General features: G+C 41.9%; 1 protein-coding gene across 1 annotated transcript; it reads right to left on the bottom strand.

The window, feature by feature from the left end:
• Positions 1–23043: 23043 nt before the first annotated feature.
• On the bottom strand, positions 23044–38694 carry T265_13179 (hypothetical protein; the record flags this gene model as incomplete). The annotated part of the gene is made up of 2 exons (XM_009167645.1): positions 23044–23100; positions 38617–38694. Coding segments are annotated over 2 exons (126 nt in total), but the record flags the coding sequence as incomplete, so codon positions are not given.
• Between the last annotated feature and the right edge of the window lie 32914 nt (positions 38695–71608).

The following is a 71608-nucleotide window of genomic DNA, read 5'->3' as shown; positions in this document are numbered from 1 at the left end:
ATATATATATATATATATATATATATATATATATGAACAAAAGTCCCGGTCCCGTCTATTCAGTTCTACCAGTGTTCAACAGTTTTCAAAAATGTGATGTCTTCTTACAAAGCAATGAATAGGGTTCATTCATTTGCAAAGATTTAGGTCTACATGGGAAATTCAACTGAATCTCTCGTTTATGGTGTTCTTCAAATGAATGTGTTGCAAAAAGGCCGCTTCATGTTTCAACCATGTGAGTAGTTGCCTTTATGGAAATCTACTGAGATATCTCGAATATCGTACCAAGTGAAACATGAGGGACCTTTGTACACACATCCAGTTGAAGAATATCATAAATGATGAATTCACCTGAGTCTCTCGTGGAAAGTTTGAAGGAAACTCAGGGGCTGCGCCTACCCGACGAGCCCCAAGAAGGGCGAAACTGGTCGTGCGATGTTGAGGAATTTTCAGCGATCATGTGAGTAGGTTTCTTTATGAAAAAAGATTTGGAATAATGTGTTGAATTAATGGAAAATATTTGGTTCTGTAAGCAATTGAAGAAGGTATCCTACTCGATGCACCAGGAAGTAGGCCAGTGTGAATGGCGAGCACTTCATGTCACCCTCAAAGAAGTGCTGTTCGTATGGCCACGTGATGGACGTCTTTACGGAGATTCTCCCTACTACACTCAAGCTCCAGCTAATTACTCCCCAGTTTAATTGGCCCCTTGTGTTCGTACATTTCGCCTAACTTACCCGTGTGCACTCGCTTTCTGTAGAACCGCTCTGATGCGTAAACTATTAAAAGCTGATCGTGCTAAGTAGTCCCACGCAAAAGCCGATGAAGCATGTCATTAAGGAATCAAACAGCTTGTCTGTTTTGGTTTCAACACTCTGGATATCGCCATTCTTTGAGTTGAAACGGAGAAATATGGTAAGCTTTCTTAATATGGAGTATTTTTCAGGTCTCGATCCGTCAAACTAGTTGTGACTTCATACCTCCGAATGAAAGGTACCGTCCGGCGAGTTCTCATCCTTCAGTCTGTTTACGCATCAGTCTGTGAAATAATACGCCTTCGTTTCAGTCTATGTTAGGTCCAGTCAGCAAGAAATTTTTTTACTAATGTATCAACACCAGCTTGTGTTACACCATCCCTAATCTTTGCCAGTAGTCCCGTGAACAGCTAATTTACCTCTGGCCACGAGTCTGCTCATCGAGGCCAAGTACGCAAGATTGCCATGGTTAGGGTAAGCTCATTCATGTATTAGTCCCTCTATGGACCCAACGAAAATTCAATTTCTACGTTTTTAGTTAAGGTTTGAACGGCTATCATAAGGTTATGCAGATAATAAACTTTACGAAAAAGCTCGATTTAGTCCTGCACGCATGGATGACGTCGGATTCCACTTTTATGCCGTTTCAGTATCCAAAGTGTGTAGGCTGGTAGGCTCACGTTGCAAACGGCATGTAGTCCCATTAGAAGACATTTCGCTTGCCCATAGAACCTGTATTGGCAACATGATCACCCGATGAAACGTTGTCGTCTACCTACAGACGATAGCAAAGGTTAGAAAAGGTAGCAAATGGTGACCAAAGTTAAACGTGAAACAAGTGTCCGGCAGATTTTTATTTAATTTCTTCTTGACTAGGAAAGCTCACTCTTCGCACCGTCGTACGCAGGCTGTGCATAAATCGGACAGTTGATTTTAAGCCCAACAAAGAGCTATTGAGACCGAGGTGGCTCAGAAATACTGACTGTATTATCTGTGGTTTGAAACCCATTCCAGTTCCTCCATTGCTGTTATCAATCTGGGACTGGTCGGCGTGACATTTCCTCAAACATTGTGCTTCTTTTGGTCTCCAAAAAACTGCACATCAGTATTTTATCATCCCTGAGTGATAAACACATTAGTATCCAGACGAATAAGGCACGGAGACAATTTTAGAAAGGTCCGCAGTTGCCCATGAACTCTTAATTTCTGGGCTGCATTGATGCCTAGTGATGACTGTCGGTGCCCATGAGGAATGGATTGTCTTGTACTGTTCTTGTTTGTGGACTAGTGCCGGTCTACTAAATGAAGTTATCTCGATCACTAAATTTCACTTGCACTGTCAAAGACTGACATTGAAACCTGAGAGGTATCACATGAATTTTCGTCACCTTAAAATATGACTTTCCAGAAAGGTCCCAAACGGCCAGGCGCATGCACAGCTGCGACTTTAGTTCGGCGAACTTTGTATTCCATTAGTTGTTCCGGCAAATTTCGGTTACGCCATTGCACGTATCAGGTGATTGAACTGCGGCTCCTCAGTTGCCGCAGATCGACCTACGCTCATCGGAACAAATAGTGATGAAAATTGCTGGTAGAACATCTTCTAATGGTTTTCTCCAGTGGCTAGCAGAACTGGGTATCGCACCCTAGAACAAACTAACAAACGCCTCCTCCTAAAATATGATTTCTATTGGGAGTTTGGACATTTTATCGTTACGCTGGTAAGGCAAGTCTAATATTGCTCATTACTGCTACGAGTCAAAGTATATTCAAGCTGAACTGGAAGATAGCTCATAACAGAAATGATCAATAAACTGGTGTTTAACAAACTGCATCATGTCTTATGAGAAGTAGAATCGTCACCGATGTCCCTAATTAGTTACCTGGACTTCGCAGTTCTTACCCTCAACTAGCCCACACTGGCAATCCTAGTGAAGTAGACCTGTCAGTTTTCTCGAAACCCCCCAACGTCATGCATGAGGTGGTGTTGGTGAGATAAATATTGAATTGCTTGTTCAGCTGACTTTGCTCAGTTCTTAGAACATGCAGCAGGAATGTGGTATAAACGCAAATTATTCAACATCTTAGGTGCTTAGGCTTTCAATCACGTAAGCTTATACTGAGTGCTTAAGACAAGGCCCAAGAAATATGATTTATTCATCTAAATACCTCTAAAACGAGTCTAGAGAAACGAAAGTTGGAATAATGATGGCATATGAGTGCTCAAATTTGACCTTTCCCTCGCGCCACGGGGTAAACCAATTTGAAAGCATCGGTCATTCTTTGGTATCCTAAAATGATTTTGGAAGCTTCCGATGCTTTCTTGTTCTCTCAGTCATACTTACCGTTCACAACAACAGGTTTATTGCTGTGTCTTTCCGAAAAATTCACCTAGACAAAGCCTTCACTTGACTTTCAGTAACAAACCTAGAAGGTTACGCGAAATTTTCTCGAATCTCTGCTAGAGTCAACCAATCGATCCATCCTACAGATGGATGCCCTGGCTCAATTTACCAGCATTTTATTCAAACTTGTGTGATGTACCTTGAAGAATTCCTCAATAAAGACTGTTTGGGCATCATTCCGGTTTTCTAGTGCTGTGATCTGTTTGTTTGTACTTCGCACCTGCGTCCCGGACAATGACTCACTCCATGTCACCTACAGCTGTTTCGCTTGAGGCGAAACGGTTGGGTGCATAAGTTAGTACCTTTTCATTTTGACTTCTGTATCTACAATTTTTGGTAAGCAGATGGTCAGTAGATGTCTCGGACTGGGAAGCATTCCCGTGCATTACATCTTGGACTGTAGTGCACACATTTGTTTCGCGTCTTGTCGTAACGATCGATGTTAATTGGGGTCATCACTCAAGTTACGGGCTGTTGACGAGCTGTCTGCAGAACTATGGACTGTGTTACTTCTGTACAATGCATTGCAATATGTCGTTATGGCAGTTAGCGATGCGAACAGTTACTTTCAACTACTGTCTCTCTCATGTGTTGTGTTTTGTCACACCAGCTGAGTCACCCTTACGTGGAATATTGTCAGAGTGGGTATGCGGATGGGAGATTAGACAGCCACCGGCCTAGCTCACTCGGTTGGTTCGGCCTTACTGCGCTACCCGGACGCTGTTCGTCCGTGAGCCCCAAGAAGGGCAAAACCGGTCGAGGGCTGTCGATGAGTTTTCAGCAACCTTGTGAGTAGTTTCCTTTATGGCCCAACTTGTTTATGAGAATTCCGTTACGAACAGTCAGAGAAGCCACAGCGGGAAACTTTGGTTACTACTTATGTTAACTTCTGATTCCAACTCATTAGTAATGGCACGAAATTGAGTAGGCGATCCGTAACCATGGCAATGTTGAGTTGCACCATCACATTCGACTTGAGGATAGCAATGACAGAGCCCACTCAACCTTACCATCCATGTACCGAGAAAATGGGAAATTCTTTTCTTCGATTGAGATGGAAAATACGGCGTTTCACCTCAACTCCATCCCAAGGCATCATGTGGTTACGCCGTCTATCAGATTTCATTGGAATTTGCAGTTAACTGCTTAGCGTTATGTTTCACGAGTTAATATCAGACAACTGATCGAACTATGTATAAAATATAGTGACACACTAAAACTTCTCTCATTCCCAAAATCCATTCCTAGCATTGTCTTTCTGGACGAAAGAAGCTGCTCGATGAAGCCTTCCGTTTTGTTCACACAGAAATAAACATAGAGGAGAATGTTGGTAGCTTAGGTAGCATAGATGGTCGTTGGTTTGTTCGCTGAGCTGGGCAATTTGATTGCAAACGTTTGATCACCAATCGAGGTGACATCATCAGTGCATTGTTAGGGAACGTAGTGGTGAGTAGCGATGGGTTGGTTGTTGTGCCATCAAATATACCACATTAAGTATTAGGAAAACGCACCACCAATATGTTCTTTTGGCTAATCAGTAACTCTCACAAGAAACTGGGGAATGAACACTTCAAGGAGAAACTATTCATTATTTCAATCTTGCGCGATCAATGATCTAGGTGAAACAGTTGGCTAAGCGAGGAGGAGCTCAACGGAACCAAAGTTTTAAGGAAGGTACTAGGGTTAGCTTGAGATTATTTTAATTTTAACTTGGCCATCTGGGCCAACACAGATTTGATTTGAACAGTCCTTCTGTCCTAACTTGATTATAATGGATGATAAACACTAGTCAAAAGTACATTTGACTGGTTCCATGTGATAACGACTCTGGTCCCTGACAAGTCGACGGAGTCGATCCCAGGGCAAAACAAGTTGATATAACCAGAACTTGGTTGAACACTTGGTTGAACAGTTCGAGTCTTAGACAATGTGGCCAACTATAACCCCGTTGACCTCTTCGCCTTCAATATGCCAACTTGAGCCACCTGTTCCGTTGAGGATTGATTTCACTCTCCTTGTATAGGAAACGATAATATTATGGCCAATCACAAAGCAGCAGCCTCGCTAACTGCTTTTCTATTGGCAATATGCTCCCTTTTGTCCTGCGGTATGGGGAACTAATCTTCACTACTATCTTCCGAACAGCAGTAGGCAGAAATATTTCGGTTTGCTGGTGTGTGGGTGTTCACTCGTTGGTCACAGGTTTGATCACATCATGCGCATGGAACTTTCCATGAGATTTTCATTCCTGACTAAGAAACAAACTTTCACAAAACTGACAATATGTGACTGCTGTTAATGACCCTGTTCTAAAAGCGGTTATAAGCAGGGAGCGTTCAGTCCATCTGATAAGTTTGAATGAAATGACCACCTCGTTATTACTGAACATCAGCTTCCCAATATAGTCTAGATTAGCTGAAATTTGGAGTGGAACGACATGCAAAATCTTTGGCAGATCTGCGACGACAGTCAGAATGATGTTACAAGCATACGTTGGCTCCTGCAACGTAGTACCACTATTACAAAATTACAAATTACCTCCACATGTGAATTTCGAAAATTTGAAGATATTTTATTGTGGATTTTCGCCGTTTGAAGTTTTGAGCAAGGCTGAAGCTTTAATTGTGTACATCATCACAAAAGGATTGGGCTAGAGAGTGAGAATTTGAGGAATTCTTTGGCTTGTGTGCTAAATTACATTCCTTCTCACTATTGCTGAATTTTATTTGGCCTTTGGTGCCTGCTCGAAATAGCACTAATTGGTGCGTGCAAAAAGTCATCTGCATGCTCGAAGAGTGTGACACGATGTTACCAACCTACCCAACTCATGCGGTGGTACAAGGCAATGCAGTATCAGCGCTGAGCGATATTGCCTCAACCTGTTCAATCAACCGCATGCTCAAATCCAACGAACAAGGGCTCACTCAACGAACTTATTGTCGAGACTTCTTTGGCTCCAGTCAGCAGAAAAGATGGAGGATATGCACCTCGGCTGAACGTTTAAAAATTCAAAAACTCATATTTGTTTTCTATGGATAAAACCAGACCGAACAACTAAACCCCGGCTAGCAGCACATATAATAACACACACGTAACACTACTCAACGCACGACCACCAACCCAGCACTGCGCTCCTCAATAACGCACAGGTGATGTCACCTCGATTGATGATGAAACGTTTGCAATCAAGTTGCCCAGCTCAGCGAACAAGCCAACGACCACTCATATTTGTATACTTGCCCTTTTACCATCAGAGTAGGCGGGTGGCTTCCCAGAACTTAATCTAGCCTTCATTCCTGCACGCTACTTTTTGTGGGATTTCACTATAGGTTGTGGTCAATATAGCCGGTAGCGTACCTTTCACTTAGAATGTCCCTAAACAAGGGACAATACTGTCCGATTAAACGCTACTCTTGGCTTCAGTAAACCCTCAGGAGAATTTCAAAATACTTACTGAAGCATGTGCAGGAAAATTGTTAGGGAGGTTTTGACTAAAAGGAATCCGTGTGGTGATCTATTTCAGACCAGTTTATCAGCTATAAACTATGTACCATGTGTGCATTGGTTCCAGCAGCCACAGTTTCGATTACCCGACAGTAGGGAAGAATGTGAGATATAGCCCAGCATTGGAGGTGATGGCGTGATCAGGTAGCTGCGTACTGAAGAGGTTAGTTTTGACGCACGAGCGCCATTGACTGCGTGATGGGCAATGCCTGCCGCTGACCTTAACCGCTGGTGATTTGAGTCCCCGGGACTCCATCAAGCGAGGTGGCAGCTGTCTGCCCAGATTAATGTACTGCTTATTGTTTTCATAATTCGTTAAAAGATCATACACTGCCCACCTCTCTGTCGCTTCTCCTAAAACCATCTGACATACCTTACCATTGCTAATCCGATGTTCTCACCAGGTCTGGTCAAATCTTTGGAGAAAGCGATGGCCAAAACTGACAACATCATGTGGAGGTGATCATCACGTTTCTGATCTACTATTGATCGTATCGCCGCAATGTGCACGACAAGCTGATGTCAGGTCGGTGCTGAAGGTCGGTGTTGAAGATTGACAAAAGTTGTTATTTACTTCTAGATTAGAGAAGTAGTCTTTTCTCCAGCCACTCTATAGGAACTAATACAAACGCTCAATTAAACAAATTATCTACAACTTCGACTGACTGGTCTGTAAGCACGAAGTTTGGGTTGGATCTCCCCTAGTGTTGTACTAACACTTTCAATTTACCAAGTTTGGCAAACATAACAACGGAGTCATTGAATGTTTTTAAAACGATTTGCATGTTTGAAGAATCGGAACCGCACCCACATTCCGTCCGCGTACACAGTGCCTGACAGCGAACATTCCGGGAGCACTTATATCTTCCAGGTTTCAGAAACAGACAAAGAAGGTTTTATCAGTTTTTCTGCAACAAATCTGAAGAGGAAAGCTGAGAGAGGGCAGCATTGTCTTACTCTACTGGACATGGTGAACTCGTGCGAAATGTCGTTGTATAACCTTACTTACCCAAAGTGGTTGGTATGCAGTCCCATAATTAAGGATATAAATTTAGAAGTAACATCTTTGGTCGCCAAACATCTCCAAAGCTTCTGACATTTGACTGTTGAGCTACTTAAACTCATCAAATTTGATGAAGGGAAATGCTCTACTTCGGTATGCGTGACGGAGAGCAAAGTGTTTACCAATCCCGTATAATGGCACGATCACAGTCACAAATGACTAGTAACTGATGCCCACACGGCTGAATTCACTTCATGACTAGTTAGTGGTTGGTGACCTTCAAGTTACTCGAAATGAGCGCTTGTGGTCGACTTTAGCACAGGCCAGAAACAGATGATCAGTGCCCAACTGAGGAAGTCGCTCTCCATTATTTGTAATCTACCACAGGTCCCTTCTTTCTCGTTCTTCTTGTTCTTCCGTCTCTCGCAGCTCCACATTCGCCGGTCCTTACCTACCCACTCTCCCTGCCATCCAACAGAACGGTGAAGCTATAATTGCTAGTTTCACGCAACACTAATTATCCAAGAGAAAATTCTAAGCTTACAGCTGAAGAATCTTGGAACTTGGTGCTAGTTATCCGACAATAGTTTCTTTCCTGGTAGATCAAAGCAAAAGTGATGTAAGACACATAAAGGGCATGGGGTCGTATAAGATCATACCACAATCGGGAAACAAAAACGAGTCAATATTTTCTACGGGTACTGGACCCAAAAATTTGAAGAAAAACAGTGTCACAGCCGTGAATATGTGATGTGATATCAAAGGGAACCGATCGTATTGTTTGGTCTTGTAGACAAAACTTTAAACTTTCTCGTCATGCCTGGGCCATAGCTTTGTACCCGTCCATCTGCGCTTTCACTACAATGGGGAGAACTTGTGCAACCTTAATTGCAGAAGTTTAATTACATAAACTATTATCTTGTAATTCTGCCTGGATGGATCTTATGAGCCGGATGTCACCCAAAGTGGTACAGGGAAGCGCGGGCTCCGCAATGTTCCAACAACACCCAGGTCAACATAACTCTAATGCTGAACCATAGGTGGCTCTCCAGCTTGTAGACCAAGTTCATTGAACGATGTTTTTATCTCCATGTCCACTGACTAGCCTGATCCTATGGTTTCTGCGTCTGCATCCTATGGTACAGCCCAATATCCCTGAATAATATAAAGTGCAAAAGACTCCATTGTATTCAAGAAAAGTACTTCCCTTAACGACCACTGAAGTCGTTTATTCAGACGGAACATAATTAAGTCTGTAGACCGCTTCTCTGATCGTCAGCTTTCTCTCTGCAGCGGTCCGAAATGATGTGCGTATATGGTGAAAAAGTAGTGCTCTCTGAGGTTGAATAACTCAACTTTTGTTGTACATAGAACAATGAGGACGATCTACGCGATTTCGGAAACCTAAGGTTTATCGTTCTCTACCAGGATTCTTATTCATTCACTTCTCTTAGACTGTAGTTCCCCGGAAATGTATAAAAAGGTCACGTAAGTCAGGTTCCACATTGCAGTGATCGTTCTATATTATTGTCAGAACTATGCCCAGAATGTTACCCAGGTTCACATCAAATTTGGCGATACTATAGGACCATTGTGTTTTTTGTTCTACAATCAAGATTAGCTTCGGGAGGTTATGTGAATCACAAAGCTATCATGCTACTCCCGGGGGAGAAAGATGAAACCACAATGTGTTTCCAAAGGAACCAGGGCTGTATGAACTGAAGAAACCTCTCTAAGGTTAAACCTTTCGTAATGGATCAAAATGGCTTTAGTTATTAAATACACGATGGCTTACTTGTTCGGCAGTCTGAGACTAGATTGTTCGTTTTTTTAATTAGATATTTTGCTTGGAAGGATTCCCCCAAGTGAACAGTTCATCAATTAAGAACTCTCCACCATTTGTGTGTGCTTTTAGACCAATGTTTATAATTTCAGGACCCAAAAGCAAATAATACACAAATTTCTGAAAGCTGGTTCGAAAAGGTTTATAAAGTTTCGCACATCTGACAGTGCACCAAACGAGCCGTTCACCATAGCACCGAAAGACAAAAAAATAACGGGTCTTCCTTCACTTCTTCCTTTCCTTCTTTCTTTGTTTTGGTCCGATTTTTATTGGAGCGCACACCAGATGGTGTGGTGTGCAACCCCTGTGGGTGGAGCACTTGTTAGCTTGAGTAATACAGAAGGCAATGTTTTTCAGTGTCAGTAGATGAAGGTACATTCTTTACCTGACCGGATTCCGAGAAACAAACTCTCGTTCAGCGTGCTCTTCGAAAACACAGCGCGTCATTCTACGGGGTGAAGAACCCCCTAGCTGAGGTTGTATAATTTGCATTGGCTGGCTGTAATATGGCTCTGGGTAAGAATTTCTCGTCTCGATATGCGATGCTTGACTGCTCTCAATGGGTGTGTTTATCGCACTGCACTAGAAACTAAGTTACTCCACAGGGAGAATGCAACTGAAAAAGGCTGAATGATACCCATAACCCTTGATAGAGAGGATCGTGAGGCAAAAGTTGTCTAAGGAAGTTGTTCAACAGTGGATTGGATACAATATTATAAGCTCATATGTCTGGGTTATATGCATTAACTGCCGAGTTCTTTTCTGAAAAGAAATTTTTTCATGCTATTGAGTTTTACGTGATGTATTAGGTGAGGGTAAAAGAAGACAACTACACAACATTTGAGTTTTATCTGCGCACTCCATCTTCAATAGCCGTTCGCCTGATAATTCCCGCGCTTAACTGAAGTTGGCGGCCAAATAACTGGATCTGTTGATGTAATTTCACATCCACACTGTTCCAGAGAGTGCTTTTCGACCCTAACCCGAGTGCCGAGCTAGAGGATCTTTGAAGGCATCCACTGTAACTTCTTTAAGTCTTAAGTTAGGGGATTTCGAATCGTCTAGTCACAGGCTGGCCTAACATTCTAATGTAGCTTAGAGGGCCGGAATACTAGTGAAAGGAGTAAGGCCTCCGTTGCAGAGTTATTTATTAGAAGATGCCAACTGATCGGTTACAGAGTATTGGACAGGGAAGCAAAACTCTCATATGCGTCTTATTTACAAAAACTGGACATCCATCTTCTCCTGAACGCGTCTTCTTGAACTTTTCTCGATATTCACTGACTGTTGCTCAAATCCAAGCAAGCAAATGCTAAAAGCAACTCCGCAACTTCCGCAATAGATCTCCGTTTTCAAGAGGCGCAAAGAGAATTTACAGGAAGAAAACATACTACTCACATGCCTTCCCCACCGGTAGTATCACAGTTACACTGGTATAAGTATCAAAATGGCTGTTCTGATTACAAATTTGCCTACAAAAGGAGCAGTTGTTCTTAACAGTATGTTTCTCAGAATGCACACTGAGAATGCAAAATCCCTGATCACTGGAATAAATAATCTTGAATATTCAGCTCATAGATTTTTGACGGTGTTACTTGTAACTATGCTTCCTATAATTACACTTTCTATTGAAACGTTCTGAACTTCCCTAATGAAGCACAGCCCTGACTGCTTTTGTCCTGGAACTTCAGCCATAGACAGATCACCAACTACTAATTAAGAATGCGACAGGAAACCTGACAGAATCATTTTTTTCACAAGGAATAAATCAATTCGCAATTCGCAATTCACAAAATTATGACAGACAGTCGTTGGGGCTTAGCTAATAGACCAGAGGGTGATAATCAGCACACTAGATTGATTCTAAGCAATAAAGCTCTTGGAACAGTGATGCTTTAGTGCATGGGACCGGATGAATAAACCTATGAACGCACCCAGTTTTATAATGAAGGAATTACTCGATTATTTTTCACAAAGATGTTCAGATGTAGGTTGTGACGTACAAAATGGAGACTGGTTGTATCAGGAAAAATTTGGCGATGGTTCGTTCCAAAGAATACAAACTATGTATTTTTAGCGATGGTTCAAAGAAGGTCTGTGGTCTGAAAAAGTCTTCTGCACTTTTCTGAACATGTCACCCTTGATTGTTGCTTGGTGCATGTCGTGGTCGGACACCAGCTTAACTGCGGCATAGTATTCGAAATCGATTGTTAGGTACGCAACAGGATGGGGAAACAACAAAATATCCGGAAAGATCATCTTCATTTCGCTTCTAGGGTTGGTCCCTCCAGAGTAAGACAAGAGTGAAACATGATTAGTGCCTCAGGCAGGCAGCACTCTTCTCCCATGACTGTAATACTGACGAAAATGGGGTGTCAGAGTAAACGAAAAGAAAGAACTCTGGCACCAGTTATGAGTACAGACCACACGGTGCACAGGTCCGTGAGTACTGGAAAGGATAAAGTGTCCTTTATCAAGAAGGGACCATTCTGAGAGTCAGTAGTCATTTTTTCTGCTCTCAGAAACGCCACACACCAAGTTTCCAGCATAACGTAAAGTGGGTAGTGCGTTGCGTCTGTGAAGGGAATTCAGAGTTTACCTAAAAAAACATTGTAAACGAGAGATTCAGCCGAATAGGACATAAAGTTGCTTCTTGAAAGGATACAAAAAGTTACCAAAAAAACATTGTAAACGAGAGATTCAGCCGAATAGGACATAAAGTTGAGGGAAAATTGGGGACTGCGCCTAGCTAATGACTCTCAAGAGGGGTGAAACCGGTCGTGAGCGAGGAAGTCAGGGGAGAAAGACGGGTTCAGGCACAAAATTCAGCACCATTAGCTACATCTGCAGCATTACCTGACCACTGACATTTTAGATATACCTTAGCTTAGCTCAGATGGTATAACTTGAATGCGCATTTAGAAACAAATCAAACGTCTACGTACAAGCTAGTTCAGGTAAGAAAAGTTTGTCGGCCGTTTTACTTGATGCGCCGAGCAATGAGGACTGTAACACAAACAGGAGAATGCTGTTGGGATAATGGATACAAAACGCTGGATTTCATCAACATCGACTGACAGATTATTTAATTTGCTTAGGTAGAAAGTCGTCTCACCACTATCAGATCCAGTCTATTAGCGACGTGTGTCACTTCAGTGTTGCGGGGTAATTCCAAGGATGATCGCAACCTGAAACTGATTTCAGGTTTGCCATGTTGTTGCTCTTTATGGTTATCCATGTGGTGGATACTTGGCGAATATGTCTAGATATTGCATGGAATGTAGTTTGCAGTTGAATTTCACGAGGCTGCAATCTTAAAATCAACCAATCAGTAACAAAGCGTTTGCTCCCGTTTTGCATTGGACTGAGATCGCAACTATATATTAACCTTTTTCTGGTACTGCACTTCCCGAGAAGCATATCGTGGCAATTACTTCTGTAAATATCTAAACAGTAATATTGATTCAACAATGTCTCCCGCATTACGCCCGCAAAATGACCTGAACTGGTTTCCTTTCATGTGATGAGAATGCAAAAGTGTCGAAGAGTTTTCAGCAAACTTGTGAGTAGTTTCCTTTATGAAAAGTGTTTCAGCAAAGAGTAGTTTCCTTTATGAAAAGTGTCAAAATAGCCTTTTAAACGTGAATCTAAGTTCCACAGTGGTTAGCATAAGATCAAGTCAAAGAATCTATAACCAATTAACTGCAACTGGTCCTATGAGCTCAAAAGAAACGGAGGTTATCAGATTAGTACTATGAAAAATGACGAGTCGTGCTGTTCGCAGGTTTGGAGCACAGTAAGGAAATAAAAAAGTTGTAAAACTTCGTTTTCATTCACAGTCCTTTGAGTTTCACCGTTTTCTGGAAGCAAAAACTCACCGATGTAAAGAGCCCGACTTTGTATCCTAATGGAACTTCTACAATCAACGTCAAAACAACTTAAATGTGTGCTGGTTCTAACGGAGAGCTGAATCGATTTGAGTTTGTTCATGCACGGAAAACAATGGAGGCTAATGCAGTGGTTTTCTTCCCTGAACAAGCGGAGTATCTCGAGTTTTGGAAGAAAAGCATGATAATGTGTGGAATTTCGTTTGTAATAAAATGTTCAGTGAAATTCCAGTGAGGGCGTTGCCAGTCACTGGGATAATGCATTTCACACTACCTTCCTACTTGTGCATTATATTAACTGCCTTGGTTGCAGTCTCCTTCGAAAATCCTAGTCAAGCCAAAATCAGTATTTCTCTGTTGTTTTCTCATTCGGCTAGTACTGTGGATTTTAGGATCGTTCTTCCAGAGAACGTGACATTGCCGAAAAGCAAACCAGCTATCATATTCAAAGTAAAGTGAGCAACAACAATACGAATCTCATATTAAGTCTAGTATGGAAGTACTCGTGGGACTTCAATGCTTCCATTGACGTCAGTCTACTTCCTGAAAAACTGGATATTTGGTGGCTAACGTGTTCCGAAGTTTGGTACTTACACAAACTTATTCCATTAGAGAGTTGTTGAGTTTGAAGGGAGCTCTTTGTAGCTTGTGTTACACTCATGACCCTACTGCTGTACAAGATTCTTATGGTTTACACACACTTGCTGAGAGATGACTTCACTTCTGCATGTTTCACTGCTGTCTGACTGGGATCAATATTAGTGTCATGTGTTAGATAGCGGTTGGACCAATCTCGCTGATTTCACTGTGGTCCGTTAATTGACTTCCACGTTCGACCGGTTCGGGGTATTGCACAGCAGTGTTGTCAAACCCTAACCTTTGTTCGCTTGACGATACTATCCTACAGACAGAACCACTCAGACATGCAACAGGATTCCGAAAGTTGATAAATGACCAACGACATGAATTCTTGTCCATTAGCCCACGAAACCCGCTTTGACTCCTCTTCAGTTGGTACGGGGAGGGGAATGTTTGTTGGGTTACATTTTATTTAACCATTTTGACAGTGAATCTACCAAAAATTGCACTCGAAACCAGAACAAGTTAGAGTCAGGTTATTTGGTTTTGGCGTAAATGAGTTGTGGTGGGAAACAGAATCATTCAAACAATATCCTATTGTGACTAAATAGCGTGTGGTTGCCTGCTTGATGGTTGTTTTGATTGTAGGCCTTAGCTGGTTTTGGGTTAACTCGTTTTGACAGGAAAATTAAGCCAAATAGAATCAGATAGGCGCCTGTCTGCTGAGAACAATAGTGCTGCTCATTGAAATAACCAGACACTGCGAAACCTAGAGGACTAACAAAACAGTCGCCAGTTTGAGGCGAGTGGATGATCCTTATCAATGAAACATGATAAATCTGGCTGAATTTGCATTTATTCTGCTCTATTTGTTTCTTGTCCTTACGTTGCAGTTGTGAGTTGCAGAGAACATCCTCGACGAGCGCTAATTTGTCCACTGTTAATTTGTTAAGTTGTTATTTCACCATAATAAATATGCGCCTAGATATTGATAGCTTGAGTAAGGATCCTGTCTGCTGGTCCACTCGCCGAGCTTGGCACTGGGTCTTTAGACGTTTCTTCGTCGTACGAGGAGATAACAGCGTACTGGAAATTCGTATGATGACGAAGCCGTTGCAAGCTAACCACTGATAAGGTTTTTAAAACTCTTCGTCGAATAATTTTTGCAACCTTATTATTAGAATGATGCGTTTATGCAAATAGACCACAAATTTCGTGATTATCCATCAACGTACAGACAAGAACCCTCTACCACACCACCATATTCGGTAGTTCACTTTCGTGCACTTTGGCTTTAGGCCTTTTAAACACCAGTACCGCCACCCAGTTTCTATGCGCTGCATTTCAATCACTCGTTACTGCAGATAAAACAGGTTCTCCACCTACGCGATGCAATCTCGTGATCAACTCAATGTAAGCAAAAATGTTCCACTGAGTCTCGTTTAGTCTTGCAACTGTAGTTGCTAAGACGGCAATCTACATATATATATACATATATATATATATATAACATTACAAGAAAAAAGTCACCAAACAGGCTGTCACCAAACGAGCTTGATCAAATCTACACGTCTCTGGTGCGACAAAAGCAAAATGTGTTCTGGTCCTCATCATTGTCATCAAAGCCTGAAATATCGGTTCTGGAGTCGCACTGAATCAAAATTACACGGTGGTATGGAACACAAAACTATGATTTCCACAAACAAACGCAAGCAGCAAGGACTTTCATCTTTATATTGGACGTGCATTCAGAGTCGATGTCATATTTCGTGCTGAAATGGTAAGAAGTCAGCAGTTCTCAAGACGTGCAACATCCCCCACTACTCGTCGCTAAAAGAGTCCAAATCTTGGCAAGTTATGCAAAGTATTTGCCCTGAAATATCTATACACATTCAAGACTCTTTTCTCTGACCCCTTCGCGGCCATAAACGTTTTTAAGCTGTATATAAGACTCAGCATGACATCAAATGTGGTCTGTTAGGCCTATATTAGTAGTTATGTGTATGAATGTATGCGAATCGAGGAAAAACAGGGGGTTCGTCAGTTGAATAATGCATGTTTTTAAGGTGCGTCATTGAAATTCCAGTTTTACTACTAGCTTTCGCAGGTGAAATGAAAGCAGGATATTTTTAGGTGTCTTGTTTTAGCACCCGATCATGTATTTAGACTTCAAAGTGCCTGCTTTCAAGGAATTGGGGTTACTTCCCCTTTGATTACTGTAGATGTCCTCTTTCTGTTGAAACATGCCTATAAATAACTGGGCTAGCTGGACCGTGTGAATCACATATTCCCATTTCCGACAATCATTCTGCTTCCAGCTGATACTGTATGGGACAGTATTGCTTGCTCATTTGCACTTTCTGGTATAATGCGCCTTCTCTTATTCGTGGGTTTCCAATGAAAAAGACCCGGGAACCACTACTGGATACCCTTAAAATATGAATGCAAGCAACTAATCTATTTTATATTCCAGGCATCCAATACCTGGTTGTGTACAGGAGAGAGAAAATTAAGAACCAGTGGCGATTTTGTGGTGAGCTGGCAAAAATGCCTCAGTCGTTAGAATCTCATATTGACTATCTCAAGAAAGCATGACGTTTTTGGTGACCAAGCTAACTTCATTTTGAATGCCTTGCTATTCGGACAGTCATTCGATAATAGTGCAAATTTCTCGGTCTTACTTAATTATTGAAGTATGACTGTTTAATGGATGGATGCTGCTGAAATGGATGTTCATTTGAGATCACCAGAGAATGCTGCATTTTGCACAACCGAAGAAATTGCGTAGCTTCAATATGTGAAGCGGATGTTGAGGAAAGATCCCAGGCCAAGAGTAGTTCTTTAAAATCTTCATAGAACATCAAACCGGTTGAGTGCAATGAACTTTGTGGAACCAGTAAATGTCTTGTGGTGCATGGATTTCGCTACACAGCACTGAAAAATCTAACGGTAAGGTGGCGTTATATATCTTTTACCAAAATTTTCTGACGGCTTTTCCAGCCCCGTTTTCCAACAATGTACGCGTCACATCAGACGCCTTAACCGGTTTCTCTTGATTTTGCACACCAGCATTAAAAGAGGAGTGTCCGTTTGCAATCGCGTCTGTCACGTGTCTAAACCCTAAGAACTCGCATAAAAAACCTTCATTGACGTACCTCGCTGTGCAAATCCCTATGGAAACCTTTTCTTGAGTTGCATGTTCTGTGAATTTCACAGCCCTTGTATGAATCCGCATTTTATGGGACTGTCTTGCAGATTCCTGATGCACTAAACCAAAGCCTCTTTTGCTGTATAGATGCCTGGGGTGCATTATCTCAAATAGTGAAGAAAACACCTCACACGATGAGCTTTTTAAAGGGGCCCATGTGAGATTTTGAGTGGCAATTACAATGTGGTCCATGACTCCATGGGTCGAACAAAGACTGGGTTCTGAGAACACTTTGGGAAACTGAGAACAACAGTCAGTTCAAGATGTGCATTGTCATATGTGGGAAGTGTACTCTTCTTGATTCTGAACGTTTTAGTATGCTATGACCGTGAGGCTGCTACAAGAGGTAACCTGTGACTGCCATAGTTCAGACCTTAGTACTTGTTCACAGCCAACACTTACTACACTCGGTCCACATGTATTAACAACCCACAGTAGCAAACCCGCCAGCAGTTAACCACCTGATTATCTATTACTAACGTAATGGCAAAGTATTTGAGTGATTTGTGGGAGGTGCTGTTTTCAAGTTCAGGTTGAAGGAAATGATGAACGATATCATTATCTTGATGTTTCATGACTACGCCTACGTTTTCATTCCTTCAGTGGCTGGCAGCTGGTAAATAGATCTTGGATGATTGCCCTCCGTACGCTTGTACAGCTGTCGCTTTCTTTGCAGACAGCACCCTGGAAGAGACATTACCTTACCTTTTTTTCAATCTATTTGATAGTACAGACCAATAAGTTTGACTGCTATACGTGTTCAAATAACCCGGAAGTAGCAATTTACCCATAACACAGACATCATGGGATATCAAAAACCGTTCGCCTCTCTTCAAAAGCTGTCATCGCAGAAGCCACGTCATACCGCTGTTATGAATGCCATGGTCATTGTGATAACGCTACACCTAATCGGGAGCTGTCACAACTTATAGGAATCGATCATAAGATGGGACTAGGTAACCGATGACTAAATATCACGATGATGTGTGTGAGTCGCGCTTGATGAAGGTTATCCTGCGCGTATACTGTTTCTCAATTTAATTGGTTTTCCGCTTGGACGTATGGTTTTTACGGTTGCACTTCATTCCGTCTGTGATCTTACACTACTCAGCTTAAGTAGTTCATCATGAGCTAGGGTTATTCCACGCCAGAATTTGCGTAATAAGAGGTGCAGTAGTGGCCATATTGCACGGAATCACACTGGTATAGTTTCGTATCCTGCACCTCCTATGCTGGTTCATGTTTTTTTCGCTCAGAGGATGCCTTCTTTTGGTCCATGACCTGCTCGCGACACATCCGGTTATATAAAGCGGTCTTTGTCTAGATATTTGGTATGACATGGGATATCAGCTTTTAACTTGTCTGCATCTATGTATCACTCTAACATTTTCGTATGACAGTTAATATGATGCAGGCCACTGTGATGTGCGTGGCTTCGTGTTGAACGCGCTCAGTGTACAGTCAAGCCATTCGCACACCAGTTATCAAAAACTGGAAAGATCGGCAAGAGGTGACGAAATCTTCAGAGAATTACTCTGATAGATAAGTCGATGTTAATCAGTAACATAATGCCACAGTCAACGTGACTGCCTTATCATTTTATTGTCTTCAATGAAACTATGGGACTTTTCTTCACCGGCTAGTTTTCACCCAACTTGCGGTCAACACAAGTTTTTCTTGCCGACATATGTCACTGTTCACGCAGAAAGTGTACATTCTTTCCGTGATAGCTGCTAACCATTTACTGAGAAGCCGCCAGCGGTTTCGTCTCGGAAAAATTTCCTTTGGTGTCTTACTATGCATTCTGCCAGTCAGTTAGCTTCGAATTTTTGCGCAGCCGGTGACCAGTAGTTTGACTGGAATAGGTGGCTTTCAGGCGAATTCGAAAATAAGAAAACGTGCGACCTTTAATGATGTAACATCTAAGAATTGATGCAAAACTTATACCAATTGGTTCTTGTGATTTTCGGGTCTCACGCGAATTGCATAAGAATGTGAGCTCTTGGACACACTGCACGGTGGTGCAGACATCTGTTTGTGGTACACATCCCACTTTAATAAGAATTCCTCAATTACAAGCGGCTATCCTAAGAAGCACTTCAGCGTGCACTATAAGTCGAATCCAAAAGACAACCAGAGTGGAGCTGTCACAACTTATAGGAATCGATCATAAGATGGGACTAGGTAACCGATGACTAAATATCACGATGATGTGTGTGAGTCGCGCTTGATGAAGGTTATCCTGCGCGTATACTGTTTCTCAATTTAATTGGTTTTCCGCTTGGACGTATGGTTTTTACGGTTGCACTTCATTCCGTCTGTGATCTTACACTACTCAGCTTAAGTAGTTCATCATGAGCTAGGGTTATTCCACGCCAGAATTTGCGTAATAAGAGGTGCAGTAGTGGCCATATTGCACGGAATCACACTGGTATAGTTTCGTATCCTGCACCTCCTATGCTGGTTCATGTTTTTTTCGCTCAGAGGATGCCTTCTTTTGGTCCATGACCTGCTCGCGACACATCCGGTTATATAAAGCGGTCTTTGTCTAGATATTTGGTATGACATGGGATATCAGCTTTTAACTTGTCTGCATCTATGTATCACTCTAACATTTTCGTATGACAGTTAATATGATGCAGGCCACTGTGATGTGCGTGGCTTCGTGTTGAACGCGCTCAGTGTACAGTCAAGCCATTCGCACACCAGTTATCAAAAACTGGAAAGATCGGCAAGAGGTGACGAAATCTTCAGAGAATTACTCTGATAGATAAGTCGATGTTAATCAGTAACATAATGCCACAGTCAACGTGACTGCCTTATCATTTTATTGTCTTCAATGAAACTATGGGACTTTTCTTCACCGGCTAGTTTTCACCCAACTTGCGGTCAACACAAGTTTTTCTTGCCGACATATGTCACTGTTCACGCAGAAAGTGTACATTCTTTCCGTGATAGCTGCTAACCATTTACTGAGAAGCCGCCAGCGGTTTCGTCTCGGAAAAATTTCCTTTGGTGTCTTACTATGCATTCTGCCAGTCAGTTAGCTTCGAATTTTTGCGCAGCCGGTGACCAGTAGTTTGACTGGAATAGGTGGCTTTCAGGCGAATTCGAAAATAAGAAAACGTGCGACCTTTAATGATGTAACATCTAAGAATTGATGCAAAACTTATACCAATTGGTTCTTGTGATTTTCGGGTCTCACGCGAATTGCATAAGAATGTGAGCTCTTGGACACACTGCACGGTGGTGCAGACATCTGTTTGTGGTACACATCCCACTTTAATAAGAATTCCTCAATTACAAGCGGCTATCCTAAGAAGCACTTCAGCGTGCACTATAAGTCGAATCCAAAAGACAACCAGAGTTCTCAGAGTGTGTTTCTTCATGTGTCTTGCAAGAGTGCCCATTTAATTAACAATTTGTCTCAATTGGTTCCTCACTGGCACATGCTTGTTCGTCCGTTCACCTACGCTCACTTTATTTAATTAGAGTGACTGGTTTACGATATCGTAAACAGAATTTGCTTGGGAAAACTTGCCTCACGTCTTCCCAAGCCTCTACTAGGCAGAACGGAACGGCGACTGGCTCAAAGATCCTCTGAAAATATTCCGCTGTGGCTGAGAAAGCCAGTGACACAGCAGTGACCATGAATCCTGCGTCGCGGTTGTTAAAAGAAGTTATATAGTCTAAACTCAAGCAGCCTTAACATCCTGTCATATGATTACACCCAAACGATTTGTGAATTTGCTCAAGCCTTATCCATCACACCGCAGCAACCGGTACAGTGTAGACGCAAGCATTCAGCTCGAATAAACCGTTTGCCATGGATGTGTCACCTTGGTATACTATCCTGCTTTTGTTACATTTGCCAGTGAAAAGAGACAAATTGAAGTGCCAATATTTGCTACACTTGTCCTCACTGATTTGACGAATATTTTCCAAAAAATTCTGTCAAATGCACGCTCCATAATCCAAGCATTTTTTATTACTGGTCTTACTGATGACCCTTACCTACTGCGGTACACTGTTCGGCCCACGAACGCCCCGGTGATGGTTGATTTTTGTTTGACTACCTGTCATCTGGGTATAATAGACAGTGCATTAACTAAGCCAAACTTCAGAACTTTCCAGAGTTATCTTCTCTGGAAATTTCAGCTTGTTATATAAACTGGCGTACAAGCCGTACCACGGTTTTTGCTTTCGCGATACAAACCCCGTCTTTTGCACTGTTTACAGCTGAGATAATCGCAGTTCGCTTACACATTTCTGAACTTTGCACTAGAAAGAACCTCAAACCGATCCACAGTCAGTCCAAAGTGTTGTTCCGTTTCCACGGATGAGTTGAGTGATTTGATACATTGGACGTTTAAGGTAAGAATCCCTTCGTATAGTTTGTATTGCATCATTTCTCGATTGAGAGAAATGTTGGTACTCCATGTAGCATGGATGTTGTCTACTTTGTTCGCCTAGCTAGGCAACATTTTGCGTATCGCTACAAAACGATGCGCCGATGACTAGTAATGAGACGTTTTCAAGCAAATTGCCCGGACCAGGAAATAAAGAAAAATCCATGCATTGCACTGACTCCGTGTCTGTCTTATAGACTTCGATGTATTAGCCAGGTGAAGGCTCGTATCAAGTGAGTCTTGTCCGCTACATCATGTGTTCCAAAAACTTAAGCGTAGCCAGTGAAGTGGAATGGAGAGTGGGTGGGATAACTTCATTGTAAACTCCCTTATTTATCGCAAAAAATCGATTATTTGTGTAAATGTATCATGTTAAGACCGTTTCATTTCAGTTTGCAATTTCTAGTATTCTGTTTGTAGTGTTCCGCCGCGAGCTACTGGACACAACAACAATGGATAGCGCTGAGTGGGATTCAAATTCACGACCTAATAATACAAAATACACCTGTCAATAACTGGGAGTATTTTTTTACCCATTTGGCTGTTGTTCAAGTCCTCGTTGTGTCCCCGGATAAATTCACACAAAAACCACTCTCAAAAAGAACTTCTGAATCAGGCGTCTTTCACAGTTTTGCCGCTTTGGTCCACATTGAAATAAAATACCTATAAAAGTTTTGCTGAATAGTTTTAGACTTTTTTTCACCTGAACGTGGATGGTGGATGCACCATTACCTACATTTAAGTCGTTTTACCGGGCTTTTGGTCCTTTGGTTTTCTGAATTCAAGAGACGAAAAAATTCGCGTTATGAATTTCACCATTCCAAAGTTTTCTATCTCCTTGCATATCCTTGAGCATGGTGACCCACGCTATAACCACGTAAGTGAACTTCCGTGGACGTGGTCAGACTTTCGTCGATTGTTAAACTGTCTTGTATATTACTACCGGAGTACTTGCGCTGTTACACAGATTACCACAAATGTATGTGATACTGATTTGTGAATGGTTCAACCATGTCCAGTACATTCTGAGGATCCCGACAGCTGCAAATCGTCCTTTTGAGAAAGCAAAAAATTATCCCAGTTTTATCGTAAACGGTGCAAACGGTGGTGATTATTTTTCCTCTTCTAGTTTGGTTACTTTAAGATGTCGCTACATTGAACAGTAGCTTTCATTACTGCAAATGGTATATATGCAATAACTGATATTCTCTCTAAGAAGAGCTGCTGCAAATTCAGGGGGATCATCTTTCATCCCAGAGATTGTGTTACCATTGACATTTTGATCTCTGCTGTGTTAATGTCAATGGGTCATCTGTCTCTATTCGTTGACTGAATCAGGTAAAAGCCTAACAAGCTGACCGATTGTTTCTGTGACCCCAAAAACTAGAGACAAGCGCTCTGTACTCGATGCAAAGAAAGGCAGATGACATGCATAACGATTTTATGACATCAATCAGGCGTAACGATTATTGTGGTTTGTTCGTGTTCAGTGGCCAACAAGGGTCCCCTAAAAGTTTGAAAATAAAGAAAGAGTGATAGGATAAAACAAGTTGAGCCTGGTTACAAGATAAATCGAAATGACATCGATTGAATGACATCAGTCTCTCGGTAGTTCGTTGACTGGAAAGAATTCCAGAATTTAAGTGAAAACGATACTTACAAAACGCCGAGCAAATTACAAGAACGTTTTGGAACAGATACACCATTTGGGATTACAATCAATTACGGAGCTATCGATGAATCAAGATTTTGCCTCGGATCTTGTTTACCAAACGGGTGTCAAGAGCCAAATTGATTATAACTGTTTGGCATATAAAAGTCTGGTCCATAAATTCTTATGATCAAACCCTATAGCCTCTGCGACATTCCCTAATAGAATCAGATACACGGTCGTCGGCTTGTTCGCTGAACTGGGCAATTTAATTGCAAACGTTTTATCACCTATCGACATCGACAGTGACATCATCAGTGCGTTATTGATGATTATGTTACCTCGATTGGTGATGAAACGTTTGCAATCGAACTGTCCAGCTCAGCGAACAAGCCAACGACCATCTACGCTACCTAAGCTACCGACATTTTCCCCTGTAGGAAATCAGATATATAGCAGTATGCATAACCCGTCATGTCACCTAACCGTACATGAGTTAGAAGAACTATGCAAGTTAGCATTTGGTTGCAACAGGGCCGCTGTGTCAAGCAGGAATCAAGTGTGTTTCGCTTTTCACCGTAGCAGGCTGATCAGTTCATCCCAGTCCGCACAGACTGATTAGCCATGAAGAAATTCCATGTCGTGAGCAGCGTCAAAGCTAGGGCTCTCGATGTTTTTTTGTGGCGGACAGCTCACTCCTGTCACCACCGATGATCGGATGCTTAAACCAGTGGTAAAATCATTAGTCATTGCAGATTTCAGTCTTTTTCGGTTATCGTGAGGCTAAGGCTTGCTTATGAAAAATTCAAGAAGAATAAGGTGAGTTTGTGTTGCAATATTTCGGGAATATAACCTTGGAACTGTTTGTGGCTGAGCTGGATGCCGATAAGTAATAATTAGTGGGATGTGACTATCGGATTATCGTACAAGACAATCGATTTTCTGCGTAATTGTTATGGGTTTCACATTACTGAGGGTTCAGGGTTGGTAGAAATATCGGAGGAAACAAGCCATTCCAACGGACAAACACCTTTCAGGCCACTGATTAATTCGAGCAGCTTTGCATGAATTAACAATGGAAGGCCTTGTTCGCAATTAATTGAAAAAAAATTTGAAGTGGGAGGCGAACTCTACTGACAGTTGCCGAGTATTCTGTTACAGAACAGTTTTTGAAATTGTTTATCCTCCAGAGTAGGCTACAAACGTTCTATCTGTAATCGCCACTCCTTGTGAGAGCATTGTACACAATATAGAATGCAGGGAAAATCCTAGGACCGAACGGTTTTGTTGCAAACTGATAGCGCATATGAATCTGACGGATACGTCTAGTCCTGTCTTGTGCGCATGTGCAAAACTTATATAAACATGGTTGTTTACAAAGTCATATGATTTGCACGAGTTGTTCACAATATTATGCAGGTACGTAATTGCTGACGTGGTCTATTCACACATTCCCGCATTTATGTGTGTAACCGTATTCTTCATGAGGTGTTTCACTTTACTAGCCCTGATAAAATATGAACACATATGTTGCACTAATGTACTCCTGGGATGTTTCATCTTCCGTAACTAGTGTGAACATTTTTAATGCAACTGACTATTCGTGATTTTACTGGCCATACCCACACCCCAAGTGATCCCAGGAGTTATTTTGCCGTGAATTTTATCATATAGTCTCTAACGAGTTGCCCTGTCTGCCCATACATTTATGTCCCGGGCCAAATTTAATTAGCCGGCCGCCTGACAGCTATCTGTAACCCACAGGAGAGAATTTTCGACAGTCATCGGGAAGCCCGTGTGGAGTAAAGCTCTCTTTTGAGATTTACAGCATGGGCGCGGCCAGTGATCCCCAATTAGATAAAGCAGCTGCGCTGTCCTCGCGACTTTTCGGCGCAAGTTTGATGAATTATTAAATCCAGACATATGATCAAAGTAAAATGGTAATTTAAAAGTATACGGGAAAAATTCTATTTTCGACCGGTGCTGTTGACCTGATCAATGGAAACTCGGCTACCCAAAAGAAAAAAGTGGATAAGTATTTATGTTTACGGTTATTGTAAATAATATATTTTTAATAAAAGGCACTAGTAGCAACGCCTAAGCATGTCCCATGGATATGGTCAGGTTGCAGTTTCACATTGTTGCATTACTCGGCTATTCGTCTAAATCAAAGGTTCTTGAACAATTTTATTCATTCCCCTTCAAATCTATTATCTTATACATATATAATTACTAAACAGGTGAAATTTTAGAAGTGATTGTCTTTCTCTCCGGAGTGGCATACCTCTCTTATCCAATATAATTAGTTGCACAATGCCTCAGAAATGAGACGACTATGGGCTAGTACCCGATATTCCGTATACAAAAAGTATCTACCCCAAGATAGCAACTGTCCAGACGGACACGTACGAGTGCCGTGGATTGACATGGCGGATTGCCATCCGCCTGTGAATGTCAGGCTTTGGGTTACAGAAAGCAGTAATCAAAGAAGGACCAGTGTCCGTGCCATTGGTCTGGCGGACATCGGCCATTAAATGGATATAACTGACGCACTTCAAATCGCCTATAGTATACTCACTCATCTGCATATATGAATTCGCTCATCAAGGGAATATCTATCATAAAGGAAACTACTCACAAGGTTGCTGAAAACGCTTAGGCAACCCACGACCGGTATCGCTTTTCTTGGGATTCATCAGGTAGGCGCATTACCCGAGTTTCCGTCAACCTTATGATCCACTTGAACACCATAAACAAGAGATTCCTTTGCGTCTACTGTGAAAACCAAATTGATTTGCAAATGAGTGTATTTCTCGAAGAAAGAAAGAAATTTGTGGAAAAAACAGATGTAATGGCCCGGTACCCTAAGATACTCATGGATTACATTCAGCCACCTTTGAGTAGTTTTCTTTATGAAAATATACTGCGATATCTCCAATGTCGTGCCGACTCAAACATGAGGCGGCCTGTGTGCGGCACATTCAGTTGTAGAATATCACAAACGAAAGGTTCACTTGAGTCTCTCCTGAAAACCAAATTGAGTTGCAAATGAGTGTATTTCTCGGAATACCTATCAATTGTCTACAAAGGCGACTCTCTGGTGACAGGTTCAAATTGAGGCTGAAACTTCCGATGGACCAGCTTCAAATCTGCTGGATATGTGTGCACAAACAAACACGCCGTTGATGGACAATTCTAATGGGAAATTAAGCGGGAAATTTGACTACTAAGGCGCTCAAGTGTCGCTGTTGACCCTTTCAGGTTTCCTTCTGAAGTACTTGGTGTTTATAAAGCCTCTGGACAGTGGTTCATTACATGTTTCGTAAGGGTTCAAACCCATCATGAAGATATGGCAACATAGGTTGACAGTTCTGGTCAACAATTCAACAATGTACTGCGGCGCCAGATGTCTACTTAACATATTTGCGCGTATAGCAAATATGACTAGTTATGATCCGTTTTATAAGTAATACTTTCAAACTAGGCGTGGTTGTATTACGTTGCAGTAATACAAAGTCGAAATACCAGTTCTTTGCCCGATGAGTTTAAAGCTGCGGCTAACCTACTTTATGGGCAGAATGAAATTCAGGTCCTATTGGTTTGGAGACTAAAAGCCCCTCTAAGAATAATTTGTTACTTTTAACACTTCTCGGGTGATTAAATTCCCGGAGCAATTTAACTGCACTGGATGAAGCAAAGAAGAAAATTGATTCATTTCGCTATGAGCGCAAATGTGGTAGGTGAGCGTGGACGGTGAGTTGATCGGTGAAAACCTTTGACCATGTGAGCAGGTTAACCTTTTGTATTGAGATGTCACTCTGGTCGCAAAACAGCATTGGTTCTCTGGTGTCACTGTTTTATTTTAAAGCGAATGGTCCCAATTAGGGAGAAGTTCAAGTTGAAAACAGTGGGCCAAATGAACCGCATCTGAAACTGTCGTTAATGATATCCTTCAACTAAATGGGCTGCACAAAAGCCGTCACACATTTCAGTTAGCAAGATAGGTGAGATATGGCAGTATAACTTCTTGAAGAAAGGTTTCTGAAAAACCTTTGGTAGCTCATGAACTGCCTTGCTCTTGAAGCTATCCACTCCCCGAAGCTGGTGAAATACATCCACCTGTTGGTTAGTGACAAGGTGAGCCAAACCAGTCCTGAGCTGTCAGGGACCGTATGAGTATTGTGCTCCACAAGGAATATATGCTGCTATGTCTCGAAGACCGTACCGACTGAAACTGTGTGAAGCAGGTTCGATCGAGGGTTACCATAAAAGTGAGCTATGATTCATTCGGGTCGCGCGTTAACACCAAAAATTTGCAACTCAGTGTGTTTTGCCAATTAGGCCTCCGTCAGTTTAGCATCTAAGTAGAACATGGGGTTACAAAAATCGCGGAGCCCAAATTGGGAAACTGGTCGTTGGCTATCCGAAAGTGGTGTGTTCCATCGTAAAAATATGTCTACTTCAAATGTTTGTCGGTATACTTCAAGCGCCTCATGGTTTCTAATGCGGTTATCTTATTCTCACCTTTCTAGCTCAAGTTAGCTCTCTGGTCAGGGCACAAACTTATTGGTCGGAAGGTCTTCGGTTTGATACCAGCCACGGCATTTCGATTGCCCTTGTGTAGGTTTGGGCATCCTGGTAATGTCTCAGCCCTTGTGTTGCTTCAGCATGGCAACCAGAAACCGGAAATGTGTTACAGCTGAACCTTCATGTTTCTTCATTTTATTATATCCTTACTTTTCGGGACAAAACACAAGTAATCCTGCAGGGGTGCTTTCATTCCCATCACTTTTATTGTGAAATTGATTGTGTTGTACTGGCATTACGAGATCTTATTCTTTCCAACACCTAATGGCTTTTTAAGGTTTACCAAAGGAATATTTCTGGGAGCTTATCTCGACACTCAAATTATAGCTTCTAACTAATGTTACTATAAAAAATCGCTTGTTCTTCCCCGCCCTACCTATCGTCAAGTAAACGATCCAAATAAACGTACCCGGTAATTAAAATTTAACGGACTTTGGATGCTCATACTAGAGGATTTGGAAGCTCATCCACGGGAAAAGGTTGTTCCTTATTGGGCATTTCAGTGTAAGCAGAAAGAGATCGGACTAGTCATGAGCCAGTGACATCCAAGCTGAAGCCTAGTGGAAACGATTTGTCACGTGTGACTGGGCTCCTCACAATTCAGACACAGCTCTGTTATAAACTTAAAGTAAAGTTCGGTAGCAACCATGTTCCTTGTCATGGTCGATGAGTGCTGGGACAGGCTCACTGTTCAAAAGTACTCATTCTCCATATTTCTGGACTTTGTATGCTGAACTTCTTCGAAATAGTTAACAAAAGTCCCTGTTCAGAAACATTAGAAAACTATTTTGTTGAAAAATGGAACAGGACCTGTCAAGCCAAAACCTTTCAAACGGCACTGGTTATAGAGTCTAATATTTAAACCTGATTCGAATAAAACTTCTCCTCTTGTCTACACAGTTTGGCCTGTCTGAATGTCAGTTAACCAGGTAGCAGAGAAGCCGCTCGTGATCCAAAACTGAGTGTTTTGACCACAGTCTGGAAAACTGAGGGTTCAGTGTCACTTCAAGATTCACAAATTAAGCACTGCCAATAACTTCTAATTAAACATACACACCGCACACTGATATTTGACCTTCCGGTGCAGGTTTGAGTTTGAATTTAAAAGCAAATTATGACTCATACCCAATGCAAAATGTCGATCCAAAATATGCTGAAGAGGTATACACTTTATGTGGGATAATCAGCGAAGTTTCTGTAAAATCAACAGAAATTAAGTGAACATTTATGTACACTGTTACATAAATAGATGAAGTAAATAAGTCAAATAAAATGGCACCTCGAAATCTCCTGGGCTTATAAAGTACCACATCGTAGATCCCCCTCCTGTTTTTGAATAGAGGTCTCCCCAGCTTCTTTCACTTAACAGTTGATTGAATCACGAGCAGACTTAGACCCCTCCTCTGAAGCTTCACATCTATCCGCTGGTTGTTTAAATCAAACACCCTAACTCATGCGCGAGTTGACGAAGGTTCTGTTCGTTAATGCAGACATTTCCGGCAAGTTGGACTGTGAACATTTGCAACGTTTGTTTCAACCTCTCAATGGCCTAGTTTCTATAACGGGAAGCACTAAAATATTAAACACTATACTGTAAAGAGGTAAGAAACTAGAAATCCACAGCAGCTAAGAAACTTGCCCGACTTCCCTTGTGGTATTTTGGGCAAGCGCTGCAGCATAAGGCAATGCATCGATACTTTCTAAACTGCTAAAACGTGGTCACGCCAGCTCGCAAAAATGAAATTCAGACTCAGAATGGTGTCGTCGTCTCTCAAAAAACGTTGGGATTATCCTCACGTCTAGAGAACCAGTATACAGCAGACTTTCCTTTACATGTATGGCATCTCCATTCAACCATCAGCCACTGTAGTTGTCTATTATCTATTATTTATGCATCACTTAGTGGCTATAGTTAATCATACCTCGGATTCTATTAGAGGTAAAACAATAGTAAGGGATTAGTGAAACACACTCATTTGCAAACTAATTCAATTTTAGACTCAACAGACCCCCAGCAGAACACTCGTTTGTGATGTTTCCAGTAGTGCATTACGAATATACCTGTATTGCGATATCTCGAATATCGTAGCGACTGAAAAATGGGGCGGCATTTGCATCACATTCGGTTGCCTGGAAACATCACAAACGAGAGATTCAGCTGGGTTCCAGGTGAGGCTCTCGAGAAACCAAATTAGTCTGCAAATGAGTGTACTTTGCTAATTCCGTGCGGTGCGGTTCCAAGTAGAACATAAGTTTACCGGAAGCTTGGGGAATGCGCCTACATGATGAGATCCAAGAAGGGCAAAACTCGTCGTGGGCTGTCGACGAATTTTCAGCAACCTTATGAGTAGTGCATTACGAATATCCTAGTAACGGATCTTTTAATTTAAGATGAACTTCTTGTTCCACTGCCTCATTACGATTGTATTCAAAGGTACAAAAAGACCCTCGGGATCACTCATCCCGTCTGTTCTTTGTCAGCATACGCACTGAGGGCAGTTGCAGATGGCCGGAAATTGTCGCAGGTGAGTAACTAAACTAACTTGGGTGGTTTTTTCAGGGGGGCATTATTCCAGTCATATATCTGAAACCTCTTCGGATAGAATGAGTGAGAAATAGGCATTGTAATCTACGTTCATACAATCGGCAAGAGAGTATGCTATTGCTATCACTAAAAGTGCAAGAACGTATACTCATAATCTCATGCACCTATCAGACCTTTGGATAATTTGAATGAAATTTTCTCACCAGGTATGCAAGTAACACTAAACAGTAACTGTTGGTACGCTTGTCGACATTACCATATCACAACCAGTAAGACTGTTTCAATAAGCTGGGCAACTGAAAAATGCATCGAACCACAAAAGCGAAACACAATAACACTTACTCAGACTCTTTGGGCTATCCGGTTTTGCCTGAACCAAAGACCATCGTCGGTAATCGAGCGCTTGTCAGATCTGTGAACAAAAGTCCATTGGTGCATTTTTTAAACTATCAAGTGTTTGGCAAGCCGAATTCGTGGCTATTGAAGTTACTCCACTTTTCTCATTATTTTATTCACTTCTCAACAAGCTTGGAGTCCGACTGGATAAGAAAACAGTTTAATCGAGAATGTGTTCTGGAGTTTTCACCCAATGCTGAAGGAAACATTTAGCCAATTGCGATCTAGTTCGCGCACCAGCTATTGGTAAAGGTCCCACCGCTAACGAACAACGGGTGCCTTTAACGTTCGTGTATCCAGAAGTAGTCAACTGGACGAACAGTCTGAATGGCACTCACTTTTCAAGTTTCCGATCGTGTTGTCTGACTGCGCCTGGAACAGGCGGGTTACAAGAGTGGGAACTCTATGAGAAGAATGACAAGCTTTTCTGCAGCATCCAACCGAAAAACAGTCACATTTTAGTTGAAGAAGACTGTGTTTCACTGCCTGCTTGAGAAGTGTGGAAAATATACTACACTTCTTTCTACAACTAAAATCCATGAAGATGAACAGGTCGTACACAAACACAGGATTCGTTCTTCATTTAGCACATCAGCTTGTACGAATGTGTGGTTAAGTGGTCAGAGGCCAAGATTGGAATAGAAAGATTAACTGAGGTATTAAAACCCGAAGATAAATGCCTGTAACGTAGTCCCACCAAGTGAGACTACCGTAGAGCTCCTACAGATCTTAGGGTCAAGAAAATTACCAACAGAAAGTTAGATGACGAAACTCAGTGGTAAACAAACGAAGGCCGTGTACCTTAACGTGTTTAACAACGGTATAATTCTGTGGGTGGTCGACAAATGGAATGATTATTTAGTATTCATCCGGCTTATCACAAAAGCCCAAAGCTATCCTGTCGGTCCTGATTGGCCAGCATCCAGCTGAAACCCAAACCCTGGTGGGGATGTTTGAGGTATCGTTTTCATGGAGCAGCTTGTAAGAGAGCACATTCCATACGGTTGTACTACTCTTTTTGTGTTTGGTGTACTGGATAAAATTGTACCCATTTTGTGGCAATCGATCTGGTCTCTGTTTACTTCCATATTTCGGCATCTGGATAAACTGAGAATGGCAGATCGATGCAGATGCTTCGCAAACGTTCTTGTAAGCATTCAAGATCCAAGGTCAGCAGTGTTACTACACCCACTGTTGTAATAAGATCTGCATAATTAGGTGAGAAACTAATGATATCCCATGCTAGTTTCATAATGAAGTGGACTTTTTGAGGCAGATAATGGTAAAGGAAGCATTGTTGTGCAAACATACGACGGAAGGGCAGACACGAGGTTATAGGGTTTGACAGTGGAGGGGACAGGCGAAGAAAATTGTGGGCGAATTCGATGGCACTGCGTCGAAAGAATGGAGCAAGGGATAGAGGTTTTAAATTGCACGTAACCGCTGGCTGCTTATAACTTCTTCAGTCGCAAGTATCTGAGATGTACTAAATCTCATCGCTTCATAGCCCACTCCATTTCCAAACTCATATAAACAACTCACCTTGTTGAAGAACTCAAACCTTGTTCTGGGTAACGGACAGAGATATACGACTATGTGTGTATTACAACTTCAAGAACCTTAAAGGATATTCCGAAGTTCGGAACAGTAAGGTGAATGTTGATTTTCAGTTTGGTGTATCTCATGCCGAACTAAAACCATTCCCATTATCCACCCTCAGTCACTGAATCAATATCGGGAGGATGGGAGAAGAAATCCACAGCGTAGTATCTATTCCTTCAACTGCCGCCTGGTTTCGAAAATATTGCTTCACTCGGATAACCACCCGGAAAAAAACAGGCAGTGTGGTGAAAACGCGAACAGTGTGGGGCCAACAAGGCAACCATGACTGCAAACCACCCATTTGCATAACTGTTCAGTATTTCGAAGTACTTCAGTGTATTCTTGTGCTTTTTTGGGCGATGTCTGAACGCTGAGCACCTACAAAGAAATCTGGTCTAGTGAACCGATAAAAGTGAAGGCCGAATAGCTAAGAACGTGCTAATGGAATCTGCAAGTAGACAATGCTGTTTACAAATGAAATCAGCGGCTTGCGCCCTTATTTTATCGAACACACTACTGATGCTCGTTTTTTCTGCTTCGTTCTGTTGTTGCTAGTTGTTTATGCGGCGCTTACCCGTGTGCCATTTTGCTTTTGAAGGTGGCTCGGATTCACTTGTCGTGGTTCTCAGCCCTCTCACATCCAGCGGTCACCCACCATGATAGGTTTTAGATAGATAGATCAAACAGGAGTTGTGGTTGTGTTCAAGTGTGAAGTGCACTTACCCAGACTTTACTAGTTTGTCCAACTGCGTAAAATTCGGTTGTGGCAAACTTGTCTGTCTTTTGTGTTCAATGCAGGAACACCGTGCACGGCTGATTTCGATTGAACCCTGGGTTTTTTCCCAGATGTTTAGACGGCTTTGATTTATCTTTGTATCAAAAGGCGACTTATCCGTACCGATACCTAATGTATTACTGATATGATCCCGTCAACGTGAAAATGCTTTTGTGAAAGGGCTGATAAACTGTTCATATATGCACTGCTCAGACCGGGCACTGAAGTTAAGCTCACTCAAGTAATCCTAAGTAAATCTGCTTCCTCTCTTGCCGAAACACAAATAAGATCAGCACTTCAAACGACTGCAAAGCAAATGTGCAGAAAACGCTATTCTGAAAGGAACTCCAGATCCCATCAAAATTCAATATGGGCGCGGAGTCTGGGGCTAGAGAACAAAACATAAGGCTTCGCAATGTGTCTGAATGCTCTTACGATACCAAATGATCAGACTGAAAGGGGGAATGGAAAAACAGCGGATAACTTTGTATACTAATAGCTGAACGTGGGGGAAAAGTATGCTTATCACAACAGATATGCTATGCAGCTCCACAAAATAGTGGATTCTCAGTAATCTCATTCCATGCTCTGGCATTGAGGTGCAACCTACTGTTTGAGCAGTTCAAAATTCTCTGTAGGGCCTATCGTGTTGGGCGAACGTCGAGGTACTATTCGACAATTCGTGCTCACTCCGCATGTGCCAACCAACTTCACGATAAACAGCCATCTTCCGTGTAAGCAGGGATAGTTGGTATTGAAATAGGACATGCAAATATAGGTCAATCTTCTCTGCATCAGCACAAATCACATGACCAGAATAGTGTACAAAATGACGTTGGTTACAACGCTGACAACAGTAGGCACGTGTTCTGTTATCTACGTGAATTTTACTGACCAGCTCCTGATTAAGTTTCCCGAAGATGACTGAAAATTCGGGCGATAAAGTCACGCTCAAAAACATTGTGCTCTTTCCCCAGACTGCATTTGAGTACCTAGATCGCTACTGCGCCGAGATTTTATTTGGAAAGCATGGCGGGCATGGGTGAATGAATTCTAGCCATTCTCTGCATTGCAGTCACCACAAAACTCTCCGGAGCACAACCAAAGCTAATGGATTGTTTATCAGCAGATAGAGGAACAGAATTTTTTGTCATAAAAGGTCGCAGCGTCTATTCAGAGGGACAGTGCTTGAGCCGTCCGAAATAAAGAGGAAGTATACGACCACTTTTGAAAGCCGATATAAGACTGTGTTCGTAAGCTAACTTTATCTCTCGAGGTAAAGTTCCAAGATTGAACAAGGTCATGGAATATGCACTTTCGGGGCGCGGAAGTTTTCTCATCTCAATTCCAAAATAAAAAGAAACCACCAGAACCATGGAGGATAGGGGATAAGAAGCGATATTCTAAAATTAACCGATTTCCTTGACCCAGTCTGTTAGTGAACTACAAATTTGGCCTGATCCAAGCAATAATCTATTTACGTATTCGTACACGGCCGTTCTTTAAGAAATCTAACAATTGAAATACCAGATGAGGATACTACGAATCAGGGATATGATGGATTAGCGCGTGACAACTTGCTACATCTCGAAATTACCTTTATTGCTATTCCCCAAACATGCATCTTCCAGAAAAAATGATACTTTCGGTGGTTCTTTTTCAAAATATACTGGATGAGAACACTGCTGTTTTCTAATAAACTGGATGAACAGGACTGAAGACCACCATAAGGACTCCTGAGATGGATCGAAGAAATGCAATGTAACAGATATGTGAAGCTTTCGTTGCAGTTGAAATTGGGGTACTCGTCCTATTTCTACAACGACTGCTGACACTTGATGGCTCTTGTGTTAGATCCCTGGTGACCCATTTGACAAAACTTATTGGTGTAATGTGGGACGAAGAGAAAGTGCCTGCAGAATGGAGCATGTCGAGTTATCCCTATCTTCAAAAAGAGTACGCTGACGCTATGTGAAAACCACCGTGCCATCAGCCGGTTAGCTGTAGCATCGAAGGTACTCTCTGGTGCTCTCTCTCCTTCGAAGGTTGACTGAATACACAAAAATACAGATCCGCGAAGACCAAGCTGGGTTCCGTCCTGCAAAAGTTTGCACCGACCATATCTTCACCCTCCGACAGACTCTGGAACAGCGACAATGCTTCCAGCAACCAACAATGGTTGTTTCTTGGTCTGAAAGCTGCCTTTGACTCTGTGGACCGCCAAGCACTATTGCAGTGTCTGTGGAGCAAAGGTGTCCTCCATGAATTCTTGACCCTCATCAAGGCGCCGTACGCCAACTCCTACGGCCATGTAAAGGTCTACGGGAAGCTTTCTCCTGAGTTCACCACATCAAGTAGTGTCCGACAGGGCTACCCTCTTTCACATTTCCTCTTCAACTTCGTCAGTGATGACAGTACATCCAACCACAACAAAGTAGTCACTTGTATTATATCATTTGCAAAACCCTGCATACTTTTGTCATTCTTAGTACGCGTGAAAGCTACTCGGGTACGGTACATTCTTTTACAACAACGTGTGTACTATATCTGGTAAATGTGTCCAATCAGCTACAGATCCACTGAGCTTCAGAAGGCACAGATCGATACCCATATGGGGAACACAAAATGTTGACTTCGCTATATCGCAGCGACACTCCGCACTGCTTCATCTTTCTACACCCACATTTTGTTTTGTCCCAGGTTTAGATAAGATGCAGACTGATGAGCGGCGTCATGCCCGCCCTCTATAGGATCATAAAAATATTTACACTCAGCAGTGGCGCGAGGCTCTGTACACTGTGGATGAATTATGGAGCATTTAGAGCTAACTGGCGAAGATTCCATGTTTGGTTTGAGACGGAATGCTTTACCCATCTCCGTAAATTTCAACCGATGAGAACGCTAAAATAATTATATGTCGCCGTATGCGCAATGTACTGTAACATTAGCAGCGGGCTCTTAATTGACTTGCTCCTACTGACAATTCCACATCATACGAGTGAGACAGACATTTGGGATTGAAACTAATGTGGCATCATCATGGCGTTGATACAGAGGCACTCAGAGCCACAATCTTCCAAGTGTGATTGTACTCTCAGTTCGGACTCAGTTCTGACTCTCAGTTCTTACTGATTGGTTCCCCGTCTGCCTTATAACTAACCTAATTTGGTGACCTTCTCACTTGGCCTGATGAAGCTTTTGTGTCAAAAGCGAAACACTACCCAAATAAAAACTACTGATTGTTTATCAAGCTCTTCTGAAACGAACTCTCATTTCCTTTCTAGTGGTGAACAAATTTGCCATATCCACGTGAGAACATTAGTACTCATCACGACCACCGAAAAATGCCACGATCCAGTCGAATGGCTAGCGCGATTTTTCTTTTAAACGGTGATCTTCCCTGATGGGTTTATGGCCAATGGCAAACTTCTCTCTATGTCAAACGAAATAATGATACCTATATAAATTTCTTACATCTACCCTTGTCGTAGTGTTTCATTCACAGACCGTAAACAGGTTTGAAACCAAGTATGGAGGTGGTGTAGAAAACATATGATCGGGAAAAATTACGACTTCATAAAGTAAGTCCTTTGATTTTAATCCAGGCTGAAGACACTACAAGATCATTCAGTTATTTCTCTTCTGGAGTCAGATTGTTCTTACTCCCGCGGTTTGTGCACGATAATAATCAACGTTCGAGCGGATCGATATTCCACAGCTGATACCGAACTAGCCAACTCATGTTAAAAAATAGAAATCATGAATAAATTTCTTACCCCGTTCCGTAATCATCCCACACATCTGCTGTATGAAATCGTTTGTATCTCGGACCCATATGCGCTGGATATAGATAGTGTGCTGGGGGACTGGGGAATAGAAGAACAGAAAAACTTAGGATTTAGTATGGGGATAAACAAGTTCCGAAATTCGCCGTTCCCATCTCACACGAATGTCAGAAACAATTAAGGTTAATAACAAACATGGATAATTTCCTATCCTGCAAATTGGAAATGTGTGTTTCGTTCTTTTGGGAACATGTGAACTGTAGGCTTCGATTCATTCACAGTCATTATAATGTCCGAATATTACAAATTTACAAATCACTACAAAATTATACACTGCTGCACCAGATTGGGAGCGTTTTAAAAAGGCCAACCACTAATGGTACCATTCGGGAAACAACCAGCTGCCTAGGCACTGCCCGTATTCGGCGATGGTTTGAGTGAATGTAAATTATTTAAAACAGTTATATATTTCATCGCTACTTTTCCGCTTGACTTATCAGTTACTTCACAGACCCACCCTTAGTTTTCGAAATGGAAGCAGCAAACTACTAACGTTTACAGTCAGTAGTCCTAGTAGCCCAACCAGGCATTCAGATAAATAAAGTTCCAATACCAGTCACTGACCAAAAACTATATTGCATATATATATATATACTGCATATATCTGGATAAACGCCGATCAATATAAAAGGTTTTGCTCCCGGTGAAAAGAAGATCGCCTCCCAGTTCGAAGTAGCAGCCAACACGAGCTAAGCGGTTAAGAGCTACAAGACACAAGAGTAGAGACTTTGTACAGGGTTCTGGAAAGGTCCAATAATTTCCATTTCAACCGTCCAACAGGAACAGCACGTCAAAACACGTTTCGTTAGTAGTATACACTGTCAAAGTGGTAACTAAACGTATTTTGCCGCCGATAAGAACCGAGGAAACCTGGCCAGTGCGAAACGGTTTAACTTGATGCTGCGTTCGCCGACATGGGCAGTTCATGTTAGAACATATATGTGTGAATCATTTGTGGACCGTAAAAATCATTCATAGGCTTGGATCAAAATTTCTTCCCATTCAGGATGCCACTATGCGAGGAGCTGAAAGTGACAGAAAGACATCCCGACAAAACTATGGCCGCCTTAGCCAGTGGAACGGCTCGTGGAATTATCAGACTTGGGCAACTTCTACGCTTGTCTACAACAGACCTCGGCCACCTACTATAAACCGGGAACAACCGTCTGATACTTCACCGAAAACGAACAATATCTACTCGTGGTTGTGGACGCTGGCGAATCTAGCTCGTATTGTGTCTAATACTTCCAGAACAGTCTATACGTTTTTGTTAGTTTATTAGACGTGTCTCTTAGGAAGTGGAGTCTACACCAGCAAAGCCACTGGTGGGCAAGCATTTTTACTCTGGAATAATATTCTACTGTTTGGGGCTTAACTGTACTGTGACTGTGAAAGCTAATGCGCATATTAGTACCTTGAGTAATACCCGTGCGTAATGAGGAGAAAATATAATATCGCGTTTGGACTTGAAATGTCACCAGTATACTGAATGTGAACCTAATAGAAGTTCCACTTCGTGACGTTTACTAAATATCCCAAAACTTTTCTAATTTCTTTCACGGAGATTGTCCTTGTTTCTCATTTTGGTGTTCGCGAGTAGAAAACACCGATTTTCCACTTACGGCGCCAAAACCTGCTCCTCTAAGCAGGATAACAGCACAAAAGCGCAGAAAACGTAGAGAATTTGGCTCATGTTTGATCTGAAATCAAAAGAGAAAAGATGAAATTCGATTAATTTTCGCTCGTGATATATTAGTGAAAAAGTAGCGTCCACTAAACATCTGCGTAGCATCCACTAAACATCTAATCGGCGTTAGAAAGCACATCATACAGCAAACAGTACCTTCCAAATGAAACTGAACAGTACCTGTTCACTTCTTTCCGTATAATTTGGCTGCCGCGGGGCTATCTCGAACTTCGCGAGAAATCGTTCAACATGTCCTGATGATGTTTTAACAAAATCCAGGTGAAAAAATCAGGCATCAGGCTCTATGCTATCCCAGCATCCAATAGGTACCCGAATGATCAGACTGAGACAGCTTTTTCCTGGGTGTAAGTAGCCGATGAGCCACCGTAAATGGAATTTATCCTGGCGCGTGCGCAACAATCCGTACGATCATTCAGAAGCTAACAACATCTGACACTGAGGTGAAAAGTGCTAGAAGTGGGAAGAAAGCTTATGAGGGTCACCTAGTTGCCCGGTTAGGAGAATTATCTTAATTTTGAAGGTTAGTATCTACCATTGAATGTATTGTGGATAGGCATTCCACTTCTGCCTGCAAAATAAAGAACATTTTTGGAACGTTATAAGATGAACCCTAGCAATTCGAATTGCGTCCCGCGGTGAATATCGCACTGAAGGCTGCATATCAGTATCAACGTTAGCCGCACAGGTAACAAAGTGTATAGGCCAAAAGAACATTCGCGGAGACGGTGTGCTTCGTTTGTCCTTCTTGACAAAGACTCTCCAGATGTTAACATTTTCGGATGCTCTTGCTTTCAAGGATTGTTATTACTCCACAAAAGCCAACGTTTTCTGTTCCTTCCGTAACCAGAGGAGGACGGTTAAGTAGGGTGAAGAGCTCCCAGTCAGCAGAAAACATGTTTTCACCTTTAGAAGATAGTGACCAGATTTCATGCACCAGCAATTTTGCAGCCGTCCAGCCGTGCAGAAATCCGTCAACTTCCATCACCCTCTGATGTGTTAATTACAAGTCTTCTAAATTGATATATACCTTTTGGTTGGAAATATTTGGGAATTTATAGTGTGAGTTCGTATCTATCAACCAAAATATTGGAATCCGTCCCTGTCGGAGTCAAGCTGACGGGGTTAAAAAAGCTTTTCGATCAGGTCTTAGGAGGTGAGCTGAGTGACTTCTGTTTTAAGATTATTTTTTCGACGTCAACTGCCCGAACTAACATGCCGTCGTCTCTTTTCGAAGGATGCTACAATTGTCACTGACCTACAGGCAAACAATTCAGAGGAAAAAGTGGTTTCGATTGGTGACGGTAAGGACCCGCTTTTTTATATCCATAATAATCAAGATTACGTTTTAAACGTTGCAAGCGTGCAGATAAACACATCGACCAGTTACACTGATGTTTCACCTCCATCTGTATGTCATCGTGATCAGACGCTGCTGACACAATGTTACTGGAGCACGGTAAAATTTTTGGCTGTGTAAGGCATCGGCGCAAAAATGTACTGAGCGAAGCAGAGGTTTGCAAAATGGACTCGGTGCAAGCCGCAATTCAAGTTTCAGAATAGTTCGTTCTAGTAGTGCTCGTTGAGGACTGGTGAATCGACGCTTGAAGTATATTGAGATTCCGTGCTTCTCATGCAGTGTAAAAGTTTAACCCCGAACACGGACAACGGGGAACAAGCTTTCGTTCCATCCACTTTGTGTGTTGCTTCACCTTCCGTTGCGTGACATCTACATCGGTACCGCAGTCTGTCGAGACAAATTTCACCACATCCTAACGGATAGGTTTCTGTTCAGTTGGATAAGAAAATCAATATCAATTTGGCAAAATGCAAGGTCCTATCCAGCAGAAGAGCACTTCGATCTCAGTCTTACAGGATTAGGAAACTGTTCCGCATTTCTCTGGAGAATATTCGTGGGGTTTCGTAACTTACGTCGATTGGGATGGTCAAGATAAATTTTCCTTCATCCCGCCATCCCAAATGTGTCCCATCACGGTTGCGATTCTGGTCAGGAAGGGTCATCTAGATAAACTCATAGCACTGCGCTAGCCGGTAGAGTATCCAGAGTAACTGAATTATCGAGAATATTGGCTTGTCTTCACTGACAATGCATGAACGCTGATATCCTAATTGATGCGCGCAAACTTGTGTCGGTGGCATTTGAACTTCCCCACCGAGTGTCATCCAATCAGAAAGCGACGCGTAGGAGCAGTCTTACTGACGCGTTGACACCCTGAATCATTAGGCCAATGAAAGGACAGAGTGGGGGACAGATCCAAAGCCGAGCACAGATACGCTTTAGTTGTGGGTGTCTGTGGGATCTGCACAATGCACGCTCACATCATTCGTTTGAACAATCGTCCTCCTGCCCTGAACATGTCCCGACAATGCTATACAAATCAGTACGCACTGATTGTGGCGAAAAAAGGCTGCGCGCGCTTATGTCGTAGAAGCGCTGACAAACAGGGTTCAGAAACAAGCACACACCCGGCCTCACCTGACGCACCAATCGCTTGTGTCGCAACCTGTCACGCGCATGAGCACCTTTCTTTTGCACAAAATATCTAGGCCCATAACACACGCTCCCTTCACTAACAGGTGTCCTTACATACTGGCCGATAGAAATTCCTGCGACTAATGCGAATCAACATCGCTCGCACCCATTGAATCATAGGGATCATCTCGAAAGCTTACCAACTGAGCAACAAACGTCGGATTGCATTACATTGGAATGCCCCACCGTGTTTTGACTATGGGCTTTCCACTCTCGTACTAACATGGATGGAAACCTTCTAACAACACAGTATCAGCTTTGTCATTTTAGCTCTCATCAAGTTAGCCTGGAAGACTAGTTTTCTTCGATCGTGCTTCGCAGTTGGGCACTCAACTGGATGTGTGCTTCATAAACATTTACTTGTAACTTACGATAACGATCTCGGAAGACCCAACTGATACTCAGCTGGGTCTTTCGTTCAAGGTATTCTCCAACTGAATGTGCTGCACCGAGGCAGCCTCATGATCCAGTAGCAAGGGTGTTTGAGGAACTGAAGAATTCTCCTCGTTATGACACTATTAAATCGGATGCTGGAAATTCCGTGTACACGCATACACATCAACTACAGGGCGTATTAGATAGTACTCTATCCTGAATGTAGTTTCTCCTATTCATTTGTTTGGAACAGCCTACTTACGGTGTTTAGACGTCATTGTTTTCTGTCGACTTGTGAGATTCACACCAACAGCCAATAAGTATTTTCCCCATCGTGCGCTTATGCAGTGGTGTGCTTCAAATTTGTCTAGTTCTTAGTGACGGCAAACTTTTTAATGGGCACGAGAATGTTATACGCAACAGGTATTCGTGAAATTTCAACAGTTATTGAACAGTCATCAGTCTATTGCATCGGACAAATCCTTCCAGTCATAATCCAATCCATACTCTGCTATCCTTTTCTGTCAAATGTGAGTCAGTTTTGTCAGGTGAGCGCGGAGTTAGTGATTGTATGCTTATCTGTCTGTGGATTTCCGAGGAAAAGTCTAGGTGCAACCAGGGTCAAATCCTTATCTACCCTTCATAATGACCTGAAGTTTGGCAAAGACATCAACGGGTTTTGATGAACATGTTTTCTCACTTATCGAAACCCGTCAACTGACCCTTGGGTGAATGAATTCGACGTTGATTCACATCACGCGAACCTGGAGTCATATATCACACAGGAACACCACATAGCAGGATGCCCCAAATGAGTGACTGAATTTCTAGTGGACGAATAGATGAGCGATGTAACAGTGCCGACAGCCCAAGATACATTTGAATCAACTTCTCTCATTCCCACACCCTTGCCATCTTCCTACTAACACTTTCTGTTTGTTCAATGTAAAATGTGGTACGGCAGCGTTTCTGAGACCTTCATTTATTGATGGGAATCCCGGTATGAGTAGATGGACATGTGCGGTATTAGGGCATGAAATTTAGAGCATGGTTATCACGTGTTTGCGTTTTCAATCGGGCAGACTAAATTTATTCTTTGTATACTCTGATTACGAAAACTGCTGAGTTTTCTACGAGACCTGACCAGTCATTTCTTGGAATTTCATGGTGCAAACGATGAACAGAGGTAGAAAATAGATGAAAATAGAGATGAGTTCTTCGGGATGCTTGCACGAAGTATAGCGTCTTGTCGTGAGACTGCATGCGCAATACCCCGTCTCCTACAACAATGAGCAGGTTTCGTAGAAGTCTCTACGGTGTTTACCTACTTGCATATTGCTGTGAGTCCATCTAGTGTCCCTTATCTTGCGATCTGAACACCTTCGTAGCTACATCGTTTGCATGAATTATGCACACACCCGCAGTGCAATGTAGGCTGCGATCTAAATGTATCTAGCATAGTTAGGTGATGTACAACCTCCCATTCCAACCCAGGATTACGTTCGTCAGATGCATTTACTTCTTTGGACGTCCATTCCGGAACCCTGGATGACAAATTTCCTGTGATTTCCACAATACAAGAAGCGGTTGTCCTCTTACTTCTTTCTTAACAATTCGCTTTCTGTAAACCGGATATGATCATAATTCACGAATAGGGGTGTGTTAAAGGGAGATGAAATTTCGTTTCAGAAGAGCTTGGTAAATAATCGGTATCTTTTATTTGGGCAGTGTTTCGCTTTTGACACAAAAGCTTCATCAGGCTAAGTGAACAGGCCACCAAATTGTCCAGGTTATCAGAGTGACAGGGAACTAATCAGTAAGTCCTNATGCGCAATACCCCGTCTCCTACAACAATGAGCAGGTTTCGTAGAAGTCTCTACGGTGTTTACCTACTTGCATATTGCTGTGAGTCCATCTAGTGTCCCTTATCTTGCGATCTGAACACCTTCGTAGCTACATCGTTTGCATGAATTATGCACACACCCGCAGTGCAATGTAGGCTGCGATCTAAATTTATCTAGCATAGTTAGGTGATGTACAACCTCCCATTCCAACCCAGGATTACGTTCGTCAGATGCATTTACTTCTTTGGACGTCCATTCCGGAACCCTGGATGACAAATTTCCTGTGATTTCCACAATACAAGAAGCGGTTGTCCTCTTACTTCTTTCTTAACAATTCGCTTTCTGTAAACCGGATATGATCATAATTCACGAATAGGGGTGTGTTAAAGGGAGATGAAATTTCGTTTCAGAAGAGCTTGGTAAATAATCGGTATCTTTTATTTGGGCAGTGTTTCGCTTTTGACACAAAAGCTTCATCAGGCTAAGTGAACAGGCCACCAAATTGTCCAGGTTATCAGAGTGACAGGGAACTAATCAGTAAGTCCTCTTCACACTAGATCAGTGTCGAGTGTCAATTAACGAATCTTGTCGGCTAGTAAGGGAACTAATTTGAAACTCCTCTAACCCATCAAGTGAAGATTTTGGCACCCACACTAGCCGACAAGAGCCGTTAACTGACACTCAACAGTGATCTAGTGTGAAGAGTACTTACTGATTGGTTCCCCGTCAGTCTGATAACCTGGACAATTTGGTGACCTGTTCACTTGATCTGATGAAGTTTTTGTGTCAAAAGCGAAACACTACCCAAATAAAATCTACTGATCGTTTACCAAGCTCTTCTGAAACGATGACTTCCCAATCGGTTCCAAACTTTTTCCCAGTTGATTGGAGATAAAATTTGTTTGAAAAATGGTTAGTCTCGTTAAAAAAACGACCTCAAAAGCCCTGGTGCACGAGGACCCTCAGTGGGTCGAACAAGACGAAATTGGGCGAATATATGACATGTGAGATATCAGATATCGGAGTTGTGTCGAAATGGAACTGTAGCGAAGGGTGTGATTCCTGAATCGTCCCGTCACATATGTTGTTGTGTTCTTATTTGAGCGTATCACCGGTAAATAAAAAAAGTAAATAAGCGGACGGTCTTTTTGGCTACAATGCAAGACTTAAACCAGAGGGAAACATAGCCACCTACTGCGCTTGTCCAAATGTTCGATCCCGAGGCATTAGGCTTTTCGGAAGTTGCATGACTTAAAGCACTTGACACAGAAAAATCTAGAACGCATCATGCCAGATACGTGCTCCAATATTCTGCAAGCTGTGTACACATTTCAAACAGCTTGCTCAGATTTCAACATCGGTCAACTTTGAGCATTCTACCCAAGCTTGCTTGACCTCGTGGGTCCCTTTTTTATTTATTCGGTGACATCGAAGTAAAGCGTGCCTATTGGCCAGAGTTTAGATTTTCTAGGATAACAAACCGGATGATAGAGACTACACAGACGATAATATCGCGGTTTATCAGATCCTCAAAAGTACAATTTTTTGACTTTGGTGAAAAATCGATTTTCTCCGGCTCTGTTCTTTAAAGTTCGCCGAAGTGTGTTCTGCGCCAAGTGTGTCTGCGGAACCGTAACACTCTGGAGACATCCTGATATTCAGCCAGTGACATGATCGCAGTTCAGAAACGCCTTGATTGCATCACACATGAAGAGTCAGAGGTATGTGTTCTTTTGCGTTACAAATCTCGCCGACAATCTGACGCACCTTCTGAGAAGTACACGAGCCGCAGTCATTTGCACTCACTTCCTGGTCTAGTTCTCTGTGACTGTCTGAATGACTGGCTGCCACGTTTTCCAGATAATTTTAAGTTTTGATTTCTTCCCTTTCTTTCGTGGTTATATATGTTAATGAGGTGGAGGAGGAGGGAAACGATGGCTACCCAGTTTGGTTTACGTGGCTCAGTAAACCATTTCAGTGGGTCGATGTGTATCCGTTTTCATTGCCAAACTGACGAGAGACGGTTTAATCGAGGTCAACCCAAGAAAAACAATAACTAGGGCTTGGAAAGTCACAAGGGCTACGGTTCCATTTCTGCTCCGGCGATCATCGAAGATACTTGGATTTGTCACAAGGGGATTTATTTTATTCACAATGATCTGGCCGTGCATAAAATGTGCTCTTGTTCAAGTGTTTTGCTACTGCTTGAGATCCAGGTGCGCGGGTTCAAAATGCGGATAGTAATCAGAGGCAGCCGACCAGTTAAAGAAAAGCACATTTGTAGCAGATTTTAAGAACACTTCTAGGGTGAAGTTTCCGGAAGCGATATATGAGGAGTCCGCCACTATTCCATGAGAACACCAATCAGGAACTTGGGTGTAACATGAGCGTATCACAAAATTAATCCGTTTTTTCAAGATACTGTGCACAGCTTCTTTTATCCCAGCAGCTAGGATTGTTGGGAATAGTTCAAGATGCAAGAATGTAGTGCAAACACCTCTTCTCATTAGAAAACCCACTGAGGTGCTAAACGACGAGTGTGCAGACTTTGCACGTTCCTCAGAAATTCTACCGCCCAACTGTTGACGTTAACCCGTAGTGGACCCTGGCAAGAACTTCTTGTGCCGGCTACACAACAATAGGCTGGAAACTGTCTGGGGTCAGTGCAACGCATGCGTCGGAAGTGCCTGCCTGCAACTGCACGTCTGGCAGTTTGTCCTTACTACAGATTTAGTGCTCTACCTGGCAACCAAGTAGGCGGAAGAAGTCGCTCCTTGTGTGGATGTTCTAACGTTGCTTGCTCATGGTTGCAGTGGGTGGCATGCCAATGAGAGCGTACACGGTGAGAGTACCACAGTTATGCCAAGAGTATCAGTGTTGTTATCAGATGTCTCCAACTAAATATGACTGCCTTTCTTCTTGCAACATCCGTGAAGGAATATCACAAACGACAGTTGATCTTTGTCTGCTTATCATATCTGCCTACGCTCCAAACCACCGTAACTCTAAAACCATCATCTTGAATACCATATTACGACCGGTTAAAGACCCAGGTATCTGGGTCAGGGAGATTTGATTGTACAATTGAGCAGATCTGGCGCACCTGAGGCTTAATTGGTTGATCAAATTTGGTTGGATGTGGTACTCACAAGCAACTGAAAACGGTTGCTCAGGCTGTCGCAGACTGTTTCCATGCCGCACTAATTTCCGAAACAAACGATGTCGTCCGGCAGCATGGTGTCCTTGAACAGTGTGCTAGCCACTGACCCGGATTGGTCACGTGACCATTAGTGAATGAATATTTCACTGTCACTCCGTTTGGAACAGCTGTGTGAATTTCGATCATGCACCCGTGCGGCATCGCTTCTGTTTTAGCATTTTCTGACCACATGAGCGGTAGACAAATTGCACAACAACTAGACCCCCCCAATTTAAATCAGTTTATCAGAATCATCTTGACTCCCTACAGCCGCTCCACGGATGTATATAAGTTTTTGCTAAAGTGAAGTAGCCACATTCATGCAGAATACCTCGATTTCCACCTTATACGGTGCTATAAGGTCTTTCCTGCACACCAAATATCAGGCAGAGCCGTAACGCTGCTTGAAACTCCAAGACCCCCCTCGATATGCGAACAGACCGCTGAGCCTGGCGCACACAGAGGCCAATGTAAAATGCGAGAGGCCTGGTTGGAGAAACACTGCGAAATTTTGCTGCTATTCGATATTACTGGCTTTCTAGTTGTCACTTTCCGTCCAGATTGTCTGAATGTGTTTCTGGAGATGTCGGCATTATTTTGGTAGACCGGCGCTATTTCTTTTCTCTCCGCACTTTTTCTTTCCTTCACAATAGGGCATTCATATAAATTCTGACTATATGGCAGAGGTGCACCAGAGAGTTGCATCTTTAGTGCTGATAAGGACAAGCTTGAACTTGCGGGGTGCAACGTTATAACTTTAGCTTTGTAACGCTAAAATTTCGATTCAGTTCGGAAGTATGGAATAAAATTTGATGAAATTTTACGTTGGATATTTCCTACTCGATTTACGAAACCGACAGTTTCAAATTCATACCTATGATAGTATTGTCAGCACACACGTGCGCTCATTCTCTATTTGTGGATTTAAAAAAATACTGAATTACTACTTTATACCAAATGTTTATTCAGTTGAGCAGTTATTTTCGGGCGAATAAAAAATGTCATTTCTGCTACGTACAAACCAGACGGTCTTGGATTTATCCAGATATACCAAGTTTATTGAATCCGCAAAAATCGTGACCTCTGGACAACTCTATGCAACTGAATCCACAGTGAAGCCGTTGGGACAGTCCATTTGGTAATTCAGAATTCCGGCTTAAATGAAGGCTGCTTACTTTGTGCTCTTCTTCCGCAGTTTTTTGTCAGGCAACAAGCTGAAAAACTAACTTACCATCAAGTTAGATCAGTGTCTACTCACAATTACTCCTCAATGAGTTCCCATACCTAGATTTCAGCCTTCTGCAACTGAACGTTTCGCATGTGTTATTGTTCGCCAACTACTCTGTTGATTAGCTTACAAGTTCAATCTTAATTCATCATGTCACATTTCGACATCGGAGCATATCCCAACCATGAGGCGTTCGAAATACGGCTTTCTGAAATGTCATTTTTCTAACTGTCACACTGTCTGCAACAGTTTGGACCAAACACGCGAGCGAATATTAACGAAGACCAAACCTTTTCTTTTAATTTCTGTTTTCGAAATGTCATTTTTCTAACTGTCACACTGGACGTACTATTCTACTCGTCCCCAAGGACAGAAGCACGTGTCTGCAACAGTTTGGACCAAACATGCGGGCGAATATTAACAAAGACCAAACCTTTTCTTTTAATTTCTGTTATTCACTTGTTTAAAATTTTTACGACCCTACAACGAAAGCAAATGCGTTGATGTCATACCTGTCAGTATGTTCCGTCAAAAATCTGTTGGTCAGTTTTTGAAAGCTGGCATTCGAATTGTTGGGGACCCTTCCATAAATAGAGTTTCCCAACGCTGGGATAAGTTTTAGAGATTTCGGAAGCAGTGATATCAGATGTTAAAACGTTGTTTTAGGTTTGTTTGTTCTGTTAGATGGATCGAAGTCTGCCATTGGCGTGGCTGCCACCTTATCCTGACCATGCAACATCTCTATGGATTTGCACATAAATAAGCCAGTGGATTCGAAAACTGTCCAGTCGGATTAGGAGCATCATTAATTTTCATCTAGTGTTTCAAAATCCGTGCCAAAAATGCGTTCATCCCGTATAAGTCATGCGAAAATACCAATATCGTTGAGCTGTGATGGTATTAACTATCATTATGAACTAAGAATAAAATTTTATTGGGCATATAGCAGCCAGAATATGAAATATTGCAAGCGTGTATGTGACTCTAGTCAAAACGACTACTCGCGATTTTCAGTATTGCACACAAACGACGTACCGCATTTCGCCCCCTTATTTCAACGCCGTCTAAGTACAATAATACGAGTTTCGGCTTCTGTGTATAATCCGAAATGGTATTGCCCCCATAGAAAAATAGCTTCATTGACGATTTTCAAGTTCGATTCTATCAACTTCCTATCATCCTTCATCTACTCACCACCCGAAAACCAAACTGGTAAAAGAAGCATTTTTAAGCGTTCTTTCAAAAATGCTGTTTTTTTTAATTACTGACCTAGTGGTGATATAGAACATTTTCGGGATTTTAGTGTCACCACACTTCCCCTACGATCAACAGTAAGACCAGGGTGGGGGGTGAGTAATGCCGTTAGTAAGTTTTATCGATTTAGTCTTCTGAACAGGGGAAAAGAATGTGACGACCTTTCAGTCTGTCAGCAGGATGTTATCGCCTTTTACTTCACTCCCAAATGGCCTCAAAGGTCTTTGGAACCTCCAGAATAGTGACGAAAACGATTAATTGCTTTACGAATGCGAGAACTACCCGCGCTGATTTTTCAAGCAGTACTGAGGAGCAGGCAAGATTGTATGACATGCTAAAATAGAAAGTGTAAGGTTTATGATGTGAACAGGAAGGTCTGAGTCAGAACGACAGACCAAAAACGTGGTGACAATCCTCAACCAGTGAGCCAATGAGGAAATTGTGGAGGAACTTATATTGGGTAGGTGAACGTTAAGCTAGAACATCTGTTGACACTATGAAAACTCCGGTTTTAGCCGCCCTGTGATCATTTCCTCTGCTCAAACAAACCAAACGAGGTTTTACATAACGATTGTGATTTGAGATGGGCCCAGTGCTGTATTTCGTGGTGAACGTTGTAAATGTTTTGGTTAATCAGTGGTAAATATCGACACAGTTACGTTCCTGCTGACAACTATTCAGTCAGTCATTGTTTAAACGTGTACAAAGCTGTGATACTGCACAAGGTCAAGAGCCCAAAAGCTGCAGCACGCACACACACACAAAACAAGTGGACACAACGAAGTATCTGATTAACTCCATAATCCCTTGAGGAATTGTAGATAGTGAGATGTTTCAGTTCTGTCTAGAGTATTTCTCACAGTAGAGAAAATATTGTCTGCGTAACCAAACCTTCATACGTTGAAAGGTCGGTTGGATTGATGTGGTTTAAAAACGCGTCATAATCAGGAATTGTGATTCCATACTGAATGCACAACTGTGAGTTACACAGTGATTTTCTGCGTGGATGTATTTGGATCGGGTTGCCACGGAATATTCCTCAGAAAAAAATATAGGAAAACTGAAATTTTTACTCACAGTATGGTTTGATTATACGACGTGCGTAGAACAAGTGTATAGATCTAACAGAAATAGGCGCTTTTGTGATACTAGTCAGGCTACGTGTTTCTCATCCTTGTTTTCGAACCAGATAAATTGATGTGTAAATAAATTAGTTTTGGGTGCGTTTCCTAGCGGGTGGAAAAAGCATAGTTTTCAGGCAAGTGATGTATGTGAGCAATAGAAGCAAAGGGATCAAGCAGTTTTACACCGCGTGTGATCCACTAAGGATCACAGATGTCTAGCCTTTGTGTATCCCTCCGGCATTAATTAGTGCGTTTTGTCCTTCTTACTGTTTTCATTATGTTAAAAGGGAAAATTCGATCCGATAACTCAATGCTGTCCGCTTTCTTTGATGTGACAGTCGGAGCAAACGGGATTCGCTTGTTTAGGAAAAAGTATGTAGCATGGGTGATGAGCAGCACAACAGAACACAGTCATTACGCTGCTGAAAGCGGTTTAAATAATACAGAAATTGTCCACGCCCATCATTTGAAGGCTCGCTTTGCATCGTTTTGTCACAAAAGAGTCTGTTTCGGCAGTGAACAGACAAGCTCTTTCAGCTCACTTGTGCAGATTTGTTATGCCTTTGAGTATAATATGTACTCATTCGCTCTTTTTCATCTCATATTCAGACACCTGTCTTTAAAGTCAGTTCATTGCAGCGGTACGTTTGTCTATTGGAACATTTATTTCTAAAGCGGTTCGGCGCCATTTTTAGTACAACTAGACAGTAGTAATTCGAAAACACGGATATTGCAGGCCTATGCCCAACGAAAGGTGTTATGGATTTCCACTCATTTTTGTTCGGTTTCATAATGGTCGTAGCATTACGCGGCCAAACTTCAACTGCGTGAACCACATCAGGTTATCCAATAGACCCGCAATCGTATTTAGAACAGATATTTAAGCTCTTTTGGCTAAAGATTACATTTAGACCCATGTTTACTTCAAATACTAATGCAGAATCCGGTTTTCAGAGAAATTCTATTAAGGAAGTTTCTCTGGTAAAATATGCTGCGTTTGGTGTTTCTACTACCTGTCAGTGTTTTGGTGACACCACATTCTGCTGCTATGTCTCATTACATTATAGTTCATATGCTTTGTTTACTTCTAAAGACGTTAGTTTTTCAGATACACCAAAGACAGCCTCTTACTACAGCGACTGTACTTTTAATTTTACTTCTGCTGCTTCGAAAATGTAAACAAATTTAATGGCCCTTGAACTGTTCCTCTGGTTACTTTTCCAAATGGTCTGAAGATTGCAGCGTCAACACCAGCACAAATGAAAGCTAAATATTGCAAGGATAGGCGGGATACACAGAGAGAAGATAGATTAGTATCGTTTTAATTTTGTCTTGAGAAGTTAGTTCGAGAGTCCAACGACATTCTGTACTGATCGCTCACAAACCATTTCCTTGGATTGGCGGGGGAGGGTCTGAGGTCACTCGGTTTTCAAGGAACGCTGCTGAAAATGCTACACCTGAAAGGAAGAGAGCCTTCGCTGTGAATTTATTTACTGAAGAACACTAAATGAGGAGTTACAGACTATTGGACAGGGAAGCGAAACTCTCATATGCATGTTGTCGATAAAAACTGAATACCTTCTTCTTGGACGCGTCTTTCTGAACTTTCCTGGATACCCATTGACTATCACTCAAAACAAAAGAATAATTCAAAGAAACTCCACAAATTCCGTAGTAAATTTCACTTTTCAATAGAAGCGAAGCGGATTTACGAGAGAACATACCACTCGCATGCAGTATCAGTAGTATCCACCTCTACACCCGTAGAGATGTCTAACGACCTGCATCACAGCAGTGTCCTGGTGAATCCAGATATCCTACATGCGGCATAATGTCAGTTTATCCTGTGGATCAACGCTATTGCGTACGTTTACATTTCTTAGCCTCATTCTTGCTACCAGACCTCTCCTATTATATTTATTAAAGCGGTGGCTTGAATATGCTCAACGTTTTGAAAAAATGTGACTTCTTTGTTTTGTTTGAAAGTTTGCTTTTCCTCACGGATCAACATTCTTGTCGTTAGCACATTGGCTGTTTGTGGGATGCACCGTGACACACAAATGAGAAAAACAATCCAAGCTGACGAAGGAGTGAACTTTCCTGGATACCCATTGACTATCACTCAAAACAAAAGAATAATTCAAAGAAACTCCACAAATTCCGTAGTAAATTTCACTTTTCAATAAAAGCGAAGCGGATTTACGAGAGAACATACCACTCGCATGCCTTATCAGTAGTATCCACCTCTACAGCCGTAGAGATGTCTAACGACCTGCATCAAAGCAGTGTCCTGGTGAATTCAGATGTCCTACATGCGGCATAATGTCAGTTTATCCTGTGGATCAACGCTATTGCGCACGTTTACATTTCTTAGCCTCATTCTTGCTATCAGACCTCTCCTATTATATTTATTAAAGCGGTGGCTTGAATATGCTCAACGTTTTGAAAAAATGTGACTTCTTTGTTTTGTTTGAAAGTTTGCTTTTCCTCACGGATCAACATTCTTGTCGTTAGCACATTGGCTGTTTGTGGGATGCACCGTGACACACAAATGAGAAAAACAATCCAAGCTGACGAAGGAGTCGTTTGTATGGCTGCCCCTTATTCTAATTCAGAGTTTTTGACAACTATTCCATGTAGTTCTCCGATGAATTTTTCGCCAACCACATGTCTTCCAGTTGGTGACAAGGCAGAAGTAGTTATATTGTGAGTTAAATAATTACAGTTTTTCGGGTTTCTATTACAGTCTCTCCACTTTAGTAGATCTCTCAATAGTAACTTCTCAAGCGGCATTCGGCAAGGAGTCGGGCAGTTACCCGTAATTCGTGTGACGCTTGTAGTCAATTTTACCTTTCAAGGCAGGCATTTGACAGAAAAACGTATGATAGATTAGGCGTAAACACACGGCACACCGATTCGCACTCAGATTTCAGGCACTCGGCTTTTGAAACTACGTAATTATCCGGTTATGACTAGTTAGCGCGTATTTGTTCCGCATGAAGGATGACTGGTGGACTAGGTCTCTCAAGCGTTCAGTTTGCTGATAAGTCTTCTAGCAGCAGCATGTCTTTCAGCATGTATAGTTGAAATACATATGATGCAAGTACCCTCAGTGAACTTAAAAGATAACCAAAGTGATTCAATAAACCAAATTTTGTACACCTCCGCGGTGATATCCATGGTGTCGCAACGAATGAATTAACTGCTTAGTTTTGAACAAGCTGGTCTATGTTCCTCGTGCAGCTAGTTCATTACAGAGTCTTGCTAAGAGGATAGATGCAGATTCTCATGTCGTCGGAGAGGTCACGAGGAGATGCGTATTCCTTGACTGCTTAGTGAAAAAAGCTAACGGAAAAAGCCTACGTTGAACCTTAGGAAACTGATAGTTGCCTCGGTTGATATAAGCTGCTTTCTTAGCTGGGACTTTTAGAGTTTTAAAAGCCGGTGGAATTGGTAAAGTCGGAGATACGGAGTACACCAATCTCATTGAAGTAGTGGCTGAAGTCACAATCTTTCTTTTTATTGTTATTTTTGTTATGGGTTGGAACGTATTAACATATCGAACGCATTTACTGACGCTTAGCTCATACTGTTATTGTGCTATCATATCACAAAAGGAGGCGCGGACACCTTCAGCATACTTCCAGGAACAAAATGGCAAATCGTTTTGAAAAAAAGTACGCTTAGTTAATGAGAACCAGTAAAGTTTGCAGAATGAGCGTATCTTTTATTTCATTTTGGTCATTGTCTGAACTGTTTTGAGAATAACCCTGACGAGCAGTGTGAATAAGTGGTAGGAAAAACTGTTTCGGCATGTAATTTAACTAAACGACACGAAAATGTTGTTTACTTCATTGTTATCAATATTTCTGATGAGTTCAATTCGATTGCACATGTAAAATTCACGTGACACTCGGGTGTCAAAAGGAAGAGGTCCGTTAATCAGGAGAAACATACGGAAAATGACAGGTTATTCTTATCATTTCCTCTCCAGGCAACGTTTTTTCATTGTGAAATGCAGAGAAGAAAACATCTGAATGAACATCTGAAATTTTGATGAGAAATTAGAAGAAGCATCTAGCTTACTCACTAGTTATTGACTTGCCTTGTCTGTTTCATGGGGTTTGCCAGTGAACTGGGTTTTCTAATCGCAAAATGGGTAGCTGGATGCTAGCGGAACCCTTCTAATTTTAGAAGTTTTTTCGTCACATTTCAAAATATTCAGTATAAACACGCGGGGAATTGGCATTCAGTTAACTCTAAGGGCTTCGATTTCACGGCTCATGATTTCCCATCTATTACTAAACGCCATGTGAGTGCTGATTCTCGAAAATTGAGAAAGACAGAATAGCAAAAAGTGAAAGTTAATTATTCCAATTTTTGTCTTGAGAAGCCTTGAGGATTCATACCTCCGGACAAGCTACAGCATGCGCGCTGAGTAATCAGAGCCCGGATGTCAAAATATTACCTTTCCCGCATCCAGTAAATAACCATATTCCAGACTGTTGCAAATTCGTATCTCACTGTACGGATAAGCAGCACAGAATATTATGTACGCATCAAGTGTTTGTTTCCCGTTTCTTGACCACTCTATCCACATGCATTATTATACGTAATGCTTGAAATTCGGTGATCACTCAATTCAACGTCGAAAGTTGATGTCTTACCAAAGTGTACGTAATAGCTTTCATGTAACCGGCCATACACCCGTTGGAACTTTGTAACTTCACCTGGTGACATGTTCAACTTTCTCTGGGGAAATCTTCATTTTTCCTGTTCTTTCTTTGCTTTCTGAAGAATTCCGGTACACCGGACTCTCTTTTTGTCTGCATACTCGTCTTATGCAACTCGAGGGAGGAGACGATTGGGCAAACCAAACGTATGCGATCTATTCAACCCAACCTGTGTCCGTTCACTTGGATTAAAATTCAGGATTTCAAACACTTTTTTATTCAGAGATCACGGTGTTACGGAGAGTGTGCGGAAACGCACAAGTAACATGTTGGAATATTTTCCGAATGCCGGCCAACAATTCAACATCACTTTAACGCCAAATTGAAAACCGCTGATACTCCAGCTTATTTGCGTACTCAACTAGTGTTAATGGTAGACTCAAGCATGCTTCAGATGATCACCGCTGGCGATTGTTTTTCACAAAATGTCTAGGATTCATTAAAGCGTCTATCTGCAGTACACAAAATTCTGTGTTTTGTTTTATGGTGGCTCTGAATTCGCCTTTGCCTCTGGATGTGACTTCAAGCAAAAAAGAAGGTAAACACTTCTTGAATAAGCAGTGAAAAATGATCAGAGATTAAAGGTCAACAAAGAACTCGTCTACGGTGTTTAAAGAAATGAATTGTATGTAAATGAAGTGTTGTAGAGTGAATGTCTGCATTATTTCAAGACTTCGCGAATAAATTATCGATCAATTTGACCTGATTTACAACTAAAATTGCGAATATCTCCTGGGTTGTGAAACCTATACACTGGGAGTCAAGCTCTACCAGTTAGGTAGAAAAAAAAGTAAAACGAATGGTTGTAAGCATGCAGCTGATAACTTGGCATGACTCCATTTCTATATGAATGCAAATTTTAAATTTGCATAATTGTTCAATCTTTCTCACCTTTCCAAAACGAAGCCGAAATTTTGGTGTGAAGAGATTTTTGAGGAATAATCGAACACAGCCTTGTGTTCGTTGATACAAAACAAGCAAAAGCCAGATGTCACAAAAGCGTAAAGTAAGTACATCAACCATAACAAATTACTCCCGGTTTGCATACCGTTTTTGCCTAGAAGGACACAGTCCTACTCGCGGGAAGCCCAAGTGGACCACGTGTGTCTTCAAAATAACTCATGAAATGCAGTCTTAATTTTTGTTCAAGGAAGACCACTCGTTTTCAATTACATCCAGACTATCCACGTAGGTTTTGATGAATTCCAGATGTTAACAGAGTCTCAGTTTTCGCCAATGGTATTTTGGTCTGTAACAAACCACAGAAAATTTCTAGGCAGACATAAACTGATAGCTTCTCGTTGCTTTTTCTCGGTATCTCAGATTTAGTTTGCATTCCAGGGTTAAAGTCAAAATTACTGTATATTCTTAGATGGAATTTTAACGGGGCACATTTTGAACTTTTTTTGCAAATCAAAGCTCATAATGCAGCTGGCAGTGGAATTTGGTTCAGTTCGAGAAAAGGATGGTGTCGAATGAACATTCTAAATACAGAGAATAAAATGTTGAAACCTTCTTGGACGTACACGTCCATATAATCTACAAACGTGCCCTATTAAAATTCACAACACCAATGGTTGGAGTACCCATTGCCTTGACCACTGCAATGAGCCACTCATGCATTTATATCTAGCTAATACTCTTGATAAACAATACATAGTTTTTCCCCAACGGTTATAGGTTGTTTTTATAGGCTGTCTGCCCTTTGAGCTCCATGAACTAAACTTTTGTGTACTACGAAGGCCAGATCTGTGCGAATAAAATACAGCGTTGCCAATCAAAAAACTAAATGCGAAAAGATCAGTTTCAATCATTTTCAGCCTACCCCATCAAACTTTAATGCATATTTTGACAACAAAACGAACAAGGGGTTATGGAATAGGTCGTTCAGTCAGTGAGAATGGTGACTGAATTGTGCCCACCAGTTATTTGTTATCCAACCATCACTTGACAGCAAAATGCGTGAATAATTGAAAAAACGGTGGTAAGAAAAACAAGTTTGCCGTCATATTTAACGACTTCAGGTTACTTTCTCTATGATTGCCGTTTCACAGAATATAAATTCATTTGCCGAACAAGATGACTAAAAGCAGGCAAGGATGCACTTGGAAAGTATTTCAGGCAGTACGATAGAACTTCCGTCTCGCTACAAAAAGCACAGCTTGCAAATCTCTCCTACTGTGACTTAAAAAGGCGAGAATTTGAGAAAAAAGATCTTGTACAAAAAAGCTGGCAAGTAACATATACAGAAGTCTTACCTAGAAAGGGTTGGTGAACAGTGACATTCAGCTGGACCGCTTCTGTGGTTGAACGTTCAGGAATCGGAAAGTAGTTCCTGTACGTCATCCCCATGGACTCTTCACAAGTGATCATGAAATTTTATGCCTATATATGTTACCTGTCAAATCCTCACGAGTGTGCGTTATCAGTCAAATCAATATTATCTTGCGGTGTAATGTTCTTTTGAACACGGCCATAGGCCTAATTTCAAATAAATTCATTTTATTGTATTAGAATAGCAGTTTAAAAGACATAAAATGCCTGGTTGTGAGCAAGGTATCTTTCGATCTTTTAGCCGCACTAGACAGTTGGCTTGCGAAAGGATCGTCAGCACGTAAGTAGCCTGAGTCTAAATGGGTGATTCCATCATTGCTACTTACACTACAAAAGAGTACTTAATAGTTGAACAATGATTCACTAGTTAAAAATTGACTGGCACCCAGTCTGGTTCGCATTTTTTAGATTTGTGTTGATTATCTGTAACCGACTGGTTATCGAGTACCCCCATGTTAATAAGCTGTCTCTTGGTTCCAATAGGCTGACGTACCCTTCCAGTTTTTTTTACGTTTCGATTGCCCTTTCTTTGCCTAAATGATTAATTAGATGACTGTTTTCCGAATAGACTTCCCTATTCGTTTCAGTGGCCTGGTCACACTATGGTTTTTTGAAGTATTTCACGATAGCCTACAGTTTTAGACGATTTTTACCGAAGCTCCCGTCCAACTTGGTTGCATGTTCCATTAGTATTGATTTTATTCCTTGAGTTTTATATCCTCCTAGTTATTTATATCAGTTTCTCGTACTTTACTGAGTCCAAGACTCTTTGTGAAGCGCTGAAAACTTAAACTCTCCTCCATTAGTTCACACTGAAAAACTTGATAAAAGTATGTTTTCTAAAAGTTTTTTTGGGATGAGGATGTAAGGGATTTACTAAGTGGCGGCATCCTTAACCGGCGATTTTAGTTCGTTTATAACATTCCAACTCAATCGAATGCCTTTAAGTCCCACTTGCCCACCTTATACGCATTTGCCTATTGGTGAGTACAAATTGGCGCGAGGTTGTTGAAAATTGAAAGTCCATTTTTGTTGCACCCCCTTAAACAAAAAAAATCACCTGGTGAATAGCTGTGGTGAGTCAGAAAGCTTGTTTGTATGTCCCAGTCTGATTGCCAGCTTCGTGTTCGCAATATGGTAGAAATCCACTACTGAGCCACAGCACGCCTTCACTGAATCTCAGCAACCAATATATCTGCTTATGAATGACGAGCTTATAACGTCTAAATGTCGACCTGTTACCTATTTCCAGTTATTTGATGCGTAAAGCAATAACTGGTGTTAACGTTTTGGCTTAATTACTTGTTCCATAATCTGGTACTCTGTAGTTCCAAAATTGCTCCCGGTATCATCAACAAGTAACGGAGTTCAGTAAATGGTTTGAGCAGTGAATAAAAAAGTAGGTTCTTTCAGGCACGGCCATAAAATAGTATCTTGAAGTAATCGAAACGAAAATGTGCTCAGAAGCAAACAACAGTTATATACAACGTCACTTGGTAGTCCTTTGAGTAAATTAATAGAATACCAGATTTCTTCTTGACGGGAGCAATTTGCCAGTCGAAATTCGATCGTGATAATTAAGACTCATTCGCCCCTTGCTTGGATTTTAACTATCTCGAATCAACCTACTATTGAGAGCTGGGAAGCGTCCCAGAGTTGATGCATCCTTGTTAGTAAAAATCGACTAAAGGCCTCTCATTAATTAGAATAGACATTTGAACCGGAAAATGTTGCCTGGGAGAGTTCAACAACACTATTATGCTACAGGGGACGATTGACACTAGGACCCTCCTGAAACCAGTTACAGAGTATAGGATCACCAACGTTTACGCGCATGGTTCAAGTCACATGATCTGGAACCACCTGTCTTCTCAGATGTCAACTTCTGGTGGAGGGTGAAGCCTTTGGGATGAGTTTAGCCGTTCCAAAAAAGTGCAATTAATGAAAGTCTAACCCATCAATTCAGTCATTTCAGTGCGTTTCTATATATAGAATCAATAGGGCATTTTGAATATTTGGTGAGCCAAATCCTGTAAAGAGCAGGAATTGTGTCTTTTGCTTCACTTACACTCCTGCAGAGCATCGTAAAACCGTTCCGCCCTTGTCAAGATTCACCCAATTTACATCAGGATGATCGACTGAATATTAATCTCAAAAGGAAATTACTGCACAACATGACCCGAAATGTCCCCTGAGGTGTGGTCGCTTGATGAAGCCGGCCGGGTGATATAAGTCAGTGGTTTTCACGACAGACCAGGCGCATGTATTCAAGGTTTCTGACCAATCCCGAGAAGGATTTTAGGCTGTTTAACTTTCTCAATAAACATTTTATGTTTCAATTCCGCTGAGCACTAGTGAGATATTCAAAAATAGTTCAGAAACAACAATTAGGCAATGTGGAATGATCACAACAAAGCGTAGAGGAATAAGATGTCATAATCCGACGTTTCGGTTGTCATGGGCAACTTTTTTCAAAGATGTTCATAATTATTTGATTGTAAAAAAGAGGTATCTATAAATTTGTGCCTTTCCAGTATTAACAACTGAACGTAGCAGAAAAAATATGAAGAGTAACTCTTATCTTGCCGTTATTACCTCTATATCAGGTGTAAACGGAAAGTATTGAAATGAAAGATGACGAAAAATACCATGCCATTGAGTGCGCGCATAAATAGCATATTTTGCCAGAATGTTTTTACTCGAACTTTTATGACAGAATGAGTGAAGGTAATGAACCTACTGAAGGGAGAATTCCATAGCCACCTAATAAATGGGATCAAAACTCTAGCTGGGACTCAGCTTGTGGGGAACGTTTTTGCAAGGGAACTTTGGCAGTCAAGTTTTCCATCAGGTTTTTACTCTTCGGCTTTGGGTCTTGAACTGGCCTGCTGTTCTTACCTTCACATCTAGAAAAAGTTATCTATTCATTTTTCGTCCACTGTTTTATAGTTGGTCATTGAAATGGCCCCAAGAAAACGTGAAAAGTTGTTTCATCATGCTTGATTACTATAATTTTCTAAAGCGGTTTCAACACGCTTAACCAACCCTTATACTCAGTACCAGGCAAATTAAGACTTTTCGAGGATTTTAGCGTGGCATGAACTGGAGCGTTAAGCGAGAAGTCGAACACTAATTCTTGTCTTGGCATGACCTACTATTCATGAGGCTGCTAAAATCTCGACTGTATTGCCCTTCTTGGAGCCCGACACTTGACAGGATTCAGGAGATCCCGATGAGTTCGTCAACAGCGAAGTGATATACAAATGAGTACACCTCGTCAGTAAATCTAGTCAGTGCCTTTCGCGCACTTATATGGATTTAATGTGGTTGAATCTCGGTTTTCCACTTTGCTGACGCTGCCTTTGGTGCTGATAGTAATTAAATCGTTCTCAGGATGCTCAAAAGAAGAAATCGAGTCTCGAAGACCAGAGGTTTTGGAGCGAGCTAAATTAGCGAACATCGGTGGTCCCCACCCTGATTTTAAATAATCCGCAAAATTACACACTCATGCTTTACGACATTTGCGGGTTGTAGTAAAAGTTGAGCATAAACAATTAGAAGACAGTCGTCATTCGAGACATCTACCCTTGTTCATTCTTTTTTTTAAAAATAATTTGTCCCCACGTTACATAATTCCCCCCAGCGAAATTGAGGACACTTTAGGTATCCTAATTGAAACAATGTCTGCATTCTTTGGGTTTTCTTGGAGAACAGCCATTATTTCGATGATAGCTTTTAGGACAAAGGTGAATAAAACAGAGACATTCAATTTGGTGTGGAGTGAAGATTTTCTTTAGCTAAATAATATATGTATATGTAAAAAACTGCCTGAAACTTAATAAATAATCATAACCTTAAAACATATTTCACAGTTTGCCGTTGGTGGCATTTTGAAAGAGGGCGACATGTTCAATTTTGTATCACTAAGCGGCTGTGTGACTGAATCGTTTCCGTGCCAAACGTTTACGATGAATAACTTGACTTATGCAAAATGCTGGTACTTGATATTAGAAAATGCTAGCAGAATGACGAAAGGCCTAGCAGTATGTCGTTCGCTGTTGATTTTGGTCTGTTGGCGTAGCAACAGCCTGAGTGCACTTGAGTCCGCCAGAGGATACACACTCGTCGTACTATCAGAGCTGGTATTCGGGATGCACCGATAAAGGTGCGCTTGTTGTGCTACGTAACATGTTGAGCTATTTACCATTAGTATTGCTTTTGGAAAATATTTTCTGAAAAGAAATGTATGGTCGTCAATATGGCATGTGCGGTTGTCTTTCGACATCAGCAACTACATTGTTACCTACATTAGCATTGCTCAGGGACAACTCGTGACGGTCTTTTTAACTTATTTTTCATCTCTGATTGGCTAACACACCGTAAGTACAAAACTGGGATGTTTGTGAAACATAAAAATATCACCTTCTAATTATCCACCTGTTTATATGTCCCGGGCTTGCAGAGAGGCATTTTATCCGAAAAGGGCGAATTCCGGGTTCTGTTTATTCATTAATTTTCGGCTTTTTTTCATGCGACTCCTCTGGTGTTTACTTATAGTAAAAACGTCAAACAGAATAACAATGTGCTCGTTCCATTCTCGAGGAACTCTTCGAAGGTAAAACAGGGGTTTAGGACGGTAAGGAACTACTGTCGGTTGCAAGCTGTTCTAAACGAAAGATGTCCTCCAGACAAGGACAGGAAACACATTTCGAAACCATTAATTTACCCTCCAGGAGGAACATCCTAAGTAGGCATGCTATTTTTTATTAATTCATATTTGATAGTCGGTCATCGCAATGAAGATGTGATATTATAATCTCCGATGGTGAACTGTTCTTTCACATTAAAAGGCTGTGTGCAGCTAGTCCAGTTGGACCTAGATCAAGTCCAAAACACCACTTTTTGGCACATAGTGTAGTTGTAATAGGGCATTTTCTGCTAGACTGGAAAACAGAATGAAGCGGTGAGTGATAACTAAATGTTTGTCGGGCTCTCAACAAGTGCCACCGTATTCGTTGAGGTGTTAGAATGCAGATTCGTAACAAATTATCCCATTCTGTTGTGTTACTTGATTTCCTCGTGCAGGTTCAGACTGAAAACCAGTACATTCGTTCATTGTGTTCACAATTATGCCCCAGTGACAAAAAGTACTCAGTATCCGGGGGTTCCGCGCTCGAACGATGTAAGATATTTAATCGCTCGTCCAAAAGTAGGGTTCGGACACCTAAGAAAGATGAACTTCTATTAAATTGATGAAAACTTTTCATAGGTTTCGTAAGTACCTCCCAGAAGGACACGACGGCGGCTAGTATGCCAGTAGAATCATATCAGTGTAAACACACTTTAGAGAAAAAGAGCCCACAAACGTTCAATATTTATCTCCAATCGGCCTGTGATCGCTGTTAAATTCATATCACATTACGGAGATTAACTGATCAAATGGGAAGTAAGGAACAAGTAGACGAAGTGCTCTGACTTCTAACGCCCGGCTTTTACCAGAAACTGAACAGCAGAATGAAGCTCCAGCTTTTAACAAAGCACTTAGACTTCGGGTCACAACAACTAACAACCAAACACGCTGGAGAACGGTGAAATTCACTAGTATCGAAATCGAGTAGGTCACGGTGATGCTGTGGATTGTCAGAGGCACATAAAACAGACATTTCCACACTCCCATCTTGGGTTGTATCACCTCTGTAACGAAGAGCGTACTTAAACGTTTAGGTAATCACTTATTGATAGGTCAAGTAAACGACTCTAATGGAAGAACCCTCTATAACATCATACGACTTAGAGACGGTTTTTTGTCAGACGAGCAGCTGTCGAAATCTTAATGGACCTTGTCAAGTAGCTTTGCTCGGATAGGTGTATATGAGCAGAAGAAACTGCAACAGCTCAGCTGGGTAGCACAGTGAAATAACTCCCAGGAATGCCCATTAACCAACAAATGGTCTAAACGCTACCCCAAGCGATGGGAGAGGGAGTCACCGTCAGAATACCCAATAGAGATATCACTTCCCACATCAACCAGGAAACTTCGGCGTTGAGGTATTAAAAAGCTCTTCCGAATCGATGGAGGCTAAACAAACTAGAAGTCCTGTGCAGATTGGGCTGAATGCATAGGCCAGACCTCTAGACAACTCCAGATGTGAATCGCGGAACACAGACTGCACGCACGATTTCCTCGACAAAATTTAACTGAGTAAGGAAACTCCATATTTAACCATTGTACTCCAAGCACTCTATTCTACGGTGGCATAGGCATACCGCAATTGAGAGTTGGGTCACACGTTTAATGGACATTCTCCTATGCACTGAGGATAATCAGTGATGGAATCAACTTCAGCCTGTCTGATTTGGACATACATCTTAGTAGGTGGACAGATGTCGAAAACAGGGATCCCTGCCAGTGTAACAAGAAATTGAGGCACATCCCAACCTACATACACTCACAGCTAACACCCCCTCCCACGCGTTGGTCGTGTCTTTGAGTGTGTCTGCGTGTGAGGACATGCTGGTGGATCCAAATTACGCCTTAGTGAGCCCCTATTTAATCGATTGTAGAAATCCCTAAAAAAAATAACAAAGAGCGCTCGAAATATCGGTGTATAACGTTTTATTTCATTGCGTTGTTCCAACTCTAAATTTTACAAACTGTCCACAACACGATAACCGATTTGTGCGATAAAATTTTGGTCTAGTTAAACCCGGAAAATCTGAAACAATTTACTAGCTTAGCCGCTAATCTACAATCTTTCTGAGGGTACAATTTCATCATCGGAACAGTTTATGGTTCACGAAAGATCATGGTAGGGAAACTACCAGTCATCCCCACTGGTTCGAGTAAACATGTTTCTTCGACCATTGGCTCTTTATGCGGAGCAGAAGTGTACTAAAGGGTCAAACTTCGTAGAATTCTCAACCGAGAAGTCACCCTTCCGGAAAATATGGGCCCATCTCACGAGTTTTGTTACGAATGGAAAAATGAGAAAATGAGTTGGTTTTGTGCTCATTTTATTAAGTGTCAAGTCTTTTGTGAGAATGAACACTATGCAGTCGCAAATTTTATCCTTATAGAGTGGTAAAACAAAGGCTTCATTTGGAATATGACTGAATCTAGAAAGGCTCAGCCAGTTGGTTCCTTCATCCTAACCGCGGTTCATCAGGTGAACGCCGAAGAGTCACATATGACCGCTTGCCGAACAGTTCAAGACAGCCTCCCACAGAACCGAGCTTGTTGACTATTTCTTATTCTCAAGCTGCGCCTCCTTGTGGTTAACACAAGCAAACTGTTAAACTTACGGTGTGTCTGACCTCTTTGTACCTTAACGAGTCCAACTTGGGACAAAAGCTATCTTGTGAGTGAACCACATCGTTTTCATAGATCTAATTGGTTTATAAGACAAAGAAAGCCGAAGTTAGGAAGAATGAAAGAAAGATTTGTCAGAAAACAATCTAAAACCTACTTCTATTAATAAGGCTTGCATACCGAAATCTTTCCCCCTATGGCAACGACCGATGTAATTCACTAATTGAAAGTCAATCCTAGAAAGATGTGATTATCCTGACTGTTCTAGCTTTTTCCTTGTCTTTTCGGAGACACGTAAGAGCAGTTTCTTTGTTATCTGTAATTAAGTTATCCGATTGATTAAGCGCTTGGGAATAAATGATCAGAAGTGCTTCAAATCTGTCAAACGGATCCCGAGGAAACAGAAAATGTTGGTCATCCCAGCATAAGTCATTGTATAGTAGGTGTGATTTAGAGTCTCTGTTAAGATGCCATGCTTAAATTACTGAAATTCATAGGGCAACATTAACTGAAAAGTTTCAAAAAGAAGCTGTCTTTCACCCTAGATAAACCGTGAAGGCGATAAAATCCCGCTAATTACGATAGCATCTTATTGGACTTTATAAAACACTCAGTTTGTACGATCAAGCATCACCCGATATAATGAAAAAAGTTTGTATCAATCTACTTAAAAGCTGAAAGACCCGATGTAATTTTGACTTTTAAATTTTTACCCTCGATTTCTGCTGCAACAGGTGTGTAAATGACCATGTTTTGGGGCTCGGGTGACCATACTCCCTACACCTACGGCATAACGCACATTTGTTCTGTGCACATATTATCAAAGAACGCAAACTGGAACAAAAAAGTTTTAAAGAACGACAGCTATTCGAAATGCGTAGCGAGTGACCATAATCCCTACACCTACGGCATAACCGCACAATCGTTCTGTGCATATATTGTCGAAGAACGCAAACTGGAACAAAAAAGTCTTAAAGAACGACAGCTATTCGAAATGCGTAATCAGTTGAACTCATGAAATTTCAAACTTACTACGTATGGCTGTCTGGAGTTCGTCAACTTTTTCGTCGAAAATTGACAAGAGCATTTGAATATCCAAGAAAAATGGTGGTAATAGCCAATCAGCATTCGGACGGTTCCTCTTCGTCCCATTTGCCAACACATTTACAGTTCAGTGCCTCAACACACCGGTTGCGCACTCACTCAGAAACTTGCTCGAAGACAGTCTAATATTGTCTCACCCACTTCGCTATACTGGTGAGGTTGGAATTTTAGTGTCTGCTTGTTTTACTTGGCTAATTGCGGACTAAATCCAGATAACTTTCATAGGTTGCTGCATCAAAATCATGACAAACGAGAATGATTCCTTATACCTCCTCTCCTTTAAATTAAAAGGCGTAAACTCTTGTAAAGTTACTCATAGACGGTCGCCCTGCCGGTCATCTTTCTGTCGTGAATTTGCTCCTTCGGAATCATTTGGGTCAAATTTCACTGTGGTTAAGCTGCTCCGTGACCGGGAATTATTTCGCCGTATGCGAGATAAATTTTGTCATTGTCTATAGAACAGCCCATCATAAGATGGTTTAAGAAACTCTCAAGTTAGCGACATGAACCTGAAGGCACACAAGTAGGCGACCACGAAATCGATAACGGAAATTAATTTGCCAGTAAGTTGCTCCACACAGGTTGACTGTAACCTATAAAAATGTTCATAATATGGGTGGATTAGTGTATGAGGACAAAGCATTCCCCCGATTTGTACAAACCAAGAGAGTAGAGTTGAACTGCAACAGTTGGCGAATGTTAACAGTACGCAACTGTTCGAAGGAATGGACAGCCGAAACGCGAATGACTACTGTCGTGAAAGCTGCAGTATCCGCACTGCAGGCAGGATGCAACAGACTTTCTGTTCAACGATCTCTACAGTGGTAGTCTGGAAGAAAAGATCAGTGAAGAATGATATGGACTCCGTAGTCAACGTGGCGCGACTTGTTTTATTCCTGCGGAACGGCAGCTGTAGGAAGATTGCGGGAAACAGGAACAATGCTTCTGGGTTTGGGAAGATTGCGGAAACAGGAGCAATGCTTCTGGGTTTGGTTCACGGATTTTCGACAAACTTTCAGTGGACGAAGATGAGAGTGTCCGGGCCCTAGTAAAAAGGACCTCGGCTCTATGGAAACAACTGTCAGTTTCCCTCACCCTGGTTTGGAGAGTGTTTTGTAACGTCGTTCAGTCGATACCTAAAAGCGACTGTATTTCCCAACCGGACATTTCACCGTCAAAAGTGGAAAAGATTTACAGATAGTGAACAGTTGCTTCAGCTGGTTTCTTACTTCAAACAAATCTCATTCAGCACGAATTTATGTAACGATCAAATTCATATAGCTGCATGGAGCCTTCAGATCGCGCGCAATCATTTGCCGTCAACGAGGATCACCAACGGACTACCTATCCTTTTGTGGCACTTCTGTGGATTCTGGTCATGCACTCTTCCGTAGCCACTTCTCCTTCAGTTCCTCCTGGCCCGCGTGCGATGGGCGATTTGTGTGGCAAATTGAAGGCTCACAGGTCCTAGGTTGAAAGAATTCCTCAGAACGATCTCCTGGAACTTACTGCTACCGCTCAACCGTTACACACTGAGAGGAGATTACCATATCTTTGCATGGCGCTGGGAGGTTTGATTTCTGTACGGCAGTGCCAACTTCATTCAAGCACTGCATACCAGACAGAACATTGGTATTCCTTGAATCTCGAGGAGTGTTCTGCCGGTCCCGGAAATGATCGAAAACATCTGCGATTGGACCAATGAGTATAAAACTGGTGCAATCATCTTTGGTGGTGAAGGACGCTTTGACCACTACAAACAGTAATTCGCATAACCACCTAATCAGATTCTCGAACAGCCCTAGAACCCAGGATGGCGGGCCTTTAAATCTGCACGGTATCGGAGGTTTACGGCTGCATACGTTGTAAGTGCCAACTAGCTCCTGCTGCGGATGCCTCTCCACTCGCATTGTTCAAGAATGGGATGACGTCTTCAGTGAGAGTTGTTGGGTAAAGGATTACCTCAGAAATTTGGGGAGAATCGAAAAAATAATCCATTTTAAAAAAGAACCGTAGTGAATGACGAGACTTTAGGTGCCACTCATGGTACGTCGCATTGTGGTGGCCCGTGAAGCGTTGACTCGATAGCAGCAGGCTGGACTCCAGCCTGGTAGGGATTCTCTTGACCATGGCTTCACACATCGTCCAGAATGGCAGCCAAACAGTGCTTCCCGGCAAGGATATCCATTCCTTCCATTCATGTTTAATTTCTCGATTGACTTGTTATTGAGATAAGAGACAGATCTTCAAATCCATGGCGTTCGGAGGGAAGATGAAGGGATTGGCATTGACCATTGGCATACGGCTTGCACCCGCAAGGTTTGAGACTGTGCTTCTGGACATGCAGACACTGAACACACCACTTGAATTTCAAAGGGGGGAGCACTTACATTTGCGGGGCATTTTACGAATCTCAGAAGTCGCATAAATCCCAGGTTTAGTGAGATAGATTAGGTCGGTGCATGAATCTGTCAGGCTGGGGTGAGGAACACCGATTTAGAAACCTGTGACGGCGAAATGGCATAACCCCAAGTCTTAAGGGACGTGTATATTAAACTACACTACGTGCCATTTTTTGTTCTGTGGTTATGAGATATGGTCTAGCTAAGCGACAGAACTGAAATGTCTTCGGGTTTTTGACAACCATTGACCAAAAGCCGTACCTTGTATAGACAGCTGCCAACGAATCTGTAACCTGACAGTTAGAAAATGATTGTTGGGTTATGTAAGTTGAAAGCTAGTCGGATAATGTGTTCAATACCCCCAAAACGGCGGTATCTGGACCATTTATTGCCCTTGCCGAATACTCGTTTACCGAAAAATTGCTGCACTCCGCGCCAGATTTCGTCTGGTGTAAGGACAGAGGGATAGGAAAGCGATTGCTAAATGTATGGGTACCCTCGGCGTGACCAATTCTCCAGAACGGGGCTCAGAGTTACCCTCAGTGGACGTGGTCATGGACGCTGCAAGATTTTGATACTGCAGTTGATAGTTTCTATCCAGATGCTCCGTGTACGTGGTTATGGACGCTGCAAGATCTTGATACTGCAGCTGACAGTTTCTATCCAGGTTGTCTGAACGAGTGTCTGGAGAAGTTGGTACCTTAGAACGACCTTAGTTGTCTTTTCTCCCTATTTTCACTCCTTTTGCCACAACAACGCTCTCAAACTGTGGTTCCACGGCAACAAAATTTTAGTGTCGAGCATAAATTTGACGACATCAATGCTGTCGGAAATAAACTGGAGGCGGTTGTTCTAAGTTTGGGGAAGCATGGCAAGAGCAAACTGATAAAGAGAAATGGTAGATATAATACAGGGGTTTTTGCACAATCAAGAATAATGGTTTGGTGACGCGTTTGCCGCAAGTTTATCAAGCTAAAAGTTATTGATTGATTTATGCGCACATAAATTTAGAGCTTGTAAAGATGTAGTAATCCGAGCAGTACTCTGAATGTGAGGCAGAATTGTTGAAAAGTATGCCAGGCTTGTAGTCTTTATACGTGCTCGAGGATTTTGGAAAGCCAAGCTTATAGTGGTCAGCGACGCCTACCATGATGTTGACGACGTGAAGTGAATTGATTGTGTAAACGGTAAAATTTGCCGATGTTTGTTTATCGGTTCCATCCGGCCTCAATATCTTAAAACATTCTTTAATCGGTCCCTTTGGTACTCAATGACCAACCAACCCAGATCACTTCTTCAGATTTGTAAAGACCAAAGGATTAAGTTACCCAAGTTGGGGGAATATGGACTACAGGAAATGAGTGAACTGGATATTATTACGTGAGTGGTGGATGGACTAAAATTGTCCTGACGATTGCTGGACAGAAACAAGCTTCATGTAAGACGGGGCGGGTTGGACGGAAGGAGAACCATTAAAAATGACATTCTTTAAAGGGTCCCTTTGGTACTCAAAGACTAACCAACCCAGATCACTTCTTCAGATTTTTAAAGGCCAAAGGATTACGGTACCCAAGTTTGGGGACTATGGACTACAGGAAATGAGTGAACTGGATATTATTACGTGAGTGGTGGATGGACTAAAATTGTCCTGACGATTGCTGGACAGAAACAAGCTTCATGTATGACGGAGCGGGTTGGACGGAAGGAAGACCATTAAAAATGAGAGGTTAAAGCAAAAGCTGTATAGTGCTGCCAAAATGTTATTGCAGTCTAGGCCAGGATGAAAACAGTCCGTCCCTCTGGAGCCCTCCGTACGTTCAAAAGGGCTTCTTGACGTTATGTCCCAGTCTGGAGTGCACAAAAGTCTTCACTCCATGGGGTCACCATATGGCTGTGCGAACACTTGCAGCCACTCCGAAACTTGGCATTGTTGCAGAATATAGGTAGCCTGGTTGTGCCGCTTGTATTTTGGTCTTTTCGCCGAGCTCGTAAACGATTTATCACCAGCTGAGGTGACATTGCCATTGCGGGGTTGAGTGGCTGACCTCGAGTGATGATGAAACGTCCGCAATCCATCTTCCAAGCTCGGCGAACAGACCAGCAACCAAGATGTCACTGGTTTTATGGGTAAAAATGACATATTTCAATGGATTTTACAGGTGTCATTTTTGGGGGCTGTAACGTACATAAGTGATATCACTGAGGGCCACCATAGCTCTGTCTACTGTATGCTAAATTCTGATCCATAATCAGCGGGGTTGCTGCTGACGAAAGGATGGAAAATTCTGGTCTAATATTTGTCTTCTTTTCACGCCCAAACCTTCATGTACCATTTTAGTAGATGGCATATCGAACCCCAGTTTTCTTGAAACTTACTATTTGTACCGGTCTGAATTGCGTTTTGAATAGCTTAAATAAAGCCCAAGCAATAATCGTTTTTGATTATGGGGTGAAAAAAGATCGTCTCACTGAATATCTTGGTGACGATCTTATATCAAGAAGATGACAGCGAAAACACGAACCATTCCTCAGAACCGTTTCTGGCGGTTCAACTTTGTCATAGGCATGAAAGTAAGTTTCAGTTTTTATACAAACATATGAATGGATATCTTGTCTTCTGGGACAACTTATATTCATCAGTTAGGAGTCTTGGAGCACAGCAAGGCATGGTTATCAATTTTCTTGGTCAATGTTATCAACTCAGTTTAATGCAAAGCTGTGTGTATAGTACCCAGCTGAAATTTTTCATCTGAGATCATGCCGTACAAGGACACCTTAATAGATACGGTACAAAGCAACATGTACTTACTTGAACTACTGTGCAGCCGTTCAAGTTGAGCTCGGATCGGCTTGATCAGTATGCTACTGACCTAACCGGTAGAACCCGAAGACCCCCTACCAAACATCTGTGATTCTGAAGATTGCCTTTTCCGTTTATTGTATCAGCAGGTTGATTTTCACGAGCGCGTCTTTCAGGGGTGACCGAAACCGTAGACTGCACTCGGCTCATATCAAGCGCAAGAAGGAATAAAGCATTTCTCCTCGTACAAGTGGTTACTGTTTGCTTCGCCCCGTAGCTGAAATAAGACCTTAAATATTAAACTGGAATTAGGTTGAAAGATGAGTAATCGCACTGTCAACTGGATTGAGACGAGTGACCCACTCGTACGATGGCTTCAAAGATAATATTTTAGAATTACAGGCGGTCCTGCATGACATACCTGCAGCCCACCTTCAAGTGGATAAAGTGGATAAACGCATATGGGTTGGGCTCCACGCAGAAATGCTGGGCTGCCTGTGTGCATTTTTCGGTGAATAGCATAGTTCGATTGGGTAACTGTCGGTCTCGCCCTCAGAAAAACGCAAGTCGTTTTCATGTATACAACGATTGTGAATAATCTTGTACACTGTTAGGCAAATATTGCGGACCAGTAGGAACACCCATTTTC

This window comes from Opisthorchis viverrini, assembly GCF_000715545.1.
Source record: "Opisthorchis viverrini unplaced genomic scaffold opera_v5_44, whole genome shotgun sequence".
NCBI classification, from domain to species: Eukaryota; Metazoa; Platyhelminthes; class Trematoda; order Opisthorchiida; family Opisthorchiidae; genus Opisthorchis; species Opisthorchis viverrini.
The sequence above is the reverse complement of the archived record's forward strand: the minus strand, read 5'-3'. Positions and strand labels throughout refer to the sequence as shown.